This window comes from Hevea brasiliensis, chromosome 2, assembly GCF_030052815.1.
Source record: "Hevea brasiliensis isolate MT/VB/25A 57/8 chromosome 2, ASM3005281v1, whole genome shotgun sequence".
NCBI lineage: Eukaryota > Viridiplantae > Streptophyta > Magnoliopsida > Malpighiales > Euphorbiaceae > Hevea > Hevea brasiliensis.
Genome location: NC_079494.1, coordinates 123,969,308 through 124,038,103, shown reverse-complemented (window position 1 = coordinate 124,038,103; position 68,796 = coordinate 123,969,308). Strand labels below are relative to the sequence as shown.

Genomic DNA, 68,796 nt, shown 5'->3' with positions numbered 1-68,796 from the left:
AACACAATCCAAAAATAAGGGAGTAGATATAAAGACCATTCAGTATAGGACACTCTAGACTATTAATTTCTCGAAACCCTAATTTAAACCCAACATTTTTTTCTCTTTTTACTCTAAAACCCTCATACTCGAAATCCCAATCCAAACCTCTCTGTTTATACATCCATAAATTTGTATCTCTGTCTTGGCTTGATAGCTCGATCCCTCCTCATCTTCTCTCTCTCTCTCTCTCTCTCTCTCTCTCTCTCTCTAAAAGAGCATGCAGTTACCCATCTGTCTCGTTAGAGCAGCAAGAAGAGAAAGAAACGTAATTTGCCCAAGGAGATTGAAATTTCGCGAATGATAGAAGGGCAGTTTTGGTATTACTTGCGAACAAGTTTCTGTCCATATACTTCTTCGAGGAATCTGAGGTTCTGATAAAGTTACCGGTGGGGGAGAGAAGAGAGCAAGAATTGGGGCTTCATTGATGACTTGGGACTTTTCTATTGGCTGTTCTTGAATGTATTGTCGCTCTCCCTCCAGAAATTATATCATGCAACGATTATTTCGTTTACAAATAATATACTCCCTTATTTTATGTTCACTTAAATTAAAAAATATAGTTAATAAATTATATTTATTATTTTTTAATATATCTTTTGAACATATTACTCTTTAAAAAATTAAATTTTAAAAAACAAGTAGTTTATATTACTAAATTATTCTTAAAAATAATGCATTTTACATTATTAATAAATTAATATTTAAAAAATTTTATAATTTAAAATGAGAATATTCACCCATGCGAGCCAAGCTGTTTGATGATGTGACATCATTTTCCGTTAAAAGATAAAATAATAATTTAAAGAAAAAAAATTATACATATAATGTGATTTTGTATTTTTATTATTTAAAATGTGCAATTTTTCAGTGATATTTAAATATTTTTGTAATTATACTCATTAGTATTTGAAGGATTAAATCTGTAATGTTGTTTAAAATGCTAACACAGTCCATTTTTTAAGGCTAAATGACAAGAAAATAAAATATTTATGTCAATTATAAATTTTGATTAAACATTTTAATTTTATTAATTTAATTAAAACTTTTTCATATTATTACAAAAATTAAAAATAATTAAACTCATTAATTAATAAATTATTCAATTATTTTTATTTATATATTATCAATTTTAGCTAATTTATCTAATTTTAATTAAAAAAGTTTACATTTTCATTAATTTAATGAATTTCCTACCAATAACAAGCATAACAATTGAATAATATATCTAATATATATTGTTATCTTAATTTTAATTTTATCTCTCTTTATATTATATTTTTAATTCACGTTTTTTATTATTTTAACTCGAATTTAAGCATAATAAATAAAAAAAATCTTAAATATTTAAGCATAAATATTAATAAATATTATAATCAAAACAAATTTAATTATAACTTTCAAAATAATAGGTATTTAATTTAATAAAATAATATTTTTATTTGATTTATGTAAGACTTATTGTTGAAATGATAAAAGAAATTAATATTAATTATGTAGATAAATATTTGAATTATTTTTATTAATTAAATCATCTAATCAAATAAATTATTAAAATTAAATTTAATGTGAAAATTTGAGATTGGGACTAAGATTAAAAAATTTTACTAAAATTGAGAAAACTTATAAAAGTCTGAATTTCTTATTTTAATGAGGTTTTTTAGCACGTATTTTACTAAGTTTCATATTATAATAATAAATTTCTTCCCCTCTCCCAACGAAAATTAAAAATTAAAAAAAAAAAATCATCATCTTCTCCTCCAAATCAAATTCATCACCACAAAATAAAAGATGGTCGTTAACACATCTATCCTAATATTTACTGAAAAAATTTACATTAAATTCCAACAACATTCACTAGCGCAGTTTAAGTTTATTAAAAATAAAGATAATAGAGATTAATTACATTAATTTCAACTCCCTCCTATTTAGGGATGGTTGAAATCAACGTATAGAAATTAATTTCATTCCTTTAAACTCCCCAGCTCGTTTGCTTCATGCCCATCACCATGTAATTCAGCCGAGTTTAAACTCCCAATCGCAATAGCTACTCCCTTCTAGCAAATCCTAAAAGAGATGGCCAATCAAGAACTAGGTCAAATTCCTTTGCGGTTAAACAATATGGTTGCGAAGGTAAAGATGGTGTGTACACAGGTGGTGCGGCACAGATTTATTTGGAAGCAGGACAACACTAGGAGTCATAATGGGAGACAATGGTGGGTGGGTCAATTTCAGCTGGGAGAACATAAAGATTTTTTTTTTTTTTTTTTTTTCATTGTGTGAAACCCTCTAAATAAATATGTAAAAAAATTCATTTTTTATTTTACATTAGCGTTGTAACAGTGTTATCGATTTCATTAGTCAAAGAGCATAACTAGATGATATCAAAATCTAATTCTTGGCGACTAGGGGCTATATATTTACAATTTCAAATGGCACCAAGAGCCATTTGCTATTGATGTACAGGAGTAGCATAACAATCAGTGAAAGGCATAAATCGCAAGAGGCTCTCACTCATCTTTTATTGCAAGTTCGTGTCTCTTCTTTTGTCCAACTTCCACAAGCAACGCTGATAGAGCTTCGCACACTCGAGAAGCATCTGCTTTAGCACACACGAGAAGCATCTGCTTCAGAAGGGTCGTCATTCAATGATGAGGAGACCATCCAAGCATGGTCCAATTTTCGTTTAGGGCGCACTAAAATGGATCCAGGGACTTATGCATCACAACATGTGACGAGCCCATTGCTCCTCTCGCCATACCTGATTTGCAGCGCTTGTAGATCACCCTTCAGTGTTACAAATAACACAAAAATTAGCCAGACACTAAGAACTCAAGTATAACGATCTAATAACTTCACAGAGATTAGAAAATAATTTCACAATAAAAACAAATTATTAAAAAAATCATGACAAGGAGAATTATTTTAGAAGCAAAAATCCTCAACAGATTGATCAAAACCACATCCCAGCCAACTGGGCTCCACCATTCAGTCGTCTCTCTTTTCTGTTATCTGCATCAATATTTGTTGTTAAATCACAGGGTGTAATTGTGTCTTTCTTACTTCCTCAATTATGTCCCTCTCTTACTCGTGAAACCACTTTTGACTTTAGCGGGGAAATGACTGCTTAACCACACATTGATCACCAATCACTCCAATTGGAACAAGATCATTTCCATAAAAGCAGTCATTTATATTTGTATTATCTTATCTTGAAACTATTCTATCTAAACATGTTATTCTACGTGATTGCACAGTTCACTTTCCGAGCAATCAATTAATCATATTAATAAATAACCATATTTGGTGGAATGTTTATCAAGTTACTATCTACAATTTCATGTGCCATGATAAAGGACGCATACCTGCTATACTAAGGATTCTATTGCAAATTGTAATCCATGTTTCCTAACAAAGTTCATTTGCAAGCATTGGAATATACATTTTATATCATGCAAGATAAAACATCAATGTCACTTCTATTTCACAAACAGGGAAATAAAACAAATATAAGAAAGCAAGCATTATTGGCATGAATTTCTCATTTTTAAGGGGTGAAACCAAAAAGATATATCCGCAGAACTACCATAAAAAAGCATAAATTGATTTTGTATGTCTTCATTCTATAAAAAAGAGATTATAAGTCTATTATCTTTTAGGAATTTCTAAAACAGGATTCAAACACACAAAAAAAAATCCTTGAGAATTTCTTTTTAAGACTGAACAAGTAAAACTGAGGCATACCTTAATCACTTTACAGATTATAATCCCCATAAGTCTGCACACATTAACATAATCACCAAGTTGTCCTTCACATAAATATTTGAAGCTATTGGGCTACCACCATAAGGACTTTGTGCTACCACCATAAGGACTTTGTGCTAATACCAATCCAGCTACCTTATCTTTCAAATCAGAGCAACACAATGATAAAGCAGCAGCTGCATCTATCCCTCCTTTACTATGTCCCAGAAGCATGACATGTTCATTTGAAGTTTTGAACCACAATAGATTTCCTCGATATACTCTTTTATCTCTCTGGCATTTTTCTCCTCTGAAGCCTAATTAGTGATTATCATTATACAAGCTCAGAAAAGGATTTTAGACATGATTATATAAGGGAAGAATATGACTGAGCAAAAACAAGGGTACCTCACTGTGAATCTATGCAATGTGACAGGCTAGGCCCATCTTATAGAAGCTCACTTTTGTATTAACAAAATAAAGTGGTCCATGATTACTGAAAAGACCTGCAAAATAACTGATCGAAATTACATAAACCATTTGAGTTTCAGAAAATTAATAGGAAAAGCTAAAACTGCACAGTTAAATAAATCAGAACTGCAAAACAATGCTCTTAGTATACAGTATTTTAAGTATAGTTAGTTCTGTTCATTTAAATTTAACTTCAGAGGATGACAAACAGAGTCTTACCAATGAAGCCTCCTCAAGAAATATAATAGTATAGCCGACTGATTACACAGTTTTCCACACTGTGACGATGTAACCTAAAATTTCTTTCTAGCAAATGATTGAGGAATCTATTATATTGCCCAAAAATTAGTTCCAGAGAGGTTCATTGCCCTTTGTCACTCCAAACAAATGGTTTTTGCACATGTACAACATTCAAGATCCCGAAGATATGCTGAGCTAGCAGATGAAAAAAATTAGCCTAATGCTGATATTATTTTGTACAATTCAAGAAATTCCGCTGGGAAAAAGTACATTTGCCCAGGCACACATGAAACTAATTATAGGACATCTCACATGCGGGATCCAGGATGCAACAGTGATGAAGAAATTCTGATGCCTGCAATATTGACAGAAAATGAACAACAACTTCTTTTCACATTGTAACCTAGCATTCAGTATATAATTGCTACCTGGAACCAACAAGTAAACCATTGAATTCGACAAATTGTGCAGACAATGCCTGACGAAAGGAAAAACAGATGAATCATTTGACTGAATAATGAACTTTAATAGCTTATTAAAGATGAAAACACGCTCATATACCCTATGTTATCAAGAATTTCCATAAACCTTTCAGTGCCATCTTCAACTGAAGGCATCCGTGAAGCACGTTGCATCCATCCTATATCATCAGCAGATCCATGAACAGTCCTCCGTGCTCTTTCAATAAGCCTGAAAGCAATCATAATATGATTTGAAAAGAAAGATAAAGGAAACTACTCTATGTGGTCAACAAATTAGCAAGCAACAACGGTGCAGATATTGAGAAACTCCAGATGATGTTTCCGCTATCTTTAACCATCACGACAAGGAGGGGTTTTCAACAAATCAGGATAAGGAGATAAAATTGTTGCTTCTCATTTTTCTATCTAAAAACTACATCACAATCTATTAACCAGAAATTTTGGATCAATTAGGAAACATCCTGAGCATAGTAAATAAATAATAATAGGAGCAACTATAATGTTGGAACCCATAATTGAGAGTAGGCCCAATAGTTTTAACTTTTAAATAACAGAACCAGTTGCAGGACTGATGGTACCATCTTTATAGTATTGAACTGTATTGACCAGTAGTACTTTTTTTTTTTCTCAAAATACTAAGCAAAATGATTCTTCATGATTTAACATCTCTCTCTTTCTCAGCCATCCCCGCCCCCCCCCCCCCCCCCCCAAAAAAAAAAAAATAATAATAATAATAATAATAATAAAGGTAAAGGCCATTTCACCTGTTATGTGTTGTTCATATTGGATCCATATGGTATGAATCCAAATTTATTTCACCAAGTTAGGCTAAAAGGCCAAAATTAGGGGTGTGCAGTTTTCGGTTCAAACCGAAAAATCGAACCGAACCGATTAATTCGGTTCAATCGGTTCGGTTTTAAAATTTAATCGGTTCGGTTTATAATTTTGATAATTTTGTATTAATTGGTTCGGGTCGGTTATTTTCATAAAAAAAAATCAAAAAAACCGAACCGAACCGAAATTATTAATACATATAGAAAATAAAAAAAATCGAACCAAATTGAATCGAACCGAATCGAACCAAACCGAAATCAAAGAAAACCGAACCCAACCTTAAGATTTTTGAGTTTTGATTTCTAATTTTTTTTGTTTTTATGTTTTTATTATTTAGATTTAATGTTAAAAATATGAAATTTTATAAATTTCGGTTTGATCGGTTTAAAACCGAACCGAACCGATATTTATCGGTTTGATTCGGTTCGGTTTTCTCTTATCAATCAGTTCGGTTCGGTTTTTAAAATTTTTTATTTTTGATTTTTGATTTTATCGGTTCGGTTCGGTTCGGAACCGAACCGACCGTTTGCACACCCCTAGCCAAAATGGTGTGAATCTAAAATTTTTGCTTTGCAATGGTTAATCCCATCTCAACAGGCTAAAAATTCAATACATATCAGCTGATATAGTACATTGACCAATATTTAAAACCCATACGGGTCATTAGGAGCCAAAATCCCCACATTTTCCAAAAAAAAAACCTGTTTTTCCCTTTTTGTCTGCTAAGTTTGAACGTAGTATCTATCTCCAACCCCTTCCCACCCTCACAGCAAAATTTCAACATAAGGAAACTTACTCATGATGATGAGTTACCCATTACCAATATCATAGGAGAACTTAGTATCTAACATGTTAACATCCTACTTTTTGAAATCTATTTTTCCAGTGAGACATCCCCAATTAGTAGCAATGAAGAGAATCAATACCCTTGAAAAATGGAAATGCCATTTTGACCACTATGATTTGATGGTACAGTTGACTAGTATTTTGAGATGGGCGTTCCAAAGAGGCTCTTGTTATTCTATCATGGACAGGAGGGGGAGCAGTGGAAGATGTAGATGTAGATGATTCCATAAACATTGAACGGCTTCGACTGGAAGATGCGCAATCACCATCTTCATACTCCTCAGTTTGTTCAGAAGAAAATGTCACCAATTCCTGTGCATGTGTAATTGAATTCCCAGGATCTCTAGAAGAATATTCCACTTCAACAGTTCCAAATAATTCTAATCAAGTGATGCAAAATTCAGTACTAACCAAAAATAATGAGCAAAAAATAATGATTAAGCAAGTAAATACTGTCTTGGAAAGTCGATATATGCGCTTTGGATTTCTTCTATTACATAATTACACCACATGATAACAAGATGTGACAATAATAATTTTACACCGTCAACTAAGTTCAAATTTCAAAGAAAAGGAATGGATATAAAGATTGAATGAATTTTTCAAAGCCCAATGTAATCAAAAGGTAAGGAAAAAAACTTGTAACAATCATTCTTGTACAATATGAATTATGAGGATAACGAACATTAACGGTAACGGCAATTTTTCTCTACACTAATTTTAGAGACTTTCAAACATTATGCAATTCTGGAATGATCCCTGTTTTGTATAACAGAAAAGAAAAAATAATTAGCAGTTCAAAGCAGTTTGGTCAGCAATCCCAAAACAGATGAAAAACAAACAATAAGTTTTTGATAGAAGGCAAATATCCATGGTGTGCTTTGAATTGACTATATATTGTATAACCTTTTCATGTTAACAACAGAAGCATCAAATCAAGTAAAACAAGCTTACAAGAATAATCAGAGAAACAACTAGTAATGAAGTTGTTTGAGCAAGTTAAGAAAGATGCAGCCCCATTGAGAGCTGGTACCGCAGTAAATAGTTGAGGAATGAACACATCATTCCCCAGATCATGATTCTGTGCATGAAAAAAGAACAGCTGTTATAGAAAATGTAAACCTTTGCAGATAATTAGTCCAATTAAAGAAAACTGTCCTAATAGTTAATTAAATTCAATGGAGCATCTACTGAGCTAGAACTGGTAAATGCCAGTTCTAGCAGTTCAGGGTTTAGAGAGGGAATGAACCAGACTGGCCCTAGGAGGTTCTAGCCAGTTCTGGTTCAAGAAGGTTTAGGGCCGAGTTCGGTCAATTCAATGGCCGTTCCAATTTCATTGTTAAGCGGTTCAGCCCATGTGGCACCTTCCTGCATCTAACACGTCGTTTTTTTTTTTTTTTAAGATATGGTTCAAACCAGTTTAGGGCTTAGTTAGGGATTAAAACTTAATTGTTGTTCTTTGCTGTTTCAAACCAGACCGCTGGTTCTGGTTTAAGACTGGGAGGAGAACTGAAACTAGCCACTATATAAGGTTCAAGGCCTGTTCAAACCCTTAAACCGTTGACCTGGGCTGGTCCAGGATTTGACAAGGGTCAGGCCTGATCCAATTCAAGGCTTGAACAGGCCCCTGGCAAAGTCTATTATCAACCATTCTTAGCATAAATGTTCATGCTGTCATGCATAATTTATCGACAAATTATTAGGTGCACCGAATACTAATATAAAAGCAGTTGCACCATAAGATTAGGAAGGTAGAACCCATTGCTTTGTGGGTGAAGTTGTACATGCACACCGGGGGGTGCACCTAATAATTTGCCTAATTTATCCCCATTTATACCTATCAAATTAAAAAAATGAGTATATAGGTTAATTGAATTCTGTTTTAACCAAAATCATACGCCCCTACACTATTCAAACTGCCTAATGTATCTATAAATTCATTAGAATGTTGAGTACAACGAAGAAATCGCCCACAGAATTTGAAAAATAAAATGGTAAATACTAACCATCAATGAGGTACTTGATTCTCTACTTGTTCTAGGACTTCCAGCTTTCCCCCATCGAGACCACCCTCAAACAAACATAGGCGAAAGCATAACAAATTAGTTTTTCAACGGATATGCCCGAACACCCACGAACCTTCTCTTCCTTTTATGGAAAGCAATACTGCCTCTAGTTCTTTTTAACCGAACAATTACTAAGAATTCCTCTCGCGTTACAATTCACCAATATTACATATTCAAATCCAAATGTATATATAAGCAATTCCAAGGAAGTGGATGCAATGAATAATTGCAAGATCACATTGCTACTAAGGTAAGCGAACTTTATTCAACCAAATCAATTAATGACCTGATAAAATTACCCAAAATTGAGAAAGCAGAAGGCCTGAATTAGAAAGTTGGGTTAGTTTCTTACCAGGAGACTGGGCAGGTTTAGAATAGTGAATCAGAGAATTCGCAATTGATCTGGATTCTGAGCGAAGGATGAGCCGTGAAATAGAAATAGAAGACAGCGTCGTTTTCAATAGATTTGGGCTGCAAAACACGGATCTCTAAAATGATTCTGCTTTCGTGAAATGTTCTCTTCTGCCCTTTTCCTTCCTGATAAAATTTGCAGAGGAGGAAGGAGGGAAAAAAAAAAAAAAAGGAAAATTTCTAAATAATATATTTTAAAATATAATTAATAATTTTATGCGCAATTATATATATATATATCAAATAAAATTAAAAATTTTAAAAAATAATTAAAATATATGTATATAGTAACGATTTGAACCGCTAGCTTTCTAAAATTAGGTATAATTAGCATTAATATCAAAATTTATATTATATAATTTACGGAATTTAAGAAATTAAAAATATATATTTTAAATTTTTTTTATTAGCCCAATAAACATTTAGCAAACTAAGAAAGCCAAAAATTTAATCGTAAGTAATTTTATTTATATTAATTGATTAGGAAAATTATTTCCTAAATCAAACGCTAGGTATGATAAATAGTAATTAATAATTAGATATAATGTGATAATTATTTGGGAAATTTATAATTTGGTTTATTGACTTTGTCTTATATTACATTCTTAGATTTTAAAAAATTAATTATTTAATTCTTAAATTTTATACTATATTATATTTAAATTTTTAAAATTTAAAAAATAAATTATTTAATCATTTAATTTTAATATGCTTATAATTTTAATATTTATAATAATTTTATTAATTTATAGAATAATTAAATTATTTTATATATATTCTATCAAAAAATTATTAAAAGTATAAAAATTAATGTGTGATAGGGTAAAATTTATAAATTAAATAATTAATTTTTAAAAATTTAAAGATTAAAATGCAATGTTATGTCTAACTGAATAATTAATTTTGAAAGCAACGCCCAGCCCAAACGCCAAGGGAAGTCCCCAATCTTCCTTCCTTATGGACTCTCTTCAATTCTCCCCTCATGTATCCGTTAACATAGAATGCAATATTGCTGCTAATATTTCTATACTCCATTAGAGCCTACCTACTGCTCTCTAGCTTCTCAGTGTTTAGCTTCAGAGTGCCCTCTAACCGGTTAAGAATTGCCGATCCGCCAGGATGAACAGCCCAAAACAAATCATTGAACGGGAAAATCACTGCACGAGTGTTTTATGGAAAAGAAAATATAAAAAAATGATTGAAAATTTAAAAATTATGAAAATGGAGTGAGTTAAAAATATAAACATGATTTAAAATAATATTGAAAATACAGACGTGATTCAAAGTAACATTTTTAATTGAAAAGCTATCAACGATAGCGTGTGGAGTTAAACCAATCGGGACGCTATTCTTAACAGTGTCCCGAGAAATACGATCATCCCTGTCCAAATTTTAAAAATAAAAAGAAAGCTCTGTCCAAATTTTAAAAATAAAAAGAAAGCTGGACGCTACTTATAGTGGTGTCCAGCTTTTGTTTTAATTTTTTTAATATTTTAAATAAAATATAAATATTATTTTAATAAATAATATTATAATATTTTTATTATAAAAAATTATTGTTTAATTTAAAATTAAATTTTAAATTAAATAAAAAAATTAAAATATAAAATATTATTATAATAAAATAATTAAAAATTAAAATAAAAAATTTAGATGCTATTTATAATAGCGTCCATATTTTATTTTTAATTTTTTAATTATTTTATTTTATATTGTAAATAAAAATAAAAATATTATTTTAATAAATAATAGTATAATAATTAAAATTATATATTATAATTTTTTATTATAAAAAATTATTTTTTAATTTGAAATTAAATTAAATAAATATTATTTTAATAAATAATAGTATAATAATTAAAATTGTATATTATAATTTTTTATTATAAAAATTATTTTTTAATTTAAAATTAAATTAAAAAATTAATTTTTTTTTAATTTTAAATATAAATATTATTTTAATAAATATTTTTATTTAATTAAAATTTAATTTAATTTTAAAATAAAAAAATATTTTTTATAATATATAATATTAATTATTATAATATTATTTATTAAAATAATATTTATATTTTATTTAAAATATTAAAAAAAATTAAAACAAAAGCTGGATGCTACTATAAGTGGCGTCCAGTTTTTTTTTTATTTTTAAAATTTGGACGCATATGGTCGTATTTCGCGACGCTGTGCCTCCACACGCTATCAAGGATAGCGTCCCAACTAAAAATATTCTGTATTTTCAACTCACCCGTTCTTATAAATTTTGAATTTTCAACCTTTTTTTGTATTTTCTTTTTCATGAGACACTCGTACAGTATTTTTCCCTCGTTGAACTCTGTTAATCCATTCTTTGACATGAGCTTCTTGCAGAATTCCTTTATCTTCTGTCTTCTGAGGAAGGTCCCTTCCAAGCTTGAAATTTATGCCCTCTTGAGCAAGGCATCCATCAATGACATTAATTTGTGTACCTAGCAAGAATTGCTGGACTGCATGGTTGAGCTCCATGAAAGGAGACTCCTTATTTATTACAGGGTTGGCTCCAATGATCAAAGCTGCAGCTCCATCGCCAAAAGTGTAGCCCCTGCGAGATCATAAGGGCGTTCCTTGTTTGGGGGTTGAAAACCTAGCAGTTTCAGAAGTGTTTAATAAAACACCGCTTCCTGGATTATTTTTAGCTATGTCCTTGGCAACTCTGAGGCCAGTTACACCACCATAACATCCTAGAAAATGTAGCATTACTCAACTAACATCACTCTTTAAGCCAAGCTGGCTAGCAAGATAAAGGGCGCCACCTGCAGGTAGGCATACATGGGTGACATCTTCTCCTGGCCTTCCCCACTCCTTGATGCAAGCAAGGCTTGCTTCCTTTGCCATCTCAACACTTCCGGTTTTGCTATTTCAAGCCTTTGTTTGATTGTTGGCGAGCCCTCGGTTTTGTCCAGAATCTCCTTAGACATGACTGTGTGTCTTCTCTTCACAGTAGCAGGAGTGAAAGAAATGCATGGTGATTGTAGCTGCAATAAGCAACATAGTATGAATGAATTATTCTTAATCCTTGCTTGCCAACTTCTAACGAGTATTTTCTTGGAACCAACAATAATATAAGATTTTATTTTTCTTTTTCAAGAGAATTGTATACCAAGATATCATGACAATTACAAGCTATCTCATGGTTGCTTCAGATGCACCTGTAAATTCTTATGAATAGTGTAAAATTTTAGTTAGAACACTTTTAAACCCAACAAATAAAACTATATAATGTTAATGGAAGTAAATTTCACTTACAAAGTCGCTCCAATTTCTCTTAGATGGAAACATCTTCTCATTTGGTGGAACGGATATAGCCCTCCACCCGGCATTCCCGGGGAATGAGCTGCCTAGGAAAGGCCTTGCCAACTGCAAATTTATTGTTGCCTAGGAATGCGCCTAGTGAGAACGGGATAGTGACCTGAGGCACCATTGCTGCCAGTTTTTGACTTCTTCAAGGCAGGAAATTATCAAAAATTAAAGCAGGGAGAATATAAATGAGAGATCAGCTAGTTCTTGTAGAGGGGTTGGCTGAAGTTATACTATCCGCTTGACCTGATAGACCATTGGAATCCCCATTTCCCAATTCCTGCTAAAAAAATAAATAAAATAATCAAATAGTTAATTAGTAAGTCAAATGAAAAGATGAACTGTAATCCAATATTGATGTAGTGTAAATATGCTTCAAATGTTGGGTAATTTTCTTCATAAAGTGCCTTTTAAGGTAGAATTACACTCAATTTATTTTTATCAATTTGATTAATATCAGATTTAATTAATTTGACTCAAACAGTGAAACGAGACATTTTACCGCGAGGAACGGAAAAGTTCTGGAATCTCTCCTCTCAATTGCTCCCAAATCAGGAAACATTCGCAATTGCAGACCACTACAATCAAATCAAGTGACAATAAGTCTACTCCAAGCAGAGAAATAGGGGTCTAATCAAAATTCGATTACAACAGAAGGTCCATCCATGCACATACATATGCGAAATGTTCCTAATTTGGAAGTGTCCAAGTGCTGCTAAGGGCTTTTGAGTTGAAGATGCGATCATCAGATTCCAGGTTTCCACAATAGACGGCCAAAGCAGGATTGTGGTCCCCTAATTTGTCATTGTTTCGGCAGAATCACACCGACGCCACGCTAAGGCATCAAACTCGTAATCATTGTCTTTCTTAGTGCTATTTTTTTATTTTGTCCTGCCACACCTAGTCAATATGGGCCCCAATCACTTGCAAATCACCATGCTACCATTTTCATGAGATTTTTTTTTTTTTTTAAAATCGCCTTCTTTATTTTGCCCATATTCTGTGATTTTATTATTTAAATTTAAATTAACTATTTTCCTCTTATTTCAGAAGTTTATATTGCATGAGTTACTATTAAAATTAAAAAAAAAAACTCTTTGAAAAATATTAATTTTAAAAATTTTTAAATATTTTTAATTAATTTTTCCAAAAACATTTAGAATGACTCTTTTATAACAGGCCAAATTATTAAAAAAGTCAAATCTTTATATACTTTTATGTTTTAATCATATCATTTTAATAAGTCAAATATTTGCATATTTTTACGTTTTAATCGTATCATTTTAATTTTGATAAAAAAAATCAAAATTGAAAGGTTTACATAAATTTTATTTAAATTTAAATTTTTAATTTAGAAAAGTGTGGCTCTAATGATGTGGCATCCGTTTAATATTTTTTATTCTAAAATTGCCCACTTGACTTATCATTTTGAAAATCTTACCAAAAAGTCAAACATTTTAATTTTTACAAAAAAACTAACTCCCATCTCTCTAATCTCTCTCTCATTATGGAAGGAATGATAATATTTTCATATTCAAAAATCCTCAAGTAGTTAATAAATTATATCAACTGGCAATGGTTTACCAATCTTAAATGCAACTGTCTTCTTAGAATCATTTATCGCATCTTCTCTACTTGTATACGCAATTGGCATGCTATTAAACTAAATATTGCAATTTCTTAATCTATCATATTTTTCAATTAGGATTAGAACCATTGTCGTTTTCACTCCATCTTTCAACCATCCCAACTTCATTCTTAGCTTAGCTGTTCCGTTGAAACATCACATAAGATAATTGGACTCACAACACAATTTATACGCCTTGTTGTGTCAAAATATGAATAGAATAACAAAGAACAACCCTTTATTCAGCCATCTTATTAACTTTGGTAAAAAATATTGGCTTCCATCCATGGCTAATTGGGGGTAAAGAATCATCATTTTTACCTGATACTCAAGTATAAATCAAGCCATGCTCCTCTAGTCATTCAATGAAATCTGAGTACTTCTCTTTCATTAACTCATAAATGATATGGCTAAGAACTATAGAAGTTTCTCCCCAACTCTCTAGTTCTATTTCATAAAAGAAAAACAATTTTGACAGAACTATAAAACAAGAAAATTAATAATAAAAAAGAATAAATTTTTATACTATTAATTATAAAATAACTCATAATCAACTAACTCTTGCTACCAATCAATAAACAGAACCACACTTAGGCCATCTTAAGGTGGAAGAAAACTGTCACGACCCAACATATGGGCCGGACCGACACTAGAACCTGAGTCAGCCTAAAACTCCCGAGGCCTGTAGTAAGCCTAACTATTTCTCAACCCAACTCTAAGGCCCATTTGGGCCTAATTTCAAGAATTCAACCAGACAGAGTCCCGCTATAAAATGGACTATTCAACGGGGAGTTTTTGACTTGCCCGACTTGTAAACACAATATATAATAAATTGGGGAGCTTAGCTTACCCTCCACATAATCAAAATGTCATAACTCAAATGGGAGTTCAGCTCCCTCATCAAATCCCATCATACATACCGTTAATAATTTTACAGGTCCAACATAACTTTTATAATACAGGCCCAAAATAAAAAATAAATGCTTCTAACACATGCAGAGTCTAAAATTTAACTCAATTATACAAAATACATTAAGTATTATTAATGGACCTGCAAAGAAAAAGAGCAGGTTAGCCACAACAAATAATATTCCTGTAGCCTGGTAAAATAGATAAACAGGAGTGAGCGTTCGACTCATAGAGTAAAATACCAATTTTAACCATAATCTCTATAGCTATCTAAAGTTAATGCATCATGTGGAGTGAAATGCAACATCATTATAATTTTCATACACATCACATTATAACAGCAAAAAGACAATTTGGAGCACTCACACACCCAACACTATCAAGCAATATATATATGGGAGCTGATCCCCGATACAACCCTCTTAATCCAACCTCTGCCAGCGAGTGTCTCTTAAGTCGGACATTCGCTTAATAAAACAAGTGTGGGTCCCAGAGAGTATCTCTCAAGCCATGTCTACTCCGACTTATCCATAAAGGGTCGGGTCCCAGCGAGTGTCTCTCAAGCTGTGTCTACCGTCTTATCAATATCTAATACCATATCACACGTACGCCAATGCACGTACACTGCTCCAAATTACCACAAATAACATCCATGACAATTCATCGATTAAGAATGCAATATAAAATGTGCCTAGTATTTAACTACATAGATATATATTTATAAGTGATGCATGGACATGCCTGAACATATAATAATATTGAAATTATAATTAAAATTAATATTTTACTCACAGTACACTAAAGGTGACTGTAGAGATTGGGTGAAGGAAGACGGTTGGCCATGATCACCTACATAATTTTATTGTGGATTTATTAGTGTTAATTTAAATAAAAATAATTTTAAAGAGGCAACATATCATAATTTATGCCGAAATTTTGGTAGAGTTTCTCCTATACCTAGGAACTACCTAACCTGTAAAAAGATTCAAATAACACTTATAAATCTCAATTTCCACAATCACATCTTATCAACATTATATGGCCCCTCCTGGGCCCTCCAAATTAGACAATAGTCATAAACTTAAAAAATTACGTTTTAGTCCCTATAATTAATATTTTGTAAAAATTTACTCAAACAAGCTCTAAAAATTATAAAATTTTACCCCACGGTCTTTAATAAAGTTATAAAACTATCGCAAAAGAAATTGTAATTTTCTAAACTATCACGAATATTTTATAAATTTTCTAAGCTATCACGAATTTAAGAAAAAGTAAAGTTCGGGTTTACCTATACCAATTTTGACCCGTGGAACGTGTTCGGGACATCTGAAAACGGTGGGGTAGCTAAAATCTTGACTCAATTTCGAGGCTTTTTCGGTAGCCTGTCTGTCCAGCTCGAAATTTACAAATCCGGACAACCGTTGAATTTTCACGAATTGAATGTACCTACACTAAGCTCACAATATGGGGGTTAGTACATAATTTTTACGAAATTTTCTAAACTCATTTAGTACTCTGAAAAACACTACGAAGTTTCGCCGGACCCACCGAAAAATGGTGTCAGAAAATTTTGAAATTGGTATTGCCACGAAGCTCTCGACGAGTAGAGCACTCCGGTACTCTCAGTTTTTTTGTGAGGTTCACAGTTTTTGAGAAATCTAGCCCGAAAGTCAAAATGGGTTAAAACTTTCTGGACAAAATTAGACAAACCGCTCAATAAATTTTGGTGTTCTTGGTGTCTATGGAAAACTCTCTAGGTATAGATGAGTTTGGACACAAGACCCGGTCCAATCGATGGCAGGATCGATCGAATTTTAACCGGGAAGGCAAAACGACGCGCGCACCCTGGTTGGGTTTCGCGCAACGTTTCTGGTGGCCTAGAGGCTTGCTGGCAGCAGAGGAGGGGCGAGAGAGATGTGCCGGAGTGTGGGGGAGGGCTGGGTGGCGGCTGACCGGTGAGGGGCGGAGGGAGGAGAGAGAGAGAGAAGACGTCGGGGACACGCGAAGAGGAAAGAAAAAGAGGAAGAGGGCCGGTCTGATTCGATCAGTCAGATTCAATTCGGCCAGTTCGATTCAAGATACAAAAATTTGAATTTTTACTTTGCCTTGGGTGTCCGAAAACGATGCTAAAAAATTTAAAAAAATTTCTAGAAAACTCAGAAAAATTCGTAGAATCCAAATATATTTTTAGTTTTGCCACGTGGTCTTTAAATTAATTTTTTTTAATCATCAAAGTTTTATATTTTCAGAAAATCGAACCCGATTTCTAAAATTCGAAAAATGTCAAATAATTTTTCAAAATTTAAATAAAATAAAATATAAATAATTATCCATAAAATTATAATTTTAAAAATTAGGGGTGTTACATTCTTTTCCCCTTACAGAAAATTCGTTTTCGAATTTTACTCAAGGCAGAATAAAAGATCAGAATTATACATTAAATAAATAAGGGTACTTGCTACGTATGTCCCGCTCTGACTCCCAGGTGCACTAACTTTGTCATGACCAAACCTATGGGCCGGATCGGCACTAGGACCTGGGCCAGCCTAAAGCCCTCGAGGCCCGTAGTAAGCCTAACTATTCCTTAACCCAACTCTAAGGCACATTTGGACTCAATTTCAAAAATTCAACCAGACATAGTTCTACCATAAAATGGATCATTCAATGGGGAGTTTTTAACTCGCCCGACCTGTAAACACAATATATAATAAATTGGGGAGCTCAGCTCACCCTTCACATAATCAAAATGTAATAACTCAAATGGGAGCTCAGCTCCCTTATCCAATCCCATCATGTATACAGTTAATAATTTTACAGGTCCAACATAACTTTTATAATACAGGCCCAAAATAAAAATAAGTGCTTCTAATACATGCGGAGTCTAAAAATTAACTCAATTGTACAAAATATATTAAGTACTATAAATGTACCTGCGAATAAGAAGAGCAGGTTAGCTACAACAAATAATTCTCCTGTAGCCTGGAAAAATAGATGAACAGGAGTGAGCATTCGACTCAGAGAGTAAAATACCAATTTTAACCATAATCTCTATAGCTATCTAAAGCCAATGCATCATATGGAGTGAAATACAACATCATTATAATTTTTATACACATCACATCATAGTAGCAAAAAGGCAATTTAGAGCACTCACACACTCAACACTGTCAAGCAATACATATATGGGAGTTGATCCCCTACACAGCCCTCTTAATCCAACCTCTGCCAGCGAGTGTCTTTCAAGTCAGACTTTCACTTAATAAACCAAGTGCGGGGTCCCAGCAAGTGTCTTTCAAACCGTGTCTAACCCGACTTATCCATAAAAGACCGAGTCCCAATGAGTGTCTCTCAAGCCGTGTCTACCCATCCTGTCTATATCCAATACCATACCACACGCACGCCAACGCACGCACACTGCTCCAAATTACCACAAATAACATCCATGGCAATTCATCAATTAAGAATGCAATATAAAATGTGCCTAGTATTTAATTACATAGATACATATTTATAAGTGATGCATGGCATGCCTGAACATATAATAATATTGAAATTATAATTAAAATTAATATTTTACTCACAGTACACCAAATACGACTATAAAGGTTGGGTGAAAGAAGACGGTTGACCCTGATCACCTACATAATTTTATTGTGGATTTATTAATTATAATTCAAATAAAAATAAATTTAAAGAGGCAACATATCATAATTTATACTGAAAATTTGGCAGAATTTTTTCTATACCTAGGACCTACCCAACCTGCAAAAAGATTCAAATAATACTTCTAAATCTTAATTTCCACAATCACATCTTATCAACATTATATGGCCCCTCCTGGGCCCTCCAAATCAGACAATAGTCACAAGCTTAAAAATTATGTTTTAGTCCCTATAATTGATATTTTATAAAAATTCACTCAAATAAGTTCTAAAAATTCTAAAATGTTTCCTCGCTGTCCTTAATAAAGTTATAAAGTTATCACAAAATGAATTATAATTTTCTAAGCTACCACAAATATTTTATAAATTTTTAATCGAATTCAAGCACCAGATAATTAAGGAAAAGTAAAGTTCGGGTTTACCTGTGCCAATTCTGAACCAAAGAACGCGTTGGAGATGTCTGACAATGGTGGGGTAGTTAAAATCTCGACTCAATTCCGAGGATTTTTCGGTAGCCTGTCTGCCAAGCTCGAAATTTATAGACTCAGACAACCATTGAATCTTCGCGAATTAAAGGTATCTACACGAAGCCCACAACACGGGGGTTAATAAATAATTTTTATGGAATTTTATAAACTCATTTAGTGCTCAAAAAAATACTACGAAGTTTTGCGGGACCCACCGAAAAACGGTGTCGGAAAATTTTGAAATTGGTATTGCCTCGAAGCTCTCGACTAGTGGAGCACTTCGGTACTCTCGATTTTCTCGTGGGGTTCACGATTTTCGAGAAATCTAGCTCGAAAGTTAAAATGGGCTAAAACTTACAGTACAAAAATTGGACAAATCTCTCAATAAATTTGGTGTTATTGGTGTCTATGGAAAGTTCTCGAGGTGTAGATGGGTTTTGACACAATACTCGATACAATCAGTGGCCGGATCGGTCGGATTTTGGTAGGGAAGTCAAAACGGGGCGCGCGCACTGAGTGGGTTTCGCGCAACGTTTTCGACGGCCTGGAGGCTTGCCGGCGGCAGGGGAGGTGCGTCGGAGTGTGGGGGAGGTGCGTCGGAGGCTGGTCGGCGAGGGGCGGAGGGAGGAGAGAGAGAAAAGACAAAGAAAAAGAGGAAGAGGAAAGAAAAAGAGGAAGAGGGTTGGTCCGATCAGGTCCGGTTCTATTCAGCCTGTTCTATTCAAAATACAAAAATTTGAATTTTTATCTGCCTTGGGATCGAAAACGATACCTAAAAATTTCGAAAAAAATTATAGAAAACTCAAAAAAATTCGTAGAGTCAAAATATATTTTTAGTTTTGCCATGTGATTTTTAAATTAATTTTTAAAAATTATCAAAGTTTTATATTTTTGAAAAATCGAACCCAATTTCTAAAATCTGAAAAATTTCAAATAATTTTCTAAAATTTAAATAAAATAAAATATAAATAATTACTCATAAAATAATAAATTTAAAAATTAGGGGTGTTGCATAAATCTTATAGTCAGGTATAACTTATTAACTGTAAAGACACATCTAACAATGTTGGTCTAAGGGCTATACCCACTAACGTAAGGCAACTCCTTTAATCTAAACGTCTCAGTGATGTCATTGGTGTCCAAATAATATTTATGGGAAACCCTCTGAAAAGAATTGCACTAGTTTTGTATTGCAAAGAGACAATATATAGTTTCTTAGTTTTTATGGTGTCAATGAGAGTAGAAATAGATGACAGATAAGAGTTTAGAAAAAGAAAAGAAGTGAAAGGAAAGGAATTAAAGTGTGCACAGAGAAAGAGAGAAATTAGTTAATTTTTTTTTAATCAAAATTGAAAAGACATGATTAAAATACCAAAGTGTACAAAAGTTTGGTTTTTTAAAATGGTTTGCCAAAATGATGTGTTAAGTGGTTTTCACAATTTTAAAATGAAAAATGCTAAATAAATACTACATCATTATAGCCGTATTCCCCCTAAATTAAATTTCAAATTTAAATAAAATTTCTATAAACTTTTTAATTTTGATTTTTTTAGCTAAAATTGCAACAATATAATTAAAACGCAAAAGCCCACAAAAGTTTTATTTTTTCTTGCATGATTTGACCTTTATAAAAAGCTTTTTTAACTGTAAAATTTCAATGCCAAATGAAACTATGAATGGGATTGGGGCAAATAATGAATAATTCATTTCATTTGTAAACCTAATGCAATTATAATTCTAGCAATATTTAGATATTGAAGAATTCAAATTTAAAAAAAAAAACCCAATCTCATAAAACAACTAAATTAATTGTAATAGTTTTTAATTAATTAGTAGAAGTAATTATTTATGACAAATATTTCCTACATATTGACCAAATAAATTAATCAGGTTAACAGATAAATTTAACACTGAAATCAAGAAAGAAAAGATATGCGCACGTGTAAATAAAATTAATCTATCAATTAAGCCGCTTTAATTGAGTTTAAAAGATTCAACAATATGCTTTTTTTTTTTGGTCTATGCTAGTTATTCCCACTTACATCTAGTGACCACTTGTTACTATCAAATTATAACCGCAGCTCATGGCTGAGCACTTTGGTTGGGAGTGATGCACATGCACAGGGCAAGAAAAACCACTTGTAGCTCATAAGCAAAATCTTGAAAAATCCTCCTAAGTAGAACAGAGGAGGAAACAATAAAAAGACATAAATGATAAACAAGTTGGCAAATATCTATTATATTGCCATATATTCCGGCACATACTCTTCCCGTGAGATTAAAAAAATCAAAAGCAATAAAATTATTCAATATGCGTGTCTGCCATTTCTTAAATGTTCTGAATGGTAGGTCCAACACATAGCCCACCACCATGCACATAAACGACTGGCAAATCCGTAATTAAAACAAATAATCGATCCTAATTACATCCTGTCATCATCCTATTAATATTTGCACTCGGCAATCTCCATGTCAAGTTCCTTGTCACCCTCGAATCAATCTCTCACCTGCTTCCAAAAATTCTTGTTTTGCTTTTCAAAGAATATGCAGGCCAAGCCATCTCATATTATTCCGACAAAGTTCCCTTCCCCGATAGAACTACCTCCGTTGCACCGGATTCCAACGCCGGCGAGAACCAAAATACCAAGAGTTATATCCATTTCTGCTCCTGATAATAGCCAAGTTTCTGGCCATGTAACCCTGGAAAATATAGATGATTCAGTGACTGCGTTTTGGGACTATCAATTTTTATTTGTGTCTCAACGTTCTGAGACTGTGGCGCCAGTCACCCTGCGAGTTGTCGACGGTGCAGTCCCGCCGGACTTCCCTTCCGGTACGTATTATCTAACCGGGCCAGGTCTCTTCACCGATGACCATGGGTCCACGGTGCATCCTTTGGATGGTCATGGGTACCTTAGGGCATTTATTATTGATGGAGTCACCGCGGAAGTGAAGTTCATGGCTAGGTACGTGAAAACTGAGGCTCAGGTGGAGGAGCACGATCCAGAGACTGGCACCTGGAGATTTACACATCGGGGCCCATTTTCGGTCTTAAAAGGAGGTCAGAAACTTGGAAATACCAAGGTCATGAAAAATGTAGCCAATACTAGCGTACTCAAGTGGGGTGGGAGGCTGTTGTGCTTGTGGGAAGGCGGGATTCCTTATGAGATCGAATCAGGGTCGTTGGATACCATTGGCAGGTTTGATATGGTCTACGGATGTGATTTAGCGATGGATGGTGCAGATAATGGTGGTGATCTAGTGGATGTTGCAGCAGGTTTATTGAAACCGATATTGTATGGTGCGTATATATTTCCTCAGATTCAGAAAAAAGAAAACAATTAAATGGTTTTACATCTTGATTTTCGTGGAAAGCATTAATTAAAATAATTATCTTGCCATAAAAAAATTAACTATATATAAAAAAATGTCTTTATGAAAAATTATACACCCAATTTTACCAATCAAGTTATCTATTAAAACTAATTTTAGATTTTCTTTTAAAAAATATTATTTTGAAAATAGTAGTCAAAATATTTTTTAATTAAACCTATTTTAAAAATAAATAATTTCAAAATAATAGAATAATATTTTAATTTAAACTTCTTTTTAACAGCACTAAAATAATTATTTTTTTCTTTTTAATAATTTCAATTAACTTTTTTACCTCCCAATCACAATCCTATAGAGTATAATTAAGTTGCCTTTTGCTAACTTTGGACAGGAGTTTTCAAAATGCCACCCAAGAGATTGCTGTCTCATTATAAGATGGACACTAGGAGAAATAGGCTTCTTACTTTGTCATGCAATGCGGAGGACATGCTACTGCCTCGCAGTAATTTTACATTTTGTGGTAAATATTATATACAATATATATAATTATTGACAATTAATTTATATATATGTCATATTAAATATTTTATAAATAATGTAAATATTTTTTTTTCTTTTCAGAATATGATTCAGATTTCAACCTACTGCAAAGACAAAAATTCAATATTCCTGATCATTTGATGATACATGATTGGGCATTTACAGACACTCATTACATATTATTCGCCAATCGAATTAAGCTTGATGTTATGGGTAATTACCTGCATAGTTTTATTAATTAAATATAACTCATATCTATAGTTAACCACCGGGGCTTCTGCTGCAATTTAACTGCAGGATCGGTGGCAGCTGTCTGCGGGTTATCTCCGATGATATCTGCCTTGTCAGTGAACCCTAGCAAGTCAACCTCTCCAGTATATTTGCTTCCTCGTTTTCCTGATAAATCCTTTAGCTACCGAGATTGGAGAGTGCCTGTGGAAGCACCTTCACAGATGTGGCTGATGCACGTTGGCAATGCTTTTGAGGTTATGGATGACAATGGGAATTTGGAGGTCCAAGTACATGCTTGCTGTTGCTCCTATCAATGGTTCAATTTCAAAAGAATGTTTGGTAAGTATCTTATAATAAACAAGTGATTAATTTGCTCAAATTTTGTAAAGAATATGATTAATTACGGCGTTGACAGGGTATGATTGGCAAAGTGGTAGATTAGATCCTTCTATTATGAACGTGAAAGAAAGAGGAAACGAGTTATTGCCTCATCTTGTTCAGGTAATAATCATCTATGACAGGAAATAAACAAATTCCTTTTATTAGTATCAATATAATTTAAGAAATTAAACAATAAACATGTTGCTGTACAATTTAGGTATCTATAAACTTGGATGCTGATGGGGGCTGCCAAGCATGTAGTATAGAGCCCTTGAATCAATGGACGAAACCTACAGATTTTCCCGTCATTAATCCAACATTTTCGGGCAATAAGAACACCTACATATATGCAGCAACATCATCTGGGTCTCGCCAAACATTGCCACATTTCCCATTTGATATGGTGGTGAAGTTGAATGTACTAGACAAGTCTATAAACACATGGTCTGCTGGTGCTCGGAGCTTTATCGGTGAGCCTATATTTGTTCCCAAGCCAGGAGAAGAAGATGATGGGTACCTTCTTGTAGTTGAGGTGAGAAATCATCATGTTAACTTAAATCTGAAGAAGACGATGGATTCTACAATTTGAATATTGTGGCCTTTTGGGATGAATTAAGCTTCCTAATACAGTTCTGTGTTGTTTTGCAGTATGCAGTTGCAATACAGAGGTGCTATCTTGTGATTTTGAATCCAAAGAGGATTGGGGAAGCTGATGCATTGATAGCAAGATTTGAGGTCCCCAAGCATTTAAATTTCCCACTTGGCTTTCATGGTTTCTGGGCTGATACTACTGACACCAAGTTTTAAATCAATTGCAACCAATATTTAACGAAATTGTGTAGATTAAAGGGTGCAATTATTATAAATTCGTTTTTGTATAAAAACGAATTTAATAATATTTGGATTGAATATTTATTATATGATTCTTGTAAGATTAATTAATTAATATGTTATATAAATCATGAATTTTTTGGTAAATATTTGATTAATAATTATTATATTAATTTTTATATAAGAATAGCTATAGAATAAACATATATTATTAATATTTAAATTAGTATAAATTGATATTATTATGCATCTGTCATCGAATTGGAGAGATTCTATATAAATTGGATTTTAATAGACTAAATTCGATTAATGGAATATCATCATAGGAAAATATCAATATTAGATTTTCACGATGATATAAAAGAAAATTCACATGTGTAAGCCATAAAAGGACAAAATAAAATAAAAGTAAATTTATTTCAATTAGAAATAATTAAAATTAAGTAAATATTTGGGTTAGCTATTGTAAGTAAATAATTATTCGACTCCTATGGATTGAGTTGTATCATTTAATAAAATTTAAAAATTAAGAATTTATAATTATTAAAACTCTAAATATTGTTAATACAAAAAAAGTTAAATATTTTTAATAATTAATTAGTATTTTATTTTATTTTATTTTTTATTTGGACTAAGTTATAATTACTGAAATTTATTAATAGCAAAACTATTTTTGTTTTGAATTATTTTTTTTATGATTAATAATTTATAGACTAATTAAAAATAATAATAATTATTAAAGTAAAATAAGTATATGTTTTATTTTCATAAATTTGTACATAAAATTAAATATAATTTAAATTACATAAAAGTAAATATAATATAAAAAATAATAATTTAAGAATTGATTAAGAGTAGATTGTTAAAAGGCCGATGAATCCACTGGCCTGGCCCAAAAATAATTATTTTCTCCAGCCTGATTGAACTTTTTTCAGACCTTCATTTCCAGTCCTACATCAATCGAATAGGGTTTACCCTTTCAACAGCCAAACCCTCCAAAAATCCTCTTTTCAAAACAGTGAACCTCAGAAATCCCGCTGAAAGAGAAAGGGGAGGAGAGCGCCACGATGTCTGGCTTCTCTTCCTCATCCTCTTCATCTCCCTTCTCATTGGAATCCTCCGCTTCTTCATTTGGATCTGCAACCACTGGTGCCAGATTCCATTTCGGATCTTCCCCTTCCCCATCCTCTTCTGCAAACCCTAGCTCCTCATCCTCTTCTTCCTCTTCCACCTCATTATCGTTTGCATTCAACACCTCGTCAAGCTCTAACCCTAGCTCAGCTCCTCCCGTTTCTTCATTTGGTTTCGGACTCTCTACCTCTTCATCCTCCTCCGCTTCTTCTGCCTCTTTATTGTTCTCCTTTGGTTCATCTCCTGCTGCCACCAGTTCCGTCCCATCCCTATTTGGCTCTGCGTCTGGTTCCACCTCATCGCCGTTTGGGCAAGCTGATTCCTCTGCAATTTCTGGTTCAAACAATTTTGGGGCTGTTTCATCCTCTACTACTTCTCCTTCTCCCTTGTTTGGGACTGTTTCTTCTGCGGCTAGTTCTGCCTCGCCTCTGTTTGGTGCAGTGTCAACGGCGGCCTCAAGTGCCGGCTCGTCCTTGTTTGGGGGAACTACGTCTTTACCATTGTTTGGAGCAACCTCGTCTCCCATATTTGGAACAACTTCATCAGTAGCAAGTTCTGCTTCTACTTCGTCTGTGGCAAGTTCTTCGCCTCCGTTTGGTACAACTTCGTCTGTAGCGAGTTCTCCCTTACCCCTGTTTAGCACAACTTCGTCTGCGGCAAATTCTACCCCATCTTTGTTCGGAACAACTTCGCCTGCGGCAAGTTCTACCCCATCTTTATTCGCAACAACTTCGTCTGCGGCAAGTTCTACCCCATCTTTGTTCCCAACAACTTCGTCTGCGGCCAGTTCTGGACCATTCCCGTTTGGTACATCCTCCTCCGCTGCAAGTTCAGGTTCATTACTTTTTGGGACGTCTTCATCCACTACAAATTCTGGGCCGTCCCTGTTTGGGTCATCTGGTGCTTCAGCTGCCACTACTACATCTAACTTGTTTGCCTCGTCTACATCAGCTTCAACTACTACATTCTCGTCTAATTTGTTCTCTTCAATTTCCTCTTCGAATTCAAGCTTCGCTTTGCCTTTCTCCACCGCTTCATCAGGATTTTCCTTACCAAAAACCACTCCAAGTTCAACACCAACTACTGCATCTACAGCGGCTCCTTCGACACAAACTTCATCAGCAAGCACTTCAGGCTTCTCATTTGGGACACCGTCTTCTGCATCTTCAGCAAGCGCTTCTACCATTTCATTTGGGACACCATCTTCCGCATCGTCTCAGTCTTCCTTCAGCTTTAGCAATGCAGCTTCTTCATCTGCCCCTACTGTCTCCACCACACTTGCTGCAAAACCAACATCTCTATCGCCATTGTTTTCTACAGTCACGACCACAAGTGCTTTTACTCCAGCTGCTGGTATTTCAGTGGCTTCTTCTGCTACAGCTTCAACGCTTACTTTACCTGCATCTGGTGTGAGTTCTTCTTCTTCTGCTACTTCAGCTACCACAGCTGCTTCTTCTGGGACTACAAGTTCCTTTACTGGTTTTGGAGTGTCCGCTACAGCAGCTTCATCGGGGAGTACTAGTTCGTACACAGGATTTTCCTTATCAACCAAACCATCAGTACCAGTGACAACATCACAAGCTCAATCAACGATTGCTGCATCCTTATTCAGTGAGTGTTTTAAACTCTTCTTCCTGCTTGAGATATTCTATTGTTATATGATGATTATTGTACGCCTGAGGTGTTGTGTTTATGATTTTTACTTGCTTATGAGTTGATAAGTGGATTTCTACTAAATTAGTAAAAGAAGCAGATGTTGGTCTTTCCAATTTCTTGTTTTTGTGGTTATAAGTTATAACAATTGGAGTTACATGTGACTAAGTAATAATGCTTGATTGCTGTGGCCTTAGTGTTTTATTTCATTATGACAAGTGACAACTAGTGAGTAGATTAAAGAAAAATCTCAGTTCAATTTGGTAGTCAAGTTGAGATGTGTTACCCTCTCATTTGATGCATTTTAGCATGCCCTCTTTCCTCAAGTGAAAGTTGCTTGGGTTTTTAGGCTATGCTAGTGAGTAGTGATGGTTCATTCAAGAAAAAAAAAAGGCGATTGTAGCTTTTTAATTCACTGAGCAAAATGATAGCGTCTCCATTGCCGATTTTAAACAACTTATAGTTCCTTTTTCTCCCCTTCTTTTGCCGGAGAATCATCATCTTTATGGGCATTCTCAAATGTTCTACATATTTGAGATTTATTCATTTCATCTATTTATTTTTTTGTTTTTTGTGGTCGCATCTTGTTTGGATCTTAAGGAGTCTAGACTCTAGATCAAGTTCCGGATTTAAGTTCTCACATCTGACACAAAACATTCTGCAGGTGCCCCTACTTCTACTTCTGCAGCTGCAACAACTTCCATTTCCAGTACTACCACATCTCAGATGACACTTTCTCTTGCTGTGCCTTCCAGCAGTGGGTGTGTGTACTCTCAGTAGCAAAATTTTTTGTTCTCAATTTTTGCTAGTATCTAAACAAACCTTTTATTGTTGTTGCTGAAAACCTTCCAGTTTAGTCTCAATTTTTTTCCCCTAGATGCTTTGTTTTTCATCTTGGATTACATATAAAATTTTCTTTTGTTTACTAAATATCATGTATTTTGGCCATTATTTACTTTTTCCAATTATAAATTATACTAGGGGCCTTGAATCAACATAAAGTTTCTAATGGTAGAGAATTTGTCTGCACTTTTGCGCTCTCATATTATGGTTTTCCATATAGGACAAGTTCAAGTGTTACCACTGCTGTATCTGCTACACCAAAATTGCCATCTGAGATTACAGGCAAGACCGTTGAGGAGGTACTTCACAGAAAAATCTTTCCCTTGTTTTTTTTTTCGTCTATTCTTTGTGCTGTGTCTTTAGCCATATTACAATACTAAGTATATTGTATGATTACCAAGCTAATCATGCACATGTTAGGCATAAATGTGTGAAAATAAATTTTTTGTTTGTCTGTGTATGAATAGAGGAAGAGAGTTGCAAATATATGCAATTCAATCTAGGATGACATGCCAATTGAAACTTTGTGTGGTCATTGCCAATCCCTTTGCTGGAAGTCAACTTCTCCCTTAGTCCGTTGATCATTGCCTTGTTTTTATTCAGTGATTTGGCCTATAATCCTATATATTTTCTTCTTTTTGATTTCTGCCACTCTGTTAATTCTATCTAAACCTGCATGTCTTTGTTTTGTTTGAAGATAATCAAAGAGTGGAATGCTGAGCTTCAAGAGCGTACTGGGAAATTTCGGAAGCAAGCTGCTGCAATAGCTGAATGGGATAAGAGAATCTTGCACAATCGTGATGTTCTTCTTAGGCTTGAGGTAGTATTATTTCTTGTTGCTTGGTAAAAGAAATTGAATTGTGAATTGAGACAGCTTAGTTTTAATTGTATCTTTTTCCTTGTATATGATAAGATAATTATTATATCGTTACATTCCTTGTAGATATATCAACACATTGGTTCTTAACTTATTACGCCTTCTTAGTTGTGAGAAAAAATGGTTTTTCATCAAGGATGTCTTGAATTGATTTTTCTTTTTATGTCGATGTTCACCACTTTGAATATGTCAATCAAGTTTTGTATTGTTGAGGCTTTTGAGATTAAAGGAAATGGTAAAAAAGTATTTTGCTATTTGTCTTAATCTTTTCATTTTGTTATCTCATACATAAATTATTCTTCAGATTGAGGTGGCAAAAGTGGTTGAGACACAAGCTAACTTGGAACGGCAATTGGAGTTAATTGAGACCCATCAACAGGAGGTACTTTAATAAGTTCTTTATTCTGCATGTTTTCAGTCACCAAATTTCCTCATTATATCATTTAGATCAGGTGAAGTAATAACAGACATTATTCAGTTATTGTTGTCTTATAGAAGGGACCACCCCACTTCACACACCCACACCACCCCCCTCCCCCCCCCCCCACCCCCCCCCCCAAAAGGAAAAAAAAAAAAAAAACCCTTCTCCCATAACAAAAGTTCCATTGTCTTTCAATTTGGTTGAAAGGGGACTTAATTGGCTGTGGTGGGTGAGAAAACACATTGATCATTGATTTGTTAGCTTGTTGAGCTTGTAAGTTTTTCCCGTTTGTGATTACCATTTTATCTAAACTTTGGTAATAGATAAGTTCATCCATCCTAAAATTTAACTTGGCCATTATCATCACACATGCTTTCTCTTTTAGTTGCTAATAACTACAATGAGCATCCAGCTAGTTGTGCTATTATCCTTTAAAAGATGTTCTCTAGTTTCCCCAAGTGAAATGATTAGATTACAGATCAGGATCATTCAAGTGCATTGTTTTGCCACTAGCTCTCATCCTCTGAATGGTTCCTCATTTTCTCTTTTGGTCAGTGCCGAATTAAAATATATTCAGTTCATGGCTATCATTTTAGATTGTTGGCATGGGAAAAGGGGCACTGTTGTGACATAAATATGTCACTCTTGTCCCTTTCTAATGATGACATTTACTTTGTTTCCTTAAAGTAAATCCTTGAAGAGATCCATACTTGAGCATTATTTGCACAAAAGGGACTACAAAAAAGTGAAACATTGGGAGATTGCAAATGTTATATATAGTTGTTCCGGTATCATGTGAAAATTAGAATTATATCCTCGGGCCTTGGCTGAATATATAAATTGGCGCGTGGATTTTACGCTGAAAGTCTGGTGACACCCTAAGCTTATTTTGACCATCGTCTCCTCAATTTTTGTTTTCATAACTAACACACTAATTTGGCCTTTATTTTGCTCATATTTTACACTTTCTATTTGACTTTGACTAAAATACTACCATTGAAGCTAATGTTAGTATGGTACCCATCTTTCTTTCTCTCCATTTTTTTTTCTCTCCACTCTCATCCATTTAAGCTTCAAAACAATGTTGGTCAGAAAAATTATTTCCAAAACATCCAAGAAGAAGAAAACCTTGATTGAAGTGGATTATAGTTTTTCCATGGGGAAGCACTCGAGCGAGTAGATTGAAGGTTTAGAGGGAAAAGGAAAGAAATTTTCAATTATTGTTTGTTGGATAATGGATAACTTGTTTATGAACAAAAATTTCTTTTGTAATGATTTCAACCAAGGTGATGCTAATCTTTTATTTATTCTTTTTTTTTTTTAAATTAATATGAAATACATGATGACGATATCATGTCAGTGTTGGTAAATTCAACGCCAAACGCCTAAGCAACCATTTCTCTATAGGTGCTAGAACAATACTTGAACTAAAACTATAAGGAGGTAAGCAACAAGTTTCCATAATGTTTATGTTAGAGAGGTTTGGATGACAACTTGTTATATATCAGTCTGTGCACTTGCTGAAGCAGATGGATAAGGAGAGAAACAAATAGAAATAGATGATAAAAGAATAGAAGTAGATGAGAAAAGAATAGAAGTGGATGAGAAAAGAGAAGAAAAGAATAGATGAGAAGAGAAATAGATTGGATGAGAAAAGAAAGAATATTTCAAAGATGAGAGATATATTTGATTATTAATGATCTTGGATAGATCCCTCTTTATAAGTTTGTTCACTTTTTTTGATCCTATAATTGCTCTCTACTGTTACAATTGATTGAAGATTAATTACAGTTGACTAGTACTGTAGAATCTCCCTATTCTACTGCTGGACTAATCCACTAACTGCTTTACTTCTTACTCACAACATTCCCCACTTCTTGAAATCATTCTTGTCCTTAAGAATGAAGAAAATGCCTGAAATTGAAATGAATTTCAGGTGCTTTCTTCTCATCAGTTGACAGAACAGAATTGAAATCCCACATAGCATCTTCTGGTGGCTAGTTAATTCGCTGAATTTGGAATACCAAATGTTAGTTTCCATCTTATGGTTCAGTTGCAATGTCCTATAGAATTGGACTAAAAGTTGCAAGTGATAGTATGATATTAATGAACAAAGAATTATTTTGTTTTCTTTTTTCTCTTCTCCAGATTTCCCATGCTTGTTCCTTCAAGATTACAGTAACATTTGATGGCTAAACTTTCTTCTTTTCCATTCTTGATATTTCCCATTCATCTTCCATGAGACTTACAAGATAACAACAGTTGAACTTACCATCTTAGCTCCTAAAATTCTGTCACTTGCTTATGGTACATAACACTTTTTGTAGCTCCTTTATCTTTCTTGTTTTCAAGAACATTCCCTAAAGTTTCTACAAGAAGAATTTCAGGTTAATCTTCTACATTCTCCATAGCAAACTCTAGTTTGCTATCATCATCGTCTTCATCTTCCTCCTCCTCATATTCCTCTCTTGCACTAGACAAATCAAAAACAAAATCCTGCTCCTGCTCCTGCCCCACATCAATGCACTTGTCTTCCTTTTTCGAAGTTTCAGTAAGGGCATCTTGTTCTTCACTTGACTTTTCAAGAATTGGATCCTCATTATTAAAGACTGCAACATTCTCCTTTGCCTCTTCAACCAATTTGTCCATTCTCTCTTGAAATGACTTCTCATATTTCTCTAATTTTTGTAACAAACAATTCTTCCTGCCTTTTTAATTCTCTATCAACAATTTCCATAATCCTACTAACTTTTGTTCCCAAGATTGGTCTTCCATGATCCTCTTGTAGAAGGTTGGGTAGGATGTTGGAAAATTTTGCTTCTTAGGCAAGAAAATTTATAGGGACAGCAGAAGAAAAGTTGAGGCAGAAATAAAGATTTTAAGAATTTCAAGAAAGAATAGAGAAAAACCCTAACAGAGCCCAAGAATTGGAAAATTGGGAATGGAAGAATTTATAAGTAATTGCAGAAAAAGATTGTGAAAATATAGTCGCAAGAAAGGAAGAATATATGATAAAGAGAAATTAAGGAAAAAGGAAGAAGAACAGAAAATAAAACTGAACAGAGGAAAGAGAAAATAGAAGAAATGAGAATTTCAAGAATTTCAAGAAATAGGTTTCTTGAAATGGGAAGTGAAAATTAAAGAAGAAAAATAGAAGAACAAACCAGAATTTAGCAGAAGAATAGAGAAATTTTATTCAAGAATTTCAAGAAAGAAAGAAAGAAGAAGAAGAATAGAGGAGAAAACCTGGAATTGAGGAGACTACCATTTATCCATATAATTGCGACTTTAATAAGAAAGTTTGGAAGCAATCTGACCTAAGAACCAAGCTTTGATACCACTTGTTACGTATCAACGTGTGCACTTATTGAAACAGAGGAATAGGGAGAGAAAAAGATAGAAATAGATGAGAAAAGAATGTAAGTAGATGAGAAAAGAGAAGAAAAGAACATATGAGAAGAGAAAGAGAATATTTCAGAAATGAGAGATTTTTTGATTATTAATGATCTTGGAATGATCCCTCTTTACAAATAAGTTCCTATTCATACTTCTTTTGATCCTATAAGTGCTCTCTCCAGTTACAGCTGACTGGAGAGCAATTACAGTTGACTAGTACCATAGAATCTCCCAATTTTTTACTGCTGGACTATTCCACTAACTGCTTTACTCCTTACTAACTTATTGGTTCACTTTTATTTTATTTTGTAAATCAAACAACTTTCTTTCAGTGTTTGGAAAATATGAGACAAAATGTTGACAAACTAAATCCAAACCAAAATGATTTGTGCAATCTAATATATAGCAAACCCAAAAATCCATCATCAAAATCCAAGTGAGATGCTTATTCTCCATTCAACCCAGTGTTATCAAAGGCGAGCGAGGCACCCAGGCGAGGCGCCCCTCTGTTGCCTCGACTGGAACGCCTGGCTGGGCTTTGGAGAGGTGACGCCTCAGGCCGGCGAGGCGAGAGGCAACGCCTCATTAAAGCAAACGGTAATTTTTTTTTTTAATGAAAAAACTAATAAACCTACCACTAACCTGATGCTAACAAAAGAGCTGCATCATGAAGACAGCAGAGCCACTCTCTTCCTCGACCTCACTCTTGCGGCAGAGACAGAACATGACCAACAGGTACGCCCCCTCTCTCTCTCTCTCTCTCTCTCTCTTATCTTCTTCTTCTTCTTCTTCTTTCCTCTCCGATCTCTCTCTCTCTCACGTCGTCTTCTTTCCTCTCTCCAATCTCTCTCTCTCTCACATCTTCTTCTTCTCCTTTCCTTTCTCCGATCTCTCTCTCTCACGTCTTTTTCTCCTTGGCTTTCTCCCTCGCCACTTATTCTGCTTTCCCTGCTGCATAGACCACCTGTTTTTTATTTTATTTTATTTTTTTTCCCCTCCTCTCCTTCTTCTTTCAGCAGTCTCTTTTTATTTTTTTCTTTTTTTCCCCCTCCCCTCCTTATTATTAATTAGTTATTATTAATTATTTATTTATTTGTTGTTAATTTAATTATTTTATTTTTTATTCTTGTTAATTAATTATTTAAATTTTATGGGTATTGCTAAATTGATTATTTTACTTTGTATTCTTGTTTAATTAGTTGATTAATTAACATGGGTATTGTTGATTTGTTGGTAATTAGTTTAATTTTTATTTGTTATTCTTGTTAATTTGATTAGTTTTACTTTTTGCCTTGTTAATTAGACATTAGTTGTTAATTAATTATTTATTTTATATAGGTATTATTAATTTATTGTTAATTTGATTTTTTTTACATTTTATTATTGTTAATTAATTGTTTAACTTATATGGGTATTGTTAATTTGTTATTAATTAGTTTACCTTTTACTTGTTATTCTTGTTAATTAGTTTTAGTTTGATTAATTTTGCTTTTTTCTTGTCAATTAGATATTAGTTGTTTATTTTATATGGGTATTATTAATTTATTTTTAATTTGATTATTTTCTTTTTGTTCTTGGTAAGTAATTGTGTAATTTATATGGACATTATTAATTTGTTGTTAATTAGTTTACTTTTTACTTCTTATTATTGTTAATTATTGTTTTTTTTTTCTTGTTAATATGCTTTTTTACTTATCAACTATTTAAAAGTATGAATTTATATATATAATTTAAGCAATTAAGGTTATGGCCTTTACTTCAAAAATGCCCTAGCCTCTCGCCTAAGGCCATAGAGTACTCTATCGCCTTAGTGTCGCCTTTCGCCTTGATAACACTGATTCAACTTCAAATAGCTCCCTCAAGGCAACCTTCCATTTGTGCAAGCCCTTATTCTTCACTGCACTGTGAGAAAGGGATTATGGGAAAGGGAAGCAATTGATGTGTGGTTATGGCTTTTTAGAAGAAAACAAAGATGAGGGAGAGGAAGGAGGGGAATCAATGTGTTGCTATGTTCTTTGCTGGAAAACAAAGATGAGAGAGAGAGAGGGAGAAAGAGATCAGCATTATTGTAGCAATCTGCTAGTCTTTCTGTGTGTAATTACACCATAAGTTGACAAGAGAAAAATGTGTCTAATAGATGATTGTAAATTGAGGTGTCTGATGTGTCAAAATAAAAGTTCAGGATGCCACTGGGCTTTTGGCCTTAAGTCAGGTCCCAATTTATGTATTCAGCTTATATCCTTTTAGTGTGATCTTTTTGTTGTTTCCATATTCTATTTTTTTTAATCCACAGGTATGCAGCTAGATAAAGCATGCCAATCAGAAAACTGTGTGATATTCTGTTAATGATTCTGTTTAATTAGTTCCGTTTATGTTTTTAGGTTGATAAGGCTTTGCAGAGTATGGAAGAGGAAGCTGAACGTATTTACAAGGATGAGCGTGGGTTGCTTCTTGATGATGAAGCTGCATCAACTCGAGATGCAATGTAAGAACTCAGTCTTTGCTGTTGTTGCCCTTTTATCTGATTTACGTTTTATAGTCATGACTCATGACCCTCATGTCTAACCATAATTAGGTGAAAGTTGCAGCCCATATTTTGACTTGTCTGCTCTGGTGGTTGATTAATCTAAGTCTGACTTACAATAGTAGTCATTTTCTGATTGAGGCTACAGTTATTTCTTAAATACTTTTTTGAGAACCTATTTATATTTATGTTGCGAGAAGTGCTACATACAGAGTTTTTCTTTGCCCTTTGGCTGTATCTATTTCTGAACCTCCTTTTTTTTACCCCATTTGATTTCAGGTATGAGCAAGCTGAGCTTATAGGGAGGGAACTAGAGCAGATGACTGAACAGATAAAATCTGTTATTGACACCCTGAACTCCAGCCAGGTTAGCCTCTATATTAGTGGTTTAACAAGGTTTTTCAACAAATTATGATAGATGATGCTTACCTTTTGCTATGTTTAGGGTGGTGATCTGGACACAATTGATAGGATGACTCCATTGGATGTGGTTGTCCGAATCTTGAACAATCAACTAAGTTCTTTGATGTGGATTGATGAGAAGGTTAGCATCTTGTTTATCATTATCATTGGCTTTGGCTTTTCATTCATAAGAAATATGTGATTTTTTTACTGCAATTCTTTTTAGGTATTTTTGTATTTTATTTTTGTATTTTATACATATGATTTTTTTTTTCAACTGTTATGGTATGCGTTCTGATATAGTGCAGGCTGCAGCAGTAAGGCTTTTTCTTAAGGATTTTTTTTTTTTTCATATGTATACATATGGTCAGGCTTGACTGTATAAATATGCTTGTGGGTTAAGCATTTGTTGCCTTCTACTTTCCGTGGCAATAACACTGACCTCTTAATCTTAAATAGGCTGAGGAATTTTCTTCACGCATTCAGAAGCTTGCCACTCAAGGTACTGCAGCAGATCGCGAGCTGATGGGTCCAAAATATTGGATGTCTTGATCGTGGGTTTATATACTCGTGTCTTCACAGATTTGAAGATTATGCCAAGTTGAGTTAATTGTGAAATCAGAAAAGAGCTATGGCAATTTACCCAAAAAAGAAAAGAAGAAAATGATTAGTTGAACCTTGTTTCATTTGACTTTTTATTCGTACATTAAGAAAAGAGATGAACTATGGTGCATAAGAATGATGTTCCTTGATAAGAATGGCTATCCTGACATTTTCAGTATGTTCTGCACGAGTATGTTGCTGACTGAAATCACTGCACTTGTGAAATGCTCAGCGAGGAGTATTTTAGTTTGGCTTTTAAGCAGTTTCTAAAACAAAAGCGCACTTTAATATATGAAAACATTACTATTATTCTGTGATCACTTTAATATATGAAAACATTACTATTATTCTGTGATCGTGTGGTTAAGCCCCATGAATCCTTGCCACAACTACAATCAAGAGGATTACAATGGAGAGAAGCAACGATGATCCAATTATGTCATCCATCTCATCTATGCTTCCTTCTGTGACTCTCTCTTTCTCCCTTTCTGAAGGTTGGAAAATCTCGTTCATCAACTGCTGAAATTTCTGGATAAGAAGAGTAACTTGGGCTTTGGTGATGTCCATAATCCATCTCAACACACAGGTACCCACATCCTGTTCTTCGGCACAGCTTGGTATCCTACGGTTTACGCCTGTGGAAATAGATAATGTGAAACAAGAGAAGCAAGGGAAGTTATCCACAAACGCAATTAAGCTCAATGTTAAGCTAATAAAACTCTGCTTCATCAAAGGTTGTTAAACCTGGATCGATGAATGACTCTCGCAGCTGCCGCACGACCTCGTTATTCATAACAGCATCCCACACAGCTTTATCAGATGATAGAGATATCACCAGTCTCTGAGTGCATATGAAACCCTATGAGTGACCTAATTTAGAAGATGAAATTCAATTTTGTCATTGGAAAAAAGATTCACCTTAATACTTGGCCCTGTTTGCAGCAAACGAAAAGCATTCTCAACTCTTCCATATCCATGAGATAGCGATTTTTTGATATCACCATATCCCAACGTTTTCAGCTGCTGGTTAAATCCCGACTCAGATGAAGAAATCGCTTTCAAAAAACTGTTCACACAGCAATTCATAAGAATATTTCTTTTTTCTTTTTTTTTTTTTGTTAAAGCCAATAGCTAACAACTGATTTGAATCGTAACAATCACTCACTTTTGAAGAGCAGTCACTGCACTTTCTACTTCGGGTTGAGATGGAACAAGGCCGAAAATATCCCGATTCGGATACTCACTTGCTCTTTTCTCTTCTTTTCCGAGCACCGAGACGTTTCTGGTCAAACTTTCACTGGGATAATAAGAAGAAGAAGAAGAAGCAATAAAAGATTGTGGAAGGGATGCCATGTTATTGACAGGGACTGGGAAATTAAGACTAGTAGAAGGAGGTGGAGGAGATAGAGAGGGGAGGGCAGATAAAGAAGTGTTGGAATGGATCATAGGAAGGTCAGTATGCATGGCTCCTCCTCCCATCTTTCTCCAGTGTATGTAATAGTACTATCTACTCGATGTTTCTCGCTCGCTTGGCCTCGTCAAGTGCCATCCTCGGGAAAGATAAAGTTCCTTGAATCGTTTTTTTTATTGAAAATAGTTTAATTCCTTTTTCTTTTCTCTTAAGTTAAAAATAAAAAAAAATTCCGAATTGTTTAAAACAAAATAAATGAAAAAAATAAAACGAATATATAAAACGACGATGTGGAGTTAACGGTCAGCCTCAAATCGTGAATCGTCGCGAGTAAAAAGCAATTTGGCGGTTTGAGAAGTGAAAAAATATAAGTAAAAAAAAAAAAAAAGAGGTTATATAAGTTCACTGTGTAAACGCCGTTGAGAAAACTTCTCCATAATCCAAATAAAGGAATAGAATCGGATTCAGATGAGATCTCTCTAATTTTTCTGCTCTTTAACATTTGAAGTAGTAGATTCATTTGCCTCCAAGTGAATTTCAATCTCATTCCGAGGTTCGTTCTCTCTCAAGAGTTTTCTGCACATACATGTAATATATGTGTGTATATGTGCGTGTATAAGATTGTTATTTAATTGGTTGATGTTTTGGATCAGATGGCGGACGGCAATGCCCAATCAAGGTACGTCAAGTTGACAAAGGATCAAGTGCCAACCGAAGATATCACTCCCGGCGAACTCAATCAGCCCATTCCAGTTCCTGAGGTCCCTTTCTTTTTATCTTGCTGTCTGCACAATGTGCATGGATGTGTGTGAAAATGCGCTTCCAATTAGGGGTTTCTTAAGGGATTTCTGTCCTGCTATCATATTATTACTGTTTTGATCTCAGCATCTCTTATTTGGCTGCCTCTCCTTTCTACAGTTAATCATCCACAGATGTGCTGAATGCGGGCAAGCTCTACCTGAAAGCTATGAGCCTCCTGCCGATGAAGATTGGACCACCGGAATTTGTGGCTGTGCTGATGATTCTGAGAGTTGTAAGTGTCCATCCCTCTCTCTCTCTCTGTTTTTTACTATTTATTTATTTGACTTTTTCATCATTTCATCTGAAACATCTTTGGAAAAAGTTAGGACACGCATCTTTTCTCTCATATATTGGAATGCGGAAGGCCAGGGTAAATTTATAACCTTTTAGCAGTTTGATATTCTAAACTTTTCGAGAAGTATAGTCCCTTCTGAGAACAATTTTCTTGAGAATCATTGAGTGGACATGGTAAGCCCTGTATAATAGGTAAGTGCAACATTACACTTTAATAAGTTCGTTAAATATTCTTATTGATTAATAATTTTGCATTGAGAGTTATTAATATCACATAAAAAAATCATAATAACAAGTGCAATATTGCACTTGATAGAAAAATCGTAATAGGGAATTATATTCAGTCAATGATAATTATTGGGACTAGAAAATCAGGATGCGGTAACAGAAGTTTTTTTTTTTTTTTTTTTTCCCACGTCTATGATGCTTCATCCAGAGGTCTATTCTGCATTTGAGAGATTATATTTGGGGGATTCCTTCGGATTGCTGGGAATAGGAAACTTGAAGGTTGTATGCAAGACACCTAGTAGATTGTAGTCATGTCCGCAAGGTACTTTAATGTGTTTTTTTTTTCATTGATGTTTGTATTATTAAATGTGTTGCAGGCTGGACTGGACTCTTTTGCCCATGTGTGTTGTTTGGACATAATGTCGAAACACTGAGAGAAGATATTCCTTGGACCAATGCATGTGTTTGCCATGCCATGTGTGTTGAAGGTGGACTGGCGCTTGCAGCAGCTACTCTATTTTTCCATGGTATTGATCCTAAGACTTCTTTTCTCATTTGCGAGGGTCTATTATTTACCTGGTGGATGTGTGGAATATACACTGGGCTGTTTCGACAATCATTGCAGAAGCAATATCATCTTAAGGTAATGTTGCATTCCACGTTTGTGGTGATTTTCTGGTTCATTGCTTGTTAAATTCAGGATAACGCATGCAAGAGTATTTGTTTACTTTTTTAAACTTCAGAGGATATGTAATTATTCATGCACTGAAGCAATGTTTTGAGTGTTCTATACCACAAAGGTTCTGTTGAATTTTTTTCTGAAAATCTTTGTTTGTAGAATTTGGAGACTATTCAGGCAGTACATTTCTGCAATTAAAGTTTTGATTTGATGGGTTATCAAAAATGCAGGGGAGCTGCAGTCCTGTATACATTTGGAGTTGGGAATTCTTTGTTTATGTTATTCATATTTGTCAATTCTCCATTCAGCCTAGAAATTTCTAATATTTTATTAAATATAAAATTTTAGTTGGTTCAAGTTAACGGGTCTCTGCCCCTCTATGTGTGGGGGCCATGAGGACTAGTTATCCAGGCGGCAAGATTCACAAATTACTCACAGCTCTATTTCTCCAAATTCACCCAGCATGCGCATTACTTGAACAAAGTGTAGCTCGGGTCTAGCAACAGAACTTCTAGCATCAATTCCAGAAAATGTTTAGAAGCTAATGGCTTTGCTGTGAAAATTTGTTCAACTCCTACAAACTTTGATGGGCCAATCTGACCCTACGTGCTGATTGCTATTTACTGACTTTATTATGAAACTCTTCTGCAGAATTCTCCATGTGACCCATGCATGGTGCACTGTTGCATGCATTGGTGTGCCTTGTGTCAGGAGCACAGGGAGATGAAGAACCATCTATCTGAAAATGCTGCTATGCAGATGACTGTTGTTAATCCTCCACCAGCTCAGCAGATGAACTCTGGTGGGAGCCAAGAATCTGCATCAGATGATCAATCTACTAGAAATGGTGCACACACTAATTTGGAGATACAACCATTGTAGATTTGATGATTCACCATACACACACATCCTAAAGAATTCTCAGTTCATTTGTAGTTTTCCCCTCTTTTTTGCGGGTCTTTGAATTGGATCATATTTATTTAGGAATTTTGGCAGTTGCTAGCATACAACATCAAAATTCAGTTTGTTGTTTTGCTTCTTATTCTTGTTGTTCTTTTTCCCACCCACCATTTCTTCTTTTAGTCTGATTAACATTTTTTGTTCTATTCTACGAATCACAAATAGAAATGCAATCGCATCAATGTAATGTGGATTTTCTTACGTCAGGCAAACCTGATTCTTAAGCGGAATTAGATCAATCCAACTTAAAATTGAAATCAATCTGAAATCGATCAAAACTGAGTTGATTAAAGCCGATCTTGATTCAAATAAAAACTGAGCAATTCAATTTGATTTTGAATCATAATCAATCTTCTCTTTTTTTTTTTTTAAAGAAATTAAAAAAATTTTCAATTGTTAAATTCAATTTAAAAAAAAAAAAACGAAATCAAATCATAATTGAAATCAGAGCCGAGAGAAATTGTGTTGTCTGACTCCAAATCTTGCTAAACCTTGAACTAGAATGGCCAATTCCCGCTGGGTGGCCAACCCTGGGTTTTTCTGGATACTGATAGGGGGCTTTAGTAGTGATATTAATCATTTTTAACAAAAGTTGTCAAAGCTTTAAGAGGAACTATAGTTCTTCTAAAAACAAATGCGGAACTATAGTGTTCATGACGGTGATAACTGATACTACATAAAAACAAAAACTCCCACAAGTTATCGCTATGCAACTTGTAAAGTAATTCTATAACGACACACTAGCCTTTAGCACTCAGGATCAAATAAATAAATGCTTTCAGGAAAAAAAAAATAATGACTTTTCTCGTTAATTCAGTTTCCTATCATCTGCCTGTTGCATGTACCTATTTCTTATCTTTCAAAAACATAAAATCAACTGGAAGACCTCTTAGTGATAACTAGGTGAATGCTTCTCGTTGTTCTGTGGGAAGCTCTAGATCAGGCTCCAATTCACTGAGAGGAGAGAAATAATGTTCCACCATGTCTTCTGACACTTGTTCCAAGCTTGGAGGATTCCACTGCGTATTGAAGAAATGGCAATACAATTACTGCTGTTTTATTTTTAAAGACCAAAATGGCAGACTTCCTATATCTTGCTGCAGGTTATTTTAATTATTTATGAGAACAAATTATTAGGCTAATCTTGCAGCTGCATTCTGCACTTAAATATTGGAGTTTTTAATCCAGATTATCAAATGCCACCATTCATGCCATGTCGTTGTCCATTCATGATGCAGACTTGAGTCCTTTTTAATCATCATTTGTAATAGAGATAATTCATACCTTTGGTGCTAAGTCCTTGTCCACCATTCGTGCACGAACACCCTGAGGAATTCAAAAAACAAAATATTGCAACAAAGGTGGTAGATAGTTGATCAATTGACAAATAAATTAAGAAGTTTATACCTCGCAAAAATCGGTAGAGATATTCTTGGATATTCCCTGTAAGGACATTCTATATTCACGGACCAAGCATTGATCGAGTGTTTGAAATCTACCTTCTCGTATCTGGAACCATCAATAGCAACAATTCAGGTCATAATGCAATCATTTCAGAAGACAGCCAAGAAGCATGATGGAGGGCACTCACGGATCTTAAGGAAACCTTCAAACTCAGTGGTGACGTTTCTTTAAGTCTTCTTATAGTGGAATTGCAAAATGCATCATTGTTTCCAGAAGCCTCATTTTCCTAAGAGAAACAGTTATTGCAGCAAATTGTAATGATGTTAGGGCAATTTGACTTGCTACTTTGGTGGAGGCATTTCTAAAATAACAGTTGACAGGACCATCCCATGATTGACAAGTCCTTGAGATCAAAACTTTCTGAAAAAAAGTTGTGGAAAATATACTATGCATGTTCAATTGGGTTTGTGGTTCTGAACTAGCAAAAACAGTGAGACTCAAATATATGTTTACCAGAGCATCAAATATTTCTTCAACAGTGTCATGGCTGAAACATTTATCAACAGTTTCAATCCTAAATAAATGAGACAAGGGATCAGTTGACTAGATGATTATAACAATAAAATAAGCATGTTCTTTGTAGCTATCATGTTATATAGATTAGGCATTTTACTAAGTCTGCCATGAAAGGTAAATGAAAGCCTTTTTTTTTTTTTCCAAAAGAACTTATTACTACAACTTCCACGAGTTGTGTTTCATAAACAAACCTGTGAAGTACACTCATCTTATCTGGATGGACAAGGTCACCATATTTTCCTAGAGTTGCTTCAATGACAGAAGGATCATCAGTGACCAGTTTCCCAAGCTGTTGTTCAATTAATTGAAGCCTCTATAGGATCAAAATAAACAAGATAGATTAACGATTTACAACCAGGAAAGACAGAACGGAAGAAGAAAAATGTAGATAAGGGTCCATCAGTATTAACTTCACTATATGAATAGTGTGTAGCTAGGCCACAAGCAATCATTTCTGCTCCATTGAGGGTTTCTCCACTCAAAGCCAAGTATTCCCCTGCAAACAGGAATCAACTTCACATCAGAATCATGCTAAAGCAAATTGATGCCATCATCATTTCCCAAGCTTAGCAAGCTCATTCACCAATTTCTTGTTAGTAGACATGTTATGAAGTGTACAAGTGTCTCAAACAACAACCTTCATGGAACACATTCTGACACTGTCGGTTCATAACTTAAGGGGTAGCCAACTAATCTGCTATATTGCAAAATAGCAGATAAAAGATATTCCATTCCAACAACCATTTTAATCCAAATGATCATGAAAATAGTCACGTCTTGTAGCAGAAAATGAAGCCCGTCTCTTTATTTTGTTGAGAACCAACAAATATTACATAAAACAAAATCAAGAAGAGTTGGGACTTGACAATTAACTCCAAGGAGAAATGTTCATTCTGCTGAAAGAATCAGTTATTCAATATCTACAAGAGTCATCAGGCACTCATTTAAGAGAAGGTTGCCAAAGTAACTCAAGGGAAGGGACACTTAGGGGAAAAACAGGTGTCAAAAGGTTTGTACTTCTACATGAAATTTAAAAGATAAAAGGAAAAATATCTTGCAGGAATAAACCATTCATCTTCATTTAATCTCTCTGACCTTCATTTTCACTCTTTCGAAGAAGATACATATTCCACTGCCACATCAGAGTCCTTAAGAAAAATAAAAGTGGGGAAAAAGAGAATATGATACTGCAAGAATACCCAAGTGACCAGGAAGATGTGAGAGATAGAAGGATGCACCAGCATCTGGGTGGAATCCAATAAGAGTTTCAGGGGTAGCAAAAACCTGAAAAATGTTTGCAGAGAATGACTAGAAGATTCAGAAAAGTTAAAAACCAAAAAAAAAAAAAATTGATTACCAAGATGTTTGAAAAGTCATAGGTGCATTATTTTTCTGTTACATACAGTTTTATCAGTTGCAACACGGAATGTACCAGGGATTGAAACTCCAGCACCACCACCCATGGTAATGCCATCCAAAATAGCCACCTACAGTGTGATTATTAATGCATGAGCTAAAAAGAACAGAAGTCCTATTCTATCGGAACAAATGGTAGTTTGACACTACATACAACTCATTGGTATTGTGAAAAATGTTCTGCTATACAAGGAAATATCCACACATTGAAACATGAAGAGATGCATTCATTGATAGCTTAATATAAAATGCCAAAATGGGTAGTAGCGTGTACAAGTTGTTAATGATTTGAGATTGTGGATACTCACATGCGGCTTCAAATATGTACCTAGTTCATATATGAAACTATATATTGTCCGGAAAAATTCCTTACAGTCTTCCAACTTCCCTGCATACACAGTATACTAACTTAGTGGAACGCCTTACACTGATGAATAAAATAAAAGAGTAATAGAATGGATTGAAGTAAGAATTTTGTCAAGTAGGTGTTGGCAGAGGCAAACCAGCCATGACTCTTTACCTTGGTTTATCAAGTGATAAATAGAAACTATGTCTCCACCTGCACAAAATGCCCTGCCACTGCCCTTCACAGATTCAAAACAACGCCCGGTGTCCCTTAGCATAAAATTGAAATTAATTTAAGCAATTAAACAAAAAAAAAAAAGCCAATAAGCAAACGTTTTAACGTTACTTTCATCGCCACAAAACCAATATCTGGATTATCCTCCCAAGATTTATACAATTTTTGCAATCTCGCACACTAATATTGAAAATAACAATTAGATAAATAACTCTAATATTAAAAGCGACCAGTATAAAAACATAATTAAAAAAAAAAAAGGCAAAGCTAGAACAGAACCATATTCGTATTAAGAGCATTGAGGGCGGAAGGTCTGTTGAGAATGGCGGTTCTCGAATAACCTTTGCCTTCAACTAATACCTGAATAAACTAGTAATAGCAAGACTGTTAATTAAACACAAAATGAATTGAAAGTCAGCGAGGATGGTATGAAATGAGAAGGAAAATTAACAACTTGATTCTTGAGGTCGTCATCGATTGAGCGCTCGCTTGGAAGAGAAGAGAGGTTTCTGTAGTGGTAATGGGGAAGGGATCGAAAACTATCAGCTCTGCTCCACCTTATAAACAACGCCGCGGCTGACTTCAATCCCTGCATTACTGTCTTCTATTTCTTCCAACTCTCTCTATTCCTTTTCTTCTCAGTCTCTTCCCACGAGGGATTATACTGCTTGCTTTGCTCTGCCTGGTTTTGCAAGGGAACCGGAGAGTCTACAGCACAGTGACAGGGCGCATTTCTGCACGGTTTGGATGCAGGACTACGTTTATCCTTATCCAGGACAAATATTTGGACAATGGACTTTTGGAATTCTGCATGGCTTTTCAATGGGCTTTTTTTCAAGGATCATGGGAAATTTTTATCAACCACGTATTGAAATTCCGCAAGCAGCTGTTAAAAACTATTAACTATACTTATTAAAAAATTTTAAATTTTTATTATAATTTAAATTTAATATATTTGAATTATAAAATTTTCAAAAATAAATTAATCTTTTTAAAAATATTTTTCAAAAACATTTAAAAGAATTTTTTTTATGAAATTAATCAATTAATTTTTTCCTCTTTCGCCGTGCCACTATTTCAAACAAAACTATATTATTATATCCGCAAAAGTGATTAATTTTTTATTAAAATGTTTTTTTTAGAACAATTTTTTATTAAAATTTTATTTTTAAAAAATTTAGAAAATAATGAACAGATCATATTTAATATAATTTTTTTTTAAATATTTATAGATAACCATATTCTCAAACTTGTTTACAAAGTATGAATAATAAAATTAAATTTGATCTCTGAACGATTTTATAGGCACACACTTCTTTAATATTTTTTATAATTAATTTGAAATTAAATAATATTTTTTTTAATCAGAGTAATGTAATTGATATATGCATTAATTTAATCATTCTATAAATAATAAATAGAATATAACATCTCAGAAAAAAATATATATATATAACATTAATTAGGTATAATATGTACAAGCGTTGTCCGTTTTACCTAAAACTGTTACATTTTAAAATTTCTTCCATTTACATTGGCGTAGAAGAAATCCCAGTTGTGGCATGGATCCAAAGAAATAGGGAACGTATGCATCAAAAAGCAAGATTCATAGGTTTCATGGCGACACGTCCCATTTTAACTGTAAAAGCAGCGCATCTCATCTCATCTCATCATCATCGTCACGGTTATCTTTATCCTCGATTTTCGACACTCTCGATCTCGTCTCCTCATCTCAATCCCTTCCCCTATATATAACCTTCATCTCCTTTTTTATCACCATTACCAGTCTCTCAAACTTATCAGAACTTGCACTTGCTATCAGGACAGCCAATCTTCGCAGCAATGGCGAGAGACCCTGTTAGAGTTTTGGTCACTGGTGCTGCTGGTACTCTTCTACCCTTTCGATAATGTTGTTTCTTGAAATTTTTTTAAAATAATATATTCCCTTTTCATGTGGAAAATGGATTCTTTTCTTCAGATTGTGGAGATCTTTATATATATGTATTTTTTCCTTTGTGTATAGCGTTTGTTTTGGTATCTTTTGCCTTGTTGTGGAGGCGTTTGTGTTGATACTTTCTTTCATTGTTGCATATCTTTAAACGAGGTTGGGAAGATATATAGCATCGCATTATTGATTTCAACAGTAACAATTTGTTATCTCTGTCTGTTCTTGAGAGATGGATTCGAATTGTATTATACTGCTTCAAAAAATTTTGGTTGTTTTATTTGTCATTACTCTGTCTTGGAAGATAATTAAATATATGTGCAGCTTACTGAATGTAGAAAGGGAACCTGTGAGAGTACTGATAACTGGTGCTGCAGGCAAGAGCAATTCCATTTTTTTCCTTTAAATGTCATATTGTTAGAAAAAAGAAATCTGTATATTCTGATTCTATGTTTTCCAGACGTTAGGATAAATTTCTGGACTGTTCTCTGGGTTTTCAGCTTTGTTAGCCATGAGCATGTCATTCTTACATTTGGTTTTATGCTACAGGGCAAATAGGCTATGCTATTGTCCCAATGGTTGCGAGGGGGGTCATGCTAGGCCCTGATCAGCCAGTAATTCTGCACATGCTTGATATTGAACCTGCAGCTGAGGCCTTGAAAGGGGTGAAAATGGAATTGATTGATGCTGCCTTTCCTCTGCTCAAAGGTACGTCATAACATTTGGGTGTTGGTTTAAGGTAGATTCATATTTCTCACCTTTCAGGTTTCTTGAATCTTGTCTGTTATCTTATTGGACAGGAGTTATTGCTACTACTGATGTTGTTGAAGCGTGTATGGGTGTCAATATTGCGGTTATGGTTGGTGGATTTCCTCGAAAGGAAGGTATGGAGAGGAAGGATGTGATGTCCAAAAATGTATCGATTTACAAAGCTCAGGCTTCAGCCTTGGAGAAGCATGCTGCTGCAGATTGCAAGGTGGGAATTGATCTGTAGAACTATTTTTATTTAACCGAGCACTGTGCCTTTCCTGGAACACCATATGGTGATGATGATTATTTAATCCTGCATATTATAGACATATCTCCTGTAGCTTGAGACAGATTCTTCCCACCCAACAAATGTTTACATCAAATCTACGGGAAACAATTATGACACGTAATTACTCACTTATATTGGTGCATTTTCATTTCTTTTTCATGCAGGTGTTAGTGGTAGCAAATCCAGCAAATACCAATGCACTCATCTTGAAAGAATTTGCACCTTCAATCCCAGAGAAAAACATCACATGTCTTACGCGACTTGATCATAACAGGGCATTAGGCCAAATCTCAGAAAGGCTAGATGTTGAAGTTAGTGATGTGAAAAATGTCATCATATGGGGAAATCATTCTTCAACTCAGTATCCAGATGTCAATCATGCAACAGTCAAAACCAGTAGCGGAGAGAAGCCTGTCAGAGAACTTGTTGCTGATGATAAATGGTAGAGCAGTAGTTCAGATTTATGATTGTCATTAATTATATCAATTTAAGGTTTACATCCAAAATTGATCATATGTGATTAATGTTGCATTATGTTTGGATCATTTCATGTTGTGCTGTCAAAACTGAATATTTCATGTTGTGCTATCCAAAACAAGTAGAATTAATTAAATCTCAAACTTGTGTCTAACCTCTTCCATATTGATATCATATTTCTCTTGATAAGTTTAGAGCAATGAAAATCGTTATATTGTTGAAATGCACATCATCCGGCTATCCTCCAAATTTTAACATACGTGGATAATGTGTCTCCAAATGAATTTTTTTCCAAGGTTAAACGGTGATTTCATCACCACAGTTCAGCAACGAGGTGCAGCGATTATCAAAGCACGAAAGCTATCAAGTGCATTATCTGCTGCAAGTGCGGCTTGTGATCATATACGTGATTGGGTTCTTGGGACACCCAAGGTTAATTCTTTTTATCTCAAATATTGTTTGATCTTGCAAGACTTTCAGAAAACAGTGTTTTGAACTTTTTTTTTTTGCCTCTCTGTTTTCTTGGAATCCTGATTTCAGGGAACATGGGTTTCTATGGGAGTGTATTCTGATGGATCTTATGGGATCCAGCCTGGTCTTATTTACTCTTTTCCCGTTACATGCGAGAAAGGAAAGTGGTCCATCGTGCAAGGTAATTTCTACTTGTTTCATTACTAATTTCATACCAATTGGTTTATAAGACTGTTCAGTGCACGGAGTTCTCTGATCGTTACAATGCAGGGCTCAACATTGACGAGTTCTCCAGGGGAAAGATGGATGCAACAGCGAAAGAGCTAATGGAAGAGAAATCATTGGCTTATTCATGTCTTAATTGACAATGTTCTTATTTTTATTTAGGAGAATAATGAAAGAGGCTCAACAGGTCCAAGAATAATGAATTAAGAGACGACCAGTTTCCTTTGCAATTTTAGACTATGCATGCTTCATAGAGAATGAGTTTCATCTTAAATTGAAATTACTGTTTTCTTTAAGCAAAGTTCAATACTCGATGTTCATGGTGGATGGTGGTTGATACATTATAAACCATTTGACCTTACAGATTGATGACGAGTGTCTCTAAGTGATCGTATTTACCGTATATACACTATGGGTACTACGTAAAGGTATAATAAATGGATATAAACGTACAAACGAGTAGTTTGCGTACAAACAATCCATCCGGACTAGCCAGTAGGCCTGGCATGAAGGGGGAGGACATTGCTTCAGCCAGTCAAAGAGCTTGTTCACTTCACCGGTCGTTCTACCAATGGCTGAGTGAAGTAGACTAGCTATGACTTTTTGGGAGGGGTCGTGTACTCATGAGAGTAATCTCTTACTATTTCACAAGTCATTTAATTTGATAAAAACACATGAGAGAGTAACATGGATTTTAAGTCTCACAAGACAAAGATAATCAGCTTGATATATTATTAATATATCGAAAATCTATTGCATGATTAACCTCCAGTTTTATATTTGATAGACTCAGTATAACCATCATTTCAGATATGTCAAAGTCATCATTATCCTAATAACAGACATACCCTAATCTTGAGTGGAGATATAGCTAAATAGGACCCATGTATATATATAAAAATTCACTACTTAGTCATTTCAGATATGGGCATTTACTATCTTATATAAAACATTTTTTGAACCCCTTAACTCTTACTCTCTATTTGTCCCTGCTAACTTTTCTTAATCTTCCCTACTTCAAGTGGAACATCCCTTTACCCTCTAACCTTTATTATTTTGCAGGCAGAGAGGTCGTAGCATAAGGCCAAGTCCACACAGAGTACCCGAAAGGAGTCGTAAAAGTACTCTTGGGTTCTCTATGTATCCTCAAAGAAAGCCCTGTCACCTGTCCACTTATCCTTCATCCAAATACCTACCCGAATCACCACTTATCTATGGTGATCACTCTCCATTGACGATTTGGCAGATCGAAACATGCTCCAGATTTCTCATTATATTCTGTTTTTAACCTCACTAGACGTGATCTGGCTTTTAGCCCGTTTAATGCAAAACAAAATCAACACTGTTTGTACCAACCAAGAAATGGAGAACATGAGTAATTTTGGTGCAAATAAATGATACAATCATCAATCCGCATGTAGTAAAAACCTTGTCTACAAAGGGTTGCAGATAGCTCGCCAAGATTTGCAAGCAAATATCCCCGCGTCACAGAATTTTGAGTACGTGGCAGTATTTATTTACACCTAATCTTCACCATTATGCTTGCAGGCAAATTTGGAAATATGATCAAATGAAGTATTTACAGTCCATAAATCGATTTTTAAATCCTAGATAAGGCTGCGGAGACGTAATCACATAGACCTTCTCTGTAAAACATTCTCCCTTCTCTCTCTTGAGGTCATCTTATTTTAGTTTTGTTAAGTTCTTGGTCTGCAACAATGGAAAAAGATGCAGTCAGAGTTCTTGTCACCGGGGCTGCTGGTAATCAATCTTCCCTTTCTTCACTTTTTGTCTATTTTCTGGGAAATTTTCAGGAGAAAGAAAGAAATTTTTGGCTTGTTTAGAAATTAAAATTTCCAATAACCAAAATTTTTCAATATTTTGCAAGTGTTTGTATTCCTAAACAATAATCTTTTGTCTCTATTGAAGGTACTCGGTCTGTTGTAAATTGAAGAAATAAAAAACACTTTATTGTAAAATTCAACTTAACTTATCATGCGCAGGACAAATAGGCTATGCTCTTGTTCCAATGATCGCAAGAGGGATCATGTTAGGCCTAGATCAGCCTGTAATTCTACACATGCTTGACATTGAACCTGCCGCCAAGGCCCTCGAAGGATTGAAAATGGAGCTGATTGATGCTGCACTTCCTCTTCTCCAAGGTTATCTATTTAATTTGATAGCTGGCCAATGTGGATAGGCAGTTCTTACCTCTGAATTGACTCAACTCTCTTGCATTTGTGGTTCCACAGGTGTTATTGCCGCTACCGATGTCATTGAAGCTAGTAAAGGCATCAACATTGCTGTTATGGTCGGTGGTTTTCCCTGCAAGGAAGGAATGGAGAGAAAGGATGTAATGCCTAGAAATGTACCTATATTCAAGGCTCAAGCTTCAGCTTTGGAACAGCATGCTGCTCCAGATTGCAAAGTTACATATTCTGTCAATTGCCTCCATTTAATTTATTGTCATTCTATTTTAGAAGGAATTTTCTGTAATCTGAAAATGTCTCTGACTCCCAAGGCTTTTCTATTGTCTCGTTTTAATTTCTATCCTGGTCTGGTCCGTGTTTTGGTCAATGTTTAATAACGTCTGCATTTGATAAATACTCAGCATCCTTTTTTTCAAAATAAATAAATAAATAAAACTTGCTTTCCTTTGCTTTCAACCACTTTTTAGTTATCCTAAAAATTGTTATTTGGCAGGTCTTAGTGATTGCTAATCCTGCAAACACTAATGCACTCATCTTGAAGGAATATGCCCCCTCAATCCCAGCAAAAAGCATCACATGCCTCACAAGACTTGATCATAACAGAGCCCTTAGTCACATTGCAGAGAGGCTAAATGTTCATGTTAGCAATGTGAAGAATGTAATCATATGGGGAAATCACTCTTCCACCCAATACCCGGATGCCAGTCATGCCATTGTCATCACCAGCAATGGTGAAAAGTCTGTCAGAGAACTCATCGCAGATGATCATTGGTAGGCCAAAGTTTCTAGCTTTTTGCACTCTTTATTATTACTTGTCACCTGATGTCCAGGGTGATGAAGGCACATGTTTAGCGAGGACCTCTGGATGTAGGTTATTGATGTTTGTGATACAGCTAAAGAATGACAAGTTATGGGTCTTCATACTTTCAGAATCCTTCCTATATTTTATTTGCCTTATAATTGTTAAATGTCCCAGGCTAGACACAGAGTACGTTGCATCTGTGCAGCAGAGAGGTGCAGCCATCATCAAAGCTCGGAAACTATCGAGTGCACTATCTGCTGCAAGCGCTGCATGTGATCACATACGTGATTGGATTCTTGGCACTCCCGAGGTTGATTCTATCATATTGAACTCGTGTTAGAAAGTCTATTTTCTGTTATGTTTTTCATCTTCTGTTAGTTTCTTTCCTCTTTGTGCACTTTTCAATCAGGGAACATGGGTTTCTATGGGAGTGTATTCTGATGGTTCCTATGGCATCGAACCTGGCCTTATTTACTCATTTCCTGTTACTTGCCAGAAAGGAGAATGGTCAATTGTGCAGGGTGAGTTCACCAATAGATTAAAATGGTATCCTTTCAAATGAGAAAAATGTCAGACTACTAATCTGAGTCTTGTTTCTCTAATTGCAGGGCTCAACATTAATGAGTTCTCCAGGGAGAAGATGGATGCCACTGCAAAAGAACTTGTTAAGGAAAAATCACTTGCCTATTCATGCCTTGCTAATTAATATACTCTTCTTTTAATAAATCCATGAAATGTAAAAGATGTGATATATTCAATCCTCAATTAGTTTTATGTTTTAATCACTATTGCCTCTAGTTTTGAATATATATATATATTGAGATAATTCTGCCTTGGGTTATCTAAGTAATAATATTGAACTGATTCATGCATTTTAATTATTTTGGTTTCCTTTTCAATAAATTTAGTTGATTTGAGTTTTTAAAATTAAAGTTCCATTTGTTTTGTAGAAGATAACTTATATATAAAAAATATTTTTTTATGAAAAATATTTTTCACGATAATATTTTTTATTATCTAGTTATAATATTAAATTAATGATACGTATTTATATGTATAAGTATTTTCATATTTTAATAAAATTTTTAAAGCCTAAAAACTTATTTCTCTTTTGAAAAGACTGTAAATTCTTTTTATTAAAAATATTTAATTTTTTCTATGAATAAAATTTTTAATTTAATTTATAGATAAAATTAATTTAAAAAACAGTTTTTTATAATATCTAAAATAAATAATCCTAAATACTCAATTATTCACCTCTAATTATAAATACTTACACTCAGTCACTCGCCATAACGCTATTGAACTCGAGAGTGTCGTAAGAGAAATTTCAAATTTTTATCACTATTTTTTTCTTAAAGACCCTAATAATTAAGCAATATAACAAACAATTACTATTTTCTTTTTTTTTGAAAAAACAATTACTATTTTCTAAATTATATATATATATATATATATATATATATATATATATATATATATATATTAAAATTATTAGTACAACTGTTATAAGTTAGTTTTTTACTTTATGAAAAAATGAATTTAATAATTATTAAATTAAATATTTATATTTAAATTTATAAATTTATTATATATATATTTTAATTAATTTATATACATTTTATAAAAATATTAAATTTAATAATAATTAAATTTATTTTTGAGTAAAATTAAATTTTTATTAAATATATTGTTTAATTTAAAAATTGTTAAACACATGAGTTTATAATAACTACACTCTAAAATCATTCAGATTTAATAAATATGACAAATAAGATTAGCCTTCTTATGTTCATATCGTCTATAAATAAGTCAGCGGTAATACTTGGGCTAGTTTATGGTGATCAATGAGCAGTTATGGGCCCGAGCCTCTGCTCTGCAATTGCGTCCTCACTCTTCCAAAACTTCAGAATCACTCGCTTCTCTTCGACCGTACGGGCTTTTGGCATTTTGAAAGTGATTTTAATGCATTAAAAGCATAAATTTTGCATCCATTTTGTTTCAAATAGCTGTTAATTAGGGTTCTCCGAGGTATGTCAAAGGTGTTATCTGTATTTTTCACTGATTAGTTGGAAAAATTTTCCGCTTGTGTGGGTGACTCTATCTGCTTATGATTATGCTATAATACTGGCTTTATTGGATCTCTTACCTGTTTAAATGATACATTCAGGTGAGGATTCTTATAAAGCGTCAAAAAGATGGAGGAGACTATGAAGCAATTTCAGCAAAAGCTTGATTGAGCTTGAAACCGATGCTGAGCACGTTCTTTTAGCCCGGCATCAGGTTATTCATGCCCTTCAACTTTGTTCTGTCTCTCAAATGAAAGTCGGATATGTTTGTTTGCTTGCAAAATTTGAGGGAAAAGAAAATTATCCATTTCGGTTATATGATGCCCCTCTATCACATTTGCCCTGTGTGAGAAAGTAAACCACAGGAGGATACACTAACAGAAGTTTGTGAGAATAGAAAACAAACACATTTGGGAAATCTATCACAAACTCAACTCGACTAAGCTTTTATCCTAAAAGTTTGGAAAATCTAAGTTTTTTGTTTAATTAAAGCTGTTGCAGACTTGCAGTTACTTTGCATGGTCAAATTTATTAAAATTAAGGTGGCATATTGCTATGTATATGTTGCTTTTGTTGCTTTTTTTTTTTTTTTTTCAGGTTTCTTTAGTCAGAAACCAGGTTGTTGGTACCTTCTAGCAATAAATGTGCAGCTGGTTGAAAACGATAAAAGAAGGAATGGGAACAAGGAAGCACTTAAGGCGTTGAGGAAGAAAGCTCGGACAAAGAAACTAGTTTTCCTTCGCCTTTTCAGTCAGTCATGAAGGATATTGGGAGGTCTGCATCATGGACTTTGGTGATGGAGTTATGTGCAACGTGTGGCAACAATGACTCAAATGAGTGCACCTGGATGATGTTCCAAGGAACTAATGTCCTTGCAACCATACCATTTCATGCCGCTCACACCATCTTGGAAACAGGTTTTCTCTAGAACTTTTATCTTTGATAGATTTATGTGTAAATTGATCAATATACTACATTAACTAGGTATATGATGTCACTTATCAAATGTGTTAGTTCAGTTGGAAAGAGTGCTGGGACTAGGAGCCCTTGTGAGTAGTTGAGAGGTTGCTAAAATTACCATATAACATGTGTTAGACATGGAATTTCTACTCCCCCCAAATTTCCACCTTGAGTTTGGACATTTTGTACTTTGTAGATATGGCACCTAGGAATTTGTTAACCAAGCCATTAATCAGCAATTGCCCCTAACGAATTGGGGTTATTAAGAATAATTTAGATTTGGGACATCATCCTGCATATTCCCAGTTTTGCATGAGGTGGTTGTTAACGAACTTGTGTAGATCTATGCAATCATAAGTTAAGACTTTAGCATTGCACCTGGTAATGCTCTTAATCAGAAACAAGAATGTTGGCAATGAAAAGAAAATAGATTTTCCGCTTCTCCTTAGGAGGAAAAAAAAGGAGAGAAATGAACAGAAACCCTTAAAGAATCTTAACAAATTATGCATAGTATCACCAACAGCATGCCCATTCACAAACGGCTACTCATATTACTTCAAATTGTCCAATATTTTGTCTAAAATTTCTGGATTGGTCCTTTTGTGGACATCTTCATTTGGTTTCATGGAGTCTTTCCCTTCGAAAATTAATTGGCCAAATTATTCTTTGCCTGTTTTAAGCCAACAGGAATGGCATGAATGTGATCTTTAAGCAGCAATAATATCTATATATTGATTACAGCACTTATCTGGCTAAGGCAAGTGGAACTAAATGTGGTTTTTCGTCAATTATGTAACCAACAAATACCTCCAAGTTTGCTCAAATAAAGCACTTGATGGTGAATTCAAGGCACTCGGAAGAACTTAAATGTAGTATGAATAAATTAAAAAGTGAAAGTTGAGAAAAACCTTTGGAGATTAAAGCCTTAGTTGAATCATCACCTGATTTTGATGTGTTAGCCACTTAAGGATTCATAATACATCAGGTACCTGAATTGAACTAATCCTCTATTTTGGGACAAACCTTGGATGAATGACTTAGTGTGGCAATCGGAGGGAGATGAACATCTTGTTGTAAGCATAACTTGAAGTATCTGTGTGGAAAGTGTTGTTTGTAGAATGCTACACATTTTAGGTAGCAATAGAAAGCACCGTGTGTGTAGTTGAAACTTCAATGGAAGTTAAGGTTCAGTAGCATAGAATGGCATTCATTAGGGGATGACTTGTGGAAAAAGCCTATGCAAAAAGCAAGGGGAATGGCATGTACAATATGTGACCTTCCCCCAACCCTCACAAATAGAGTAGCCTTGAGCATTGGGAGGACCCTAGCATAGAGTGGCATTCATAAATATCTTTAGTATGGCAGCTGAGCATAGGCTCCCCCAAAAAATAAACCATGTTCTAATGAAATTGGAAGTGCTAGAAGATTTTTATTTCAGAGCAATAGAGCACTGTGGTGAAGATTCTCTAGCATATCTCCTCGCATTTTCTAGTTGTGGTGAAAATTTTATTGGAAAATATGGTTTTCTTAACCTTAATTATATAAAGTTGGTAATCTTAAGCTTAATATATAAACTTGAGAAGTCTCAAACTATCACTTTTGAAACATAAGTATTAGTTCATTTTTTTTTTTCTTTTTAAAAAGTCCCCTTACACTTTGTTTGTTTTGAAGGAATTGAAGAGAAAAGAAGAGAAGAGAAACGGAATTTTAGTCGTTTCCTTTGTTTGTGTACTAAAGGGGGAAAGGAATAGAGGAAAAAGGAAAGGATACTTTATTTCTCAATTTCCTTTAGAGGTCACAAAACATTTTCCTCCAAATTGGAAAGAAACCAAGGGAAATGAAGAAAAGAAGAACATTTTCTTCTTTTTCATGCTTATAACTAAAGAAAGAAAATTCAACTTCCTTCAATATTTTGTGAAACACCCAAACAATAACAATTAAGCCTTAATCCCAAACTAGTTGAGGTCAGTTATATGGATCATTTTTCGTCATTTAGCTCTGTTAGACACCAAGTCCACATCAATATTCAAAACTTATAAAACCTTTGGTACCACTTTCCTTTGATTTTTTAGTTACCCAAAGTCCAAACCAAGCATTACTGTATTAAATTTCTCTCCATGAAGTTTATGGTATTTTAATGATGAACTCCTCAAATCTTATCTTTGTTGCAATGCAGATCAAGAACAACTTGACTATGAGGCTAAAAAACTAAAAAGACATGTAAAGGAGAAATCCTTTTTTATTTCAAAAAAAGGTGCTATTGCTAACAAGATTAGTTTGGGCATGCTTAGATCGCTGGTAATCTTAACAAAATAAATGACTTGAAAAGTTAAAGTAAATATTATCTCCATCCCATTTCAAATGATGTTTCAAAAAAAAAATTGTCTCACTTTATTTGCTTTTTTAGAAAATTAAGGAAGCATTAATTATTTTTTTTCTAACTTTATCCTTGTCTATTATTATCTCCAATGCATTTATCTCTTCTTTATCGCATTTCTCTATTTTTAATTAAATATAAGGGTATTTTAGTCAATTATTAGTATTTTTTTTTTTTTATAAAAATGAGGTTATCTAATCATTTCCTTAATTCTTGTGTAAAAACCTTAAAAAGGACTTGAAGTGGGCCGGAGGGAGCAATTTACACAATCAAGCTCTTAGATAGTGCTGAATACAATAATAGTTCCCAAATTTGTTTTTTACTCATCCTTTTCAACCGAGGAAAGGATTAGTTTTCCCCTTGCCTTTTATCTTTCAACCCACTATCTGGATTATTCACATTTAGCTGGTATGAATTGGCATATGTCTGTGGCAACTTTTAGAATTGCTTTCTCCCAGATTTTTCACTGTGCCACCAATTTTAGCATTAATCTCAGAATGCAAACATATGATGAGGAGCAACCAAACAAGCTATTAATATATTTTTTCACATGTCATTTTAATTTTTGGTTCAACATTAAGATGGCTAGTCAGATGAGTGATAAACTTTATTAAGTGCATACATCATTCTTTGTTTTTGAAATGTTAGGGAAAGAAAAATGGGTGTATTTTATTTTGGCTGCAGATTTTATTCTACTATTGGTAAATTGTTGTTTCTGAAAACTTATATGTTGAGTCTACGTGTCAATTATAGTTCATGCATGGGTTTGTCTTCCTGATTAGCCACTTAAGAGTTTTTAACATTGCACAAATTCATGTACCTTTATTCATATGTATTGGTAGATAACAAAACCGTGTTCTGGTTTTTAGATTTTTTGGAGTTGCTTGTATTTCTAATAAATTCTGGAACCTGTCATTTTGGTCTGTGACCACATAACAACTTATGGCTTCTTCTTTTCTTTCTTTCCCTTCCTCAGTACTCAAATTAGTTGTCAGAAAAGAATGGTGTCAGTTTCAGGGTCCATTCATCCTTTCACTTAAATAGTGTGGAAGTTTCGTGGGGACTGCTGAAACAGTTGAAGATACCATGAAAGACCCTTGTCATGTTTTTATGTGGTCCATTTTACCAAAGGTTTCCACATGGTCTAGATAGACATATGAAAATTGTTCCCCCTTTTTTCTTGTTTCACTTTGTCTTTCCTCTTTCTTGCCTTATTTTTTATCAAGAACATTGATGTGACTTTGCAGTTTGCACTAGTAACAAGTAAATAAAATGGTACCTGTGGATGGTTTATGTCTGCGTTTCACATGATGAATCTCTAGTAGCTTGGTTCAGATGCCACATGTTTTCCTAAACAAAAGTTTGCTACCAGTTGCCTAGGTGTTCTTTTATTGTATTTATCATACAACTAACGGACTTGTTCTCTAATAAAGCTGAATGGTAGAAAAAAAAAATTTATATAGCTGATCTCAACTAGTTTGGGATTAAGGCTTAATTGTGTTGTTGTATCATACAACTTACAAATTTAATTCTTTGTAGATGATGGTATCTGCTGAAGACTTGATGCAAGGATGCATCTGAATTAACAGGAACTCAATGAAGTTCACACAGCTACCGTAACTTAAAGACTGATATAGCACGCCCTTTTCCACATCAGTATTGGGGCAAACATGTTTCATTACAATCGACATACTGAATTAAGTGTGACATACTAAATTAAGTGTCTATATTGTAAGATGCTAAGGCCTGCATAACCCTTCACATTTGGGTGCTTCATTGTTCATTTGTTTCATTGGACGGTATTAGATGTCTGGCAAGGCCTGGATCATGTAGATGTGTAGATTACTAGTTGCATTTCTACTTTTTTTTTTTTTTTTAGTTTGTATCCGTTTGCATGTGCAAAAACGAAGATAGACGAGAGAACATACCAGGGTTAGCATAGACACTATCCCCTTTTGGTTTTCATTTTCACTGTGTCGCCTTCTTTTAGGTGCAAATGTACTATCATTTTCTCTGTGCTTGTTGAAAATTTTTTTTGGATGATATTTGGCATGAGACTTGCTCAATTGTTGAAATGCCATTGAATTATGGTGTTTTCCTCCCTCTGCTACAAATCTTTCTTCTTAATTTAATCTCTCAATTACTCTGAATTTGAGACATCTCAAATAAAATTTTGCCTTTTGTGGTCATGCTTTGTTTCTAATTCAGAAATGATGCCTTGAATTTTAGAAAAAGAATCTTCAATACTCCCAGCACCTATCATTTTCTGGTTATTATTGGAGAATTCACAATGTTTCCTTGCAGTGTACGGTGACAGGTTTTGGTAATAAGATATTGTGACAAATCTGTAAGGCACAGACATTGATAAGCCCGTTTGACGGGCCAGTCTACGGTTGTGTTTGGATAACTGTTAAAGAGGCTAAAAATGTATTTTCATTTTTTTAAGTCTGACAATATTTAAAAACAAAAAATCTCCCCTACGCGTACATGTGGATCAACGCAGCCGGAGCTCAGAGTGAAATGAAAATTTTAATAATAAAATATGTCTCTGAGTAAAGGGTGGACATTCCGTACAGAAGAGTCAACGTCCGTGTCAGGCTTTCACCAAATGCCACCAGCCTGTGCTATCCTTTCTTTTGGACTATCGACTCCATCTCTGCACCTCAACTTCACGCTCCCCCCTTTGAAACTCCTTCATCTCCACTCGCCAGATCTTCCTCCCACCTATCACCCGAGGCCATTTTCGCAATTCTGACCTCCCACCCAACCAAAACCTCTTCCTCTACTAGCGGCTACTCGTTTCGCAGAGACTTGCGAGTACACAAAAAAAAAAAAGAAAAAACTGGTTGGATGTAAAACAAACTACTTACAATACCGAATAATACATCGTACGGTGAACGTCTCCTCTCGTCTCGTGTTATTTTACTATTATCCCCTTTGTTTTTCCATTATTTGCATTCAATAGATCACATGCTTAAGTGCTGTATGGCCCATATGATTAAAAGCTTTTTGGTTTTAGTTGGGCACGTCATTATTAATCAAAGGAATGAGGTGATTATCAGTTGTACGATGGTACTTAAGACGTCAACTTAAATTAGGTTAAGTTTGTTTAGTTACATCTTTCATATTCATCTACATTTCATCACTTTGCATGATTAAAATGAATGATATATTAAATTAATTGAACCATGATAATATATACATCAGAATAACTAAAGCGGAGTTGCAACAACTTCAGGGACAAGCTTGTCAAAGGGTAATTTGGTCAATGTGATCATATGTCGGCTGACTGCCTATTTAACGACTGGGATTTTTCATTGATTGGTTTTGTTCAACCAAGGCACACCTCGTCGCTATAATACCAAATCACAGCACTAAGAAATCCCACTCATGCAGGATATAAGACGACAGTTACGATTTTTTTTTTTAGTAATTTATAAATTTTTAAGTGAAAATTGCTATTTTAAAAAAAATAAAAAAATGCTATTTTAAAATTTTTTAGGTTTTTTTTTTAATTTAAAAAAACTGCCCAGGTGGTACACATTGTGTAAATTGAGGGCTATTATTTATTTATTTATTTTTACTAATTTTATAAATGAATTATTTTTGTGATTTACGGTGGGAGAATTGGGGGCAATTGACCTAATTGTCTCCGTGTCTCCGGTCTCTCCTTATAATTTTTATTAATAAATTACTTATTTTTATATATTATTTTTATTCCTAAAAATTGTCACATTAAATTATAAATACATTAATTCATATTAAATAATTATAATTTTAGTATATTATAAAATCTTTATATATTACTTTTTTATAATGGCTTTACCACTAAATAGAGATAAAAATAAGAAAAGAAAAGAGGAAGGATTTAAGAATTGGATTATCTGACAGTGGTGAACAAAGTTTAAAATCGAAGAGTGATGATTCTAAGAACACTGAAAACAAATAAAATCAAAAATTAAAAATAAAAAATTTTAAAATTTGAATTAAATTGATTATTAAGAGAAAATTAAATTAAATCAAATTGATAAATATCAGTTCGGTTCAATTTAAATAGATCAAATTAAATTTTATAAAATTTCATATTTTCAGCATTAAATCTCAATAATAAAAACATAAAAAAAATTTAGAAATCAAAACTAAAAAATCTTTTAAGGTTTCCTTGATACATATATATATTTATAGTTCGGTTTGATTTTTTTTTTTTTATGAAAATAACCGAACCGATTAAAGAAAGAATCAAAATTTATAAACTGAATTGAACCGATTGAATTTTAAAATAGAACTGATTGAATTGAATTGACTCGATTCGATTCAATTTTTTAGTTTAAATCGAAATCTCCTCTCTCCTACTTCTCTAAGAATGACAAACTCTGAATATTCGATATCTGATAAATTCGAATGATATGTAATTAAATTTGAGATTAAATTATATATAAAATAATATTTATATTGAATTTGATTACATGTTATTCAAATATTTATAAATTTTTGATTATTGTCATTTATTAATTAAGCAAAGAGAATTGAGAGGAAGGGTTTTTATTATGTAATGAGAGTGATCGAGGAGATGGGGAAAAGAGAGCAGAAAATGTGAAACAGAAACTGTGTAGTGATGGTGTCAAAATGAGCGAAAAGAAAATTAGACAGGGCAAAACAGTAAATGGGACCCATAGTGTTTTGGAGCAATGAGTGGCAAATTTTTACCGTAAGGTTGGGGAGAGAGTGAAAGTCCCCTGCCCAATAACCCACTCGTTCCTGCTTTTTATTTACACAGAAATCCATACCACTACCAGTGGCCTCACTACAATTATGTAACTATCGCATGGGTAAAATGGTAGTTTTAATATTTAAACACAATCATCTCTCTGTGCAAGCCGCCTCATAACTCTGCACTCGGTTTCAGACTCGCAAGAGAGGGACAGAGAGCTGAAAAAAGCGTGGGCTTTTGAGAGAGAGAGAAAGGAGCCTGAGCCTAGCTCAAAGATGTAGACTACTGGTTGGGCAGCTAAATAAAGAAAGAGAGCTTATAGATACAGAGGGGGAACTTAATCTGCACGCCAATACAGAGGGGAAAGCAACAGTCCAACTCTGCAAATGGCAAGTTAGGGTTTTCCAAACTCGTATTCTCTCCATCGCTTCACTGAGTTCCACGCTGCCTTTGGTGAGTTTAACTGTCTATCATAAGTCCACAAAAGCAATTCCTATGCCTCTCAGAAATCAAAAGAAAAGAAATATATATATATATATATATATATGTAACTCATTTCAAAGCAGCAAACAGCAAAATCAAAGCCTTTCCTGCAGCTTTTCTTTCCTCAATTATCTCTTCTGAAAGCTGCTGACAAATTTCCCTCTGGCACTTTTAACTCTCTCTCTCCCTTTATTTTTTTTTATTTAACTCAAAATTTTTCTCCGTCTTATCTTTTTTCGGTTACAGATTGTCCTTCCACTCTCACTGGAAAAGAAAGTTTGTAATTCGCTGCAGAAATGTTGGAATACGAATGGGGAAACCCGTCAACGATGATGCTCAACGGAGACGAACCAACCCCAGACCCAGACCAGAACCGCCAGATTTTCGATCATTACACCGCTCAATCCTTCAACGATAACCTCGTTCCCCAACCCACTACAACCTTATTTCACCACCCAACTACACATCAAGTCAACTCCCTTTATGACCCACGCGCCTACACCGGCGCCTCCTACACAACTACCCATCCTTCTCTGCTCTCCCTAGACCCCATCTCCAACCCTGTCGGAGCTGGTCCTTCATATTTCATTGTTCCAAAGAACGAGGAGATTTCTCGACCCGCAGATTATATGGCGAGGATTGGGCTGAATTTGGGCGGTCGGACCTACTTCTCTTCAGCGGAAGATGATTTCGTGAACCGCCTTTATCGCCGGTCCAGACCATTAGAGGCCGGTTCGTCAAACGCACCCAGGTGCCAGGCTGAGGGGTGCAATGCCGATCTGACGCATGCCAAGCACTACCATAGGCGCCACAAGGTCTGTGAATTTCACTCCAAAGCGTCTACAGTCATAGCGGCCGGGTTGACTCAGCGATTCTGCCAGCAGTGCAGCAGGTTCCATGAAATTACCTAAACGCCCTAACCATGCATTCCCATATTCACGTTTTTTTTCATTCCAATCAATGGTCTACTATTTCATAGCGCTCCTGAAGATGATAGACAAGTGTTGGAATGTCGCAAATGCCCCTGTTCCTTCAATCATTGGTTTTGTTAATCCCGAGGGCATTTGCGTCCGTAAACTTCTCCACTGGTTTCCGTTTACGTACCTGGTTTTTGTTAATCACCTCTGCTTTGCTTCTTATTATGGTGGCATGATATGATATTATTATTATTATTATTATTATTATTATTATTATTATTATTATTATTATATCCTACTTTAAGTTAGCTTTCTGAAATTACAAAAACACCCACCAGATTCTTTCATATTTTCACTTTGTATCAATGGCAAGAAGCGAAGCAAAACAAAAGGCCCGTCATTTTCTTCCTTCATGCCTGGACATAGTCGGAAATACCTAACCAGACGATAATGCCTCTGGAATTACGCTGTTGTTGCTAATGATTGGGTATGCCGTACATGTGGAAATCCCGAGGGTATTTGTGTCCGTATAATATAGATCCTATTATTATTATTATTATTATTATTATTTATATTTCTTTAAAAGTATGTACTCATACTATCCATATTGCCTCCCCTTGATCAGATATGGCAGTCTTGTGCAGTTGGATAAAAAAAAAAAGGCTGCATTATGTGTTAGAACAATTTTTAAAATGTTAAATTAGTAGTGACTAGATGTGTGTAAAATTGTTTCCCAGATTCCATCTTCTTTCAGAATTCGATAATGGAAAGCGCAGTTGCAGAAAGAGATTGGCGGATCACAATCGCCGCAGGCGAAAATCACACCAGATTAATCAAGAAACTCACAAGTCACAACCGGAAACTGCCCGCAATTCTTCTTCTGAGAATCTCACAAGTGAGCAAAACTTTTGGTTAATTTAGCCAGATAGGCATGCACAAATGAAAAATGCGATTGGAATTTGACTTTGTTTGTTTGTTTTTTTCTTTGAATTTTACATGCATATAATTAATAGGGTCTCCACCGGATTCTGGAGTTCATAATTCGTCGTCCTCGGTGACTGTGGCAGTATCCCCGCCTCGAATGTTTTTGGATTGTTTCAAGCAAAGACCATATCAAGCTACTGCATCTTCTTCCTCTGCATCATCAAGCTCACTGTTTTTCTCAAGTGCGTAGTAGTGCCACTGAAATTCAAGAGAGGCGCATTTAGCAGTAACATAGTGTTTACGTCTAATTTTCATTTTCATTTTCATTTTCTTTTCTCTTTCCCTTTTCTCCCCTCATATTTCAATGTTCACCCATGAATTGGTGTTGCTTTATAACATCATATGGAGTATTATCAACTAATATATAAATGTTTAATTATATGTACTTTATGTTCTCTTCTTGATAAAGTAAATATCCATTTTATGTGGATCTTAGACTTACATTACTCCTAAAAATATTAATAATTTAAATTAATTCACGGTGTGAAAAAATTGGACTTTTCCAATGCAAGCGACTGTTTTGTATCAGAAATGGGTCTCTGCTGGGCGAGAGAGTGCAGGATTATTATCATTTAAGGCATTGCATTATTTCCCTCCTGTCTGCTCCAGGAATTTCCTAACCAAAAAGATTAACGCGGTAGACACGTAACAAACATATTAATGATCATATAATACGAATTTGCTGGGAATATTAGAGAAGACATGAAGCTGTCAAGCTGTCTCCTACATGGAGGCTGTACTAAGCACATGGTCTTTATCAACAAAATCAATTAAATAGCCTATGTCGTTACCATTTGGCCATTTTCCTTTCTCAGAGGGGAGTGGAAGGTCGTGAAAATGATATATCCAGAGACTTCACCTAAATTAAACTGAAAGTAAAATCAATATAGTTTCATAACTGCAAGGGACCTGCTTTAGCTTGGAATCTTGTATGGGTTAGTGAATGTTTACTTATTATCAAGTGAAGGTCTTGGTGGGTATTTTTGGAGACAAAATTGTTCTTCTAAACTTGTAGCAATTGCTTTCACTTCGAGTTGAATTAGCACTTCATGTCATGTTTAATAAATCTGCTTATTCCTTATACAAGAATCATCTAATCTAGATCACTGGAAGTTCCTCTCATCTTTGATTTTCAAAGCCAGCTCCATGCAAAGTTTAGTTTCTTACTTATGAACCTATATACTCAATATAGCACAGTTTACGCAAGAACTTGCCAGCAAACGAACTTGAAAATAACAGTAATAGGGTTAACACAAATCCACACTTTTAATTAGAAATTGTGTCTCTACTTTGCAAGGAAGTGGAAATAATTAATAGATTGATATTTATATATGCATTGCCCCAGGATTGCTAGTGGCAATAATTCTTGAATTAGTTAATCTAGTAGCTATAATTGGGATCCTTTATCATGTAATTAGAGAATTTAGCTTGACATATTCATGTAAATATGCTGTTTGTAGGTTTCTATTTTGGTTTTCCTTTCTTTTCATTCTTTTTCCATTTCCTCCCTAATTTATATCTTCTTGATGATTGTAACTGGAATGGACATATCGCATTACATCCTCGGACAAAAATGGCACTCACTGTATAGCAATTGATGTCTATGAAGGAGATATAGAAATCTCATTTTTGTTTTATTCTTAAACACATTGCACAATCAAATGAGGCGTAACGTATCCACGAGGAAAGCAAAATAAAAATTATCAGTGGGTTAGGTTATGGATATTATTCCTTGGCAGTGATTTGGATTTCGGACGCCTCCGTGCAACTTCCTCGAAATTTAATTGTGGGTCCTTCGCATCTTTATAAGTTTTGTTCCTATTTTGAATGCTTATGTTCATCTTTGCACTTGCTTGGATGAAAAACAATTAATAAGATTTGAGTCTTTTCCGGGTTCTCAGAGGAGAAGACAAACAAAAAAAATAAAAAACAAGAATTTCAGATCGTTCTTGTCTTTCCAGAACCTGTGGGAAATTTCAAGGTATACACAACCATGTATAAGCTACGCATATCGAGTGATTCCAAACTTGCGATGGGTGGAGGAATGTCCCCAAGAAACTTCCCCCTGATGATGTTTGTTTATACAGTACAAAAACTGTGGGATGAAAACAGCAGCAGGAAATTTCCGATCCTGATCACTAGCCTATTCACCGCCTAGCGAAGTATTTTCCTTTGTTTTATATCCTTTCTTTCCTGTTTGACATCTATGTGGTAATGACACAACCAATATTCTAGTTGTTTCACATGAAGCTGCCAAATTTTCTTGCAATGGTAATTCTCAGCTAGAGTTTCACTGCTTAGCCCATGCATAGGAGCCTTCTAAGATGGCCAAAATTTTCATATCACGTTGTTATTCGTGGCCCAAGCACCTAGCTAATACACTATCCTACAGATGGGTAGCTGGCCTCAGGGCCATATGTTATTTATCTACCTTTCAGGGGGGCAATTTCCTCAAGCTACTATACCTTCAAGAATTTAGGTTTGAGCCAGAAGAAAATCAGCGCTAAAAGCTTTCGGAATTCGAATTCAAATGAATCATACATTTTCTCCATCTGTAAATTTGATATTTCCTTAAAGTAACAAAACAAAAATCTAGTCGCTTGGATCATATCTGTAAAATGTTTGGAGAAAGGTCTCTGTCTCGTACCTTTCACATCAAATTGCTGTCCCCCTTCTCGGTCCCTTTACCCTCTACAGGGAAAGAGCGATGTCCCTCGTCAACATTTTTTCCTACGACACTTTTAAGTTCATTAAAAACAGAAATATCATCACTTTAGTTGCATTTTACCATTTTAATATTTGAAAGAATTAATACATACACTAGACTTTCATGTAATTATCTTTTAGTAATTAATAAACCACTGTTGAGAGAATGAAATTAGAATATTGGGAAATAAATAATATATATATATATAGTGTCGGGAGGAAGCAGGGAAGGGTAGGGGTGGGAAAGTGAAAGTGAAAGGTGCAAATAGAAATGCCTCGTGGAACAAGTGCAGCGTTGGGTATAGCTCCCCAATCGCCAGTTTGATGGGTCCCCACACATACCCTTTTTCTTTTCATCTATCATAAAATCTGGGTCCTACATTTGCTCGTCATAAAGGGCATGTGGAGCCCATTCTCTTTTAAATGCAACTACTAACTCCGCTGCCACTGTTGATGGAGGATTACTTTTCAAACCCCTGCACGTGGAGCCTCTCTTTAGGTTACTCTTGCCTGATATTGTGGGGTTGCTCCTGATCTTGCGAGATGCGGCTTTTTCAGGATTCACGTGCACTCCACGTGATCACTATTTCTTCCTCACTGTCCTTCCAGTTCAGGATTTCACCCTTCATCCTTTTGCTTGGCCCTTTGCTGCTGCTGGGACTTCACTTAATTTACCCACAAGCCTACACCTGCTTTGGGAGATAAACGTGCTAGTGTGATCTATAATTAATGTTCTTAAATTTTTCTCCCTTAAAGAAATGATATTATTGCATAAAAAGAAGACTTAATTTGAAGAAAAATTAGTATATATATGTTGATTTCATGTTCAATTAAGAGGAAAAAAGCAGCTCATAACAGACATGAAGGTTAATCGAAATTTGGCCACCTATATAAGGAGTTCAACATTTCCCTGGGTAGGTAGCATCTTTCCAAATAGGCTATGGAAGCAGAACCTAGCTCAAGAATCAGATTCTAATTAATGAATAGCCAACAGAAGAAACGAGGAGATAAGGCCAGGTCTTGTGATGATGATGAGATATATGCTGTAAATGTGCTATAGCGTTCTTCCACAAGTCCTGTGTGTCTGCTACTTCATTTAGGAGGACGTATGTTTTCAACTAAAAATAATGTCTATATTGCGAATTTAATTTCTTCGGGCTTTAGCACTATTAGCTCCACGACAAACTGGAAGACAAATAGAGGACTCAATCCGTTCATCAGATGGCATTTAACAAGGTCTCGTTTAATAATTAAAAATAGATGGCATTTTCATTCAGTAAAGTTATTTGATTGATGCGACCCCACTCCTTTTTTCAAAGAAAACCATGACCAAATTTAGAGGGCGGAAAAAGAAACTTTCTTTATTGGATTTATCCATATATAAGCTAGAGGGTCTCTTCAACATAAATCATCAGAAAATTACTGGCAACATATATAAGATAAGTATGTCCTTAATTTACTTTATAATCAATTTCTATCAAGAAAATAAAAAGATATTATTTCCAGTTTATTCGACAATGAGGGATGCTGCCAAAAATCACATAATGTGAGCACGCAGTTTTTGACAAGACAAAGGATGATTTCATGACGCGCGCGGGCACGATACGATTTCTGTGTGAACATTTTCCCCAGAGAAGGCATTATCCGAAGGCTAGCAACTTGAAAATAGCAAGTCATCTAACTCTCATGCGTGGTGGTGTCTTGGAATTTCATACTATTTCCTCTAACGATTGATTTTGGAATGACAAATTTGTACCTATTGATTTCATAC

At 34.4% G+C, this 68,796-nt stretch overlaps 9 protein-coding genes, 1 long non-coding RNA gene and 2 pseudogenes across 17 annotated transcripts in view; 7 read left to right on the top strand and 5 right to left on the bottom strand.

Annotated features, from left to right (window-relative positions):
- Positions 1–300, bottom strand: part of LOC110657767 (E3 ubiquitin-protein ligase BRE1-like 1) — a 13,423-nt gene extending 13,123 nt beyond the window's left edge. For 2 of the 4 annotated variants that reach the window (XR_009147117.1, XM_058142965.1), the window contains exon 1: positions 1–298. This exon is cut by the window's left edge and continues 170 nt beyond it. The gene's annotated coding sequence lies outside the window, so the exon portion shown is untranslated. The other 2 variants (XR_009147118.1, XM_058142966.1) reach the window with 2 other exon arrangements.
- Positions 301–2,549: 2,249 nt separating this feature from the next.
- Positions 2,550–9,092, bottom strand: LOC110657806 (uncharacterized; annotated as a pseudogene).
- Positions 9,093–9,999: 907 nt separating this feature from the next.
- LOC131178000 (type III polyketide synthase A-like) lies at positions 10,000–12,593 on the bottom strand (annotated as a pseudogene).
- Positions 12,594–21,587: 8,994 nt separating this feature from the next.
- Positions 21,588–24,597, top strand: LOC110657770 (carotenoid cleavage dioxygenase 7, chloroplastic). The gene is made up of 7 exons (XM_021815127.2): positions 21,588–22,435; positions 22,859–22,987; positions 23,089–23,220; positions 23,305–23,577; positions 23,654–23,739; positions 23,837–24,151; positions 24,268–24,597. The coding sequence occupies exons 1-7, from the start codon at positions 21,604–21,606 to the stop codon at positions 24,424–24,426; spliced, it is 1,926 nt and encodes a 641-aa protein (XP_021670819.2). The 5' UTR covers positions 21,588–21,603; the 3' UTR covers positions 24,427–24,597.
- Positions 24,598–25,385: 788 nt separating this feature from the next.
- On the top strand, positions 25,386–36,478 carry LOC110657769 (nuclear pore complex protein NUP62). The gene is made up of 9 exons (XM_058142964.1): positions 25,386–27,192; positions 27,899–27,995; positions 28,298–28,376; positions 28,775–28,897; positions 29,259–29,336; positions 35,153–35,256; positions 35,575–35,662; positions 35,741–35,839; positions 36,157–36,478. Exons 1-9 carry the CDS (start codon positions 25,518–25,520, stop codon positions 36,247–36,249), a joined length of 2,436 nt encoding a protein of 811 aa, XP_057998947.1. The 5' UTR covers positions 25,386–25,517; the 3' UTR covers positions 36,250–36,478.
- A 105-nt stretch (positions 36,479–36,583) lies between these two features.
- Positions 36,584–37,876, bottom strand: LOC110663049 (uncharacterized). Its single transcript, XM_021822259.2, has 4 exons — positions 37,466–37,876; positions 37,219–37,366; positions 37,045–37,141; positions 36,584–36,935 (listed from the first exon to the last, which is right to left on the bottom strand). The coding sequence occupies exons 1-4, from the start codon at positions 37,777–37,779 to the stop codon at positions 36,664–36,666; spliced, it is 831 nt and encodes a 276-aa protein (XP_021677951.2). The 5' UTR covers positions 37,780–37,876; the 3' UTR covers positions 36,584–36,663.
- A 209-nt stretch (positions 37,877–38,085) lies between these two features.
- Positions 38,086–40,755, top strand: LOC110663050 (cell number regulator 6). The gene is made up of 5 exons (XM_021822260.2): positions 38,086–38,264; positions 38,365–38,472; positions 38,630–38,744; positions 39,412–39,677; positions 40,365–40,755. Exons 2-5 carry the CDS (start codon positions 38,365–38,367, stop codon positions 40,593–40,595), a joined length of 720 nt encoding a protein of 239 aa, XP_021677952.2. The 5' UTR covers positions 38,086–38,264; the 3' UTR covers positions 40,596–40,755.
- Positions 40,756–41,419: 664 nt separating this feature from the next.
- LOC110663048 (3-hydroxyisobutyryl-CoA hydrolase-like protein 1, mitochondrial) lies at positions 41,420–45,443 on the bottom strand. 4 transcript variants are annotated; one of them, XM_021822258.2, is made up of 15 exons: positions 45,104–45,443; positions 44,929–45,018; positions 44,761–44,829; positions 44,590–44,653; positions 44,398–44,457; positions 44,086–44,140; positions 43,892–43,937; positions 43,749–43,785; positions 43,064–43,149; positions 42,845–42,966; positions 42,591–42,651; positions 42,265–42,363; positions 42,081–42,182; positions 41,958–41,999; positions 41,420–41,692 (listed from the first exon to the last, which is right to left on the bottom strand). In XM_021822258.2, exons 1-15 carry the CDS (start codon positions 45,242–45,244, stop codon positions 41,573–41,575), a joined length of 1,194 nt encoding a protein of 397 aa, XP_021677950.2. In that variant the 5' UTR covers positions 45,245–45,443; the 3' UTR covers positions 41,420–41,572. The 4 variants fall into 4 exon arrangements, with proteins under 4 accessions (XP_021677950.2, XP_021677949.2, XP_021677947.2 ...); XM_021822257.2 differs by lacking the exon at positions 43,749–43,785 and having other exon boundaries at positions 44,057–44,140; positions 44,378–44,457; positions 45,104–45,440; XM_021822255.2 differs by lacking the exon at positions 43,749–43,785 and having other exon boundaries at positions 43,853–43,937; positions 44,057–44,140; positions 44,378–44,457; positions 45,104–45,439.
- Positions 45,444–46,317: 874 nt separating this feature from the next.
- LOC110663047 (malate dehydrogenase, cytoplasmic) lies at positions 46,318–49,175 on the top strand. Of its 2 annotated transcripts, none has more exons than XM_021822252.2 (7): positions 46,318–46,534; positions 47,144–47,302; positions 47,395–47,570; positions 47,798–48,075; positions 48,407–48,542; positions 48,651–48,762; positions 48,852–49,175. In XM_021822252.2, the coding sequence occupies exons 1-7, from the start codon at positions 46,492–46,494 to the stop codon at positions 48,944–48,946; spliced, it is 999 nt and encodes a 332-aa protein (XP_021677944.1). In that variant the 5' UTR covers positions 46,318–46,491; the 3' UTR covers positions 48,947–49,175. The 2 variants fall into 2 exon arrangements, with proteins under 2 accessions (XP_021677944.1, XP_021677943.1); XM_021822251.2 differs by lacking the exon at positions 46,318–46,534 and adding an exon at positions 46,794–46,971.
- Positions 49,176–50,524: 1,349 nt separating this feature from the next.
- Positions 50,525–52,581, top strand: LOC110663057 (malate dehydrogenase-like). Its single transcript, XM_021822267.2, has 7 exons — positions 50,525–50,567; positions 50,810–50,968; positions 51,059–51,234; positions 51,510–51,787; positions 51,993–52,128; positions 52,228–52,339; positions 52,427–52,581. Exons 1-7 carry the CDS (start codon positions 50,525–50,527, stop codon positions 52,522–52,524), a joined length of 1,002 nt encoding a protein of 333 aa, XP_021677959.2. The 3' UTR covers positions 52,525–52,581.
- A 1,057-nt stretch (positions 52,582–53,638) lies between these two features.
- LOC110663046 (uncharacterized) lies at positions 53,639–59,267 on the top strand. The gene is made up of 3 exons (XR_009147115.1): positions 53,639–53,849; positions 53,989–54,804; positions 58,764–59,267. It is a non-coding gene; the product is annotated as an uncharacterized LOC110663046 (long non-coding RNA).
- Positions 59,268–62,087: 2,820 nt separating this feature from the next.
- Positions 62,088–64,704, top strand: LOC110663045 (squamosa promoter-binding-like protein 8). The gene is made up of 4 exons (XM_021822250.2): positions 62,088–62,388; positions 62,665–63,310; positions 64,073–64,230; positions 64,349–64,704. Exons 2-4 carry the CDS (start codon positions 62,715–62,717, stop codon positions 64,507–64,509), a joined length of 915 nt encoding a protein of 304 aa, XP_021677942.2. The 5' UTR covers positions 62,088–62,388; positions 62,665–62,714; the 3' UTR covers positions 64,510–64,704.
- The last annotated feature ends 4,092 nt before the right edge of the window (positions 64,705–68,796 follow it).

Excerpts from the sequence above, each read along its gene's own strand:
- LOC110657770 (XM_021815127.2), top strand. The coding sequence starts at position 21,604 with ATGTCAAGTTCCTTGTCACCCTCGAATCAATCTCTCACCTGCTTCCAA. Across the intron at positions 23,578-23,653 it reads CAATTTCAAAAGAATGTTTG|GGTATGATTGGCAAAGTGGT; the intron begins GTAAGTATCTTA and ends CGGCGTTGACAG. Across the intron at positions 24,152-24,267 it reads GGTACCTTCTTGTAGTTGAG|TATGCAGTTGCAATACAGAG; the intron begins GTGAGAAATCAT and ends GTTGTTTTGCAG.
- LOC110657769 (XM_058142964.1), top strand. The coding sequence starts at position 25,518 with ATGTCTGGCTTCTCTTCCTCATCCTCTTCATCTCCCTTCTCATTGGAA. Across the intron at positions 29,337-35,152 it reads TTGAGACCCATCAACAGGAG|GTTGATAAGGCTTTGCAGAG; the intron begins GTACTTTAATAA and ends TTATGTTTTTAG. Across the intron at positions 35,257-35,574 it reads GCATCAACTCGAGATGCAAT|GTATGAGCAAGCTGAGCTTA; the intron begins GTAAGAACTCAG and ends ATTTGATTTCAG.
- LOC110663049 (XM_021822259.2), bottom strand. The coding sequence starts at position 37,779 with ATGGGAGGAGGAGCCATGCATACTGACCTTCCTATGATCCATTCCAAC. Across the intron at positions 37,142-37,218 it reads AAACAGGGCCAAGTATTAAG|AGACTGGTGATATCTCTATC; the intron begins GTGAATCTTTTT and ends ATATGCACTCAG. Across the intron at positions 36,936-37,044 it reads AGAGTCATTCATCGATCCAG|GCGTAAACCGTAGGATACCA; the intron begins GTTTAACAACCT and ends CTATTTCCACAG.
- LOC110663050 (XM_021822260.2), top strand. The coding sequence starts at position 38,365 with ATGGCGGACGGCAATGCCCAATCAAGGTACGTCAAGTTGACAAAGGAT. Across the intron at positions 38,473-38,629 it reads AGCCCATTCCAGTTCCTGAG|TTAATCATCCACAGATGTGC; the intron begins GTCCCTTTCTTT and ends TCCTTTCTACAG. Across the intron at positions 38,745-39,411 it reads TGCTGATGATTCTGAGAGTT|GCTGGACTGGACTCTTTTGC; the intron begins GTAAGTGTCCAT and ends AATGTGTTGCAG.
- LOC110663048 (XM_021822255.2), bottom strand. The coding sequence starts at position 45,244 with ATGCAGGGATTGAAGTCAGCCGCGGCGTTGTTTATAAGGTGGAGCAGA. Across the intron at positions 44,830-44,928 it reads ATGCTCTTAATACGAATATG|TGTGCGAGATTGCAAAAATT; the intron begins GTTCTGTTCTAG and ends TTTCAATATTAG. Across the intron at positions 42,364-42,590 it reads AAGAAATATTTGATGCTCTG|GAAAATGAGGCTTCTGGAAA; the intron begins GTAAACATATAT and ends TGTTTCTCTTAG.
- LOC110663047 (XM_021822251.2), top strand. The coding sequence starts at position 46,827 with ATGGATTCGAATTGTATTATACTGCTTCAAAAAATTTTGGTTGTTTTA. Across the intron at positions 46,972-47,143 it reads ACTGATAACTGGTGCTGCAG|GGCAAATAGGCTATGCTATT; the intron begins GCAAGAGCAATT and ends TTTATGCTACAG. Across the intron at positions 47,303-47,394 it reads TGCCTTTCCTCTGCTCAAAG|GAGTTATTGCTACTACTGAT; the intron begins GTACGTCATAAC and ends CTTATTGGACAG.
- LOC110663057 (XM_021822267.2), top strand. The coding sequence starts at position 50,525 with ATGGAAAAAGATGCAGTCAGAGTTCTTGTCACCGGGGCTGCTG. Across the intron at positions 50,969-51,058 it reads TGCACTTCCTCTTCTCCAAG|GTGTTATTGCCGCTACCGAT; the intron begins GTTATCTATTTA and ends GTGGTTCCACAG. Across the intron at positions 52,129-52,227 it reads GGATTCTTGGCACTCCCGAG|GGAACATGGGTTTCTATGGG; the intron begins GTTGATTCTATC and ends CTTTTCAATCAG.
- LOC110663045 (XM_021822250.2), top strand. The coding sequence starts at position 62,715 with ATGTTGGAATACGAATGGGGAAACCCGTCAACGATGATGCTCAACGGA. Across the intron at positions 63,311-64,072 it reads TTCTGCCAGCAGTGCAGCAG|ATTCCATCTTCTTTCAGAAT; the intron begins GTTCCATGAAAT and ends ATTGTTTCCCAG. Across the intron at positions 64,231-64,348 it reads TTCTTCTGAGAATCTCACAA|GGTCTCCACCGGATTCTGGA; the intron begins GTGAGCAAAACT and ends TATAATTAATAG.